General features: G+C 38.9%; 2 protein-coding genes across 5 annotated transcripts in view; both read left to right on the forward strand.

Annotated features, from left to right (window-relative positions):
* Positions 1 to 31,197: 31,197 nt before the first annotated feature.
* ikzf2 (IKAROS family zinc finger 2) lies at positions 31,198 to 51,951 on the forward strand. 2 transcript variants are annotated; one of them, XM_028591705.1, is made up of 9 exons: positions 31,198 to 31,317; positions 32,588 to 32,670; positions 34,004 to 34,050; positions 40,304 to 40,405; positions 44,686 to 44,877; positions 45,906 to 46,073; positions 49,232 to 49,369; positions 49,937 to 50,068; positions 50,989 to 51,951. In XM_028591705.1, exons 3-9 carry the CDS (start codon positions 34,023 to 34,025, stop codon positions 51,798 to 51,800), a joined length of 1,572 nt encoding a protein of 523 aa, XP_028447506.1. In that variant the 5' UTR covers positions 31,198 to 31,317; positions 32,588 to 32,670; positions 34,004 to 34,022; the 3' UTR covers positions 51,801 to 51,951. The 2 variants fall into 2 exon arrangements, with proteins under 2 accessions (XP_028447506.1, XP_028447508.1); XM_028591707.1 differs by lacking the exon at positions 31,198 to 31,317 and adding an exon at positions 32,306 to 32,402.
* Positions 51,952 to 69,749: 17,798 nt separating this feature from the next.
* The window catches only part of erbb4b (erb-b2 receptor tyrosine kinase 4b), a 356,219-nt gene continuing 353,879 nt past the window's right edge, over positions 69,750 to 72,089 (forward strand). For all 3 annotated transcript variants that reach the window (XM_028591051.1, XM_028591052.1, XM_028591053.1), the window contains exon 1: positions 69,750 to 70,189. In XM_028591051.1, the coding sequence (XP_028446852.1) occupies positions 70,111 to 70,189 (79 nt within the window). In that variant the 5' untranslated portion in view covers positions 69,750 to 70,110. The remainder of the gene's footprint in view (positions 70,190 to 72,089) is intronic.

Raw genomic sequence — 72,089 nt, forward strand, 5'->3', positions numbered from 1 at the left:
CACAAAGTATTTCCAACTGACATTTGATTTAAAATAAATCGAAAATCACAACCTTTTGTGCTCAGTGTGAACTGAGAAAATGTTGAAGCCTGCTCAAAACACATTTAGAGACATGTGTGGCAGTAAAGTAAGGAAGACATTGGGCACTATCTTGCATCCGGCGCAGCGCAAAGCCCGACGCAAGTGGCTTTGCTAGTTTAAGACTGACGCAGTTGTGAATTTCCTGTCCAGTGGCCATGTCGTTTGAATAGCAAATGTACCTGCGCCCATCTTTGCGCCCATGGGCGTGCTGGTCTTACAGGGAGGTGTGTCCAGGTGATTTCTTGGTGTATTGCCATCTTGAGGCAGCAGGAAGTGATCGTGCCATTGACCAACAAAAACCTGGTCTAAAGTCAATAGCGCAGCATTTCATTGTCATTTTAACAGCAAATTATTAAAATGCGCTTAGGCTTGTGGACGCACACTATGCTTGTTAAACACACAGGGAAGCGCAGCAGCACACAAACGATGCTAAAGATTACAAATAAAAATATTATGGTGCAAATCCGCCATCATAATAGCAATGTGACAAGGTACAAACACGCCTGGCTTTTAAAGGGAATGGGAGAGGACACTCTGGTTTATTGCATGTTATGCCCAAAACACACTTATGAATTAATGAAGACACGAAGTAAAACCCTTTTGAACCATGCGCCCGGACCCTTTTTTCCACTGTCAAACTAGCAAATGTGTATTTGGACACACCCTAAAACGCACCTGCTTCACGCCGTGCGCTTAGATTGTTCAAATACAGCACTTTAACTCTCTGTGAGCATTCATTTTAAATGTCAATGTACAGTGCCTTGCAAAAATATTCACCCCCCTTGGCATTTTTCATGTTTGAATCAACATGGATTTTTTGAGGATTTGCATCATTTAATTTACAGAACATGCCCACAACTTTTAAGTTTTTTTATTTTTTATTGTGAAGCAAACAGTAGGACAAAATAACAAACAAAATGTCAATGTGCATAACTATTCACCCCCTTAAAGTCAATACTTTGTAGAGCCACCTTTTGCGGCAATCACAGCTCCAAGTTGCTTTGGATAAGTCTCTATGAGCTTGCCACATCTTACCTCTGGGATTTTTGCCCATTCCTCCCTGTATAACTGCTCCAGCTCCTTCAAGTTGGATGGTTGTTGGTTTGTTTTTTATTGAAAGTAATGGCTTTCTTCTGGCCACTCTGCCATAAAGCCCAACTCTATGGAGCGTATGGTTTATGGTCATCCTATGTACAGATACTCCAGTCTCTGCTGTGGAACTCTGCAGCTCCTCCAGGGTTACCTTAGGTCTCTGTGTTGCATCTCTGATTAATGCCCTCATTGCCCGGTCTGTGAGGTTTGGTGGGCGGCCGTCTCTTGGCAGGTTTGCTGTTGTGCCATGTTCTTTCCATTTGGTTATGATAGATTTGATGGTGCTCCTGGGGATCATCAAAGATTTGGATATTTTTGTATAACCTAACCCTGACTTGTACTTCTCAACAACATTGTCCCTTACTTGTTTAGAGTTCCTTGGTCTTCATGGCAGTGTTTGGTTAGTGGTGCCTCTTGCTTAGGTGTTGAAGCCTCTGGGGCCTTTCAAAAAAGGTGTGTTTTTGTAATGACAGATCATGTGACACTTAGTTTACACACAGGTGGACATCATTTCACTAATTTTGTGACTTCTGAAGTTAATTGGTTGCACCAGAGCTTTTTATGGGCTTCATAACAACGGGTGTGAATACACATGCACATGCCAATTTCCAGTTGTTTATTTAAAAAAAAAAATTGTATGTATATATTTTTCTCATTTCACTTCACAATCTTAGACTATTGTGTTCTGATCCATCACATAAAATTCAGATTAAAAAAACACTGAACTAAAGGCCGTAATGTAACAAAATAGGTAAAAAGCCAAGGGGGGTGAATACTTTTGCAAGGCACTGTAGCTGACCACACGCTGCCGCTGTTATCATTAACCTGGTTGTTAATTTTATCACACGACTTTGCCATTATATAATTAATTATATGATACTTGATTTGATTAACATGTCAGCAAAGCAAAAAACAGAAAAAAAACATGTATATGTGACCATACTCTTCTAACAAACCTTTGATTTAGTTTTCCTTGCCCTGTAGCTCTGTATTATCATAGGGTCACTGGAAAGCTTGTGGGGAAACCAGGTGTCCTTGATCAATTGTTGTAGATGTAGTTTACATGTTCACAACAAAAAAGTAGAAGATCTTTGTGATATGAATGAGTGCCTGTGGGTATTGTGCTTCCCTAAGCACGGGACAAAAATATGTTAAATCAACTTAAATTGATGATAAAAATCTACTCTAGAGGGGGTGGATTGAAAGATTTGAAGAGATGGAAATGGATCTGTAGCTTGAGATAATTGAGGGATTGAAAACACTCCAGGACACCTTTTTAAAAGTTCTGATGGTGCAGTTTGTCTTTTGGCCCTTCTTTATATCAACATGTCATCTTGACACAGAAATGTAATATTGGAGCATCGGGGGGTAAATGACAAATTGTTCTTTCTTTTTTGCTGTTGATTCTTATCAGTATGAATTATCTTTGTAAAGACTGTTCTTTACTAATGGGCAGCATTTGCTATTTAAATTAAATCTAATAGACTTAGAAAACATGTCTGGGTGAATTTCTATGGTGCAATGAGAAAAATTGTGTTCACAGCATAATACATCATAGCCTTATGTGTTGTCATGCATAATACTCAACACCAGCTAAACATAACAAATGTACCAAATCCACAGTCTAAATGGTGTTTTCACACTGTCATCCATCCCATAACCTCCTGGCAGTCTTACCAAAAACTGAATATTATAAGCTTAACAACAGCAGTATTTGTTGCAGAGCTTCTGCATTGAATTGTATGACATAATATTGTATCCACCCCTTGACGTTTGAAGCAGGATTTCAGAGATAACCGTCACAAAAGCTGAGTTCATCCAAGATGACAAGCTTACTACAGTGTTATGAGATCTTACCGCAATTATATCATTCAAAGCTTAACAGGGTTAAATCAGCTTTCTCTGCACGGCATACTCACACTCCATCCACACACCCCAGGAGGAAAAGTCAAGTTTCCATGTCTTCTTCACAGGGATTTTCAATTCATCTATGGCCTTCAAGTGGAAATTGAAAAACTGTGGAATTGGTGAGAGCGGTAAAGTCCTCTTTCCTTGCTGGTATATATTGAAAGAAGAAGTGCATTAGGTCATTTGAGAACTCGATTTAGAAAATTTGTGCACATTAATTTGTTTGCAGCTGGTATTATTTTGAGGCAATAACTTCACTTGACAAAAAGATTAAGCATCTTCTTTCTGCAGGCACTGAAAGAACTTGGCATTCAATCCATCCAAAGACATATGCAGTTGATTCTAAAGTAATATGTGTTATATGTGTTACATGTGCAACATTAGCATGGTTAAAAGTTTTAAGAAGCTGGCATGTTGGGAGCTGGGCTTGTATTATATCCTTGCTACCTTCAGAAGTCAAATTTAATCAGTCCAAGCCGTAGCTAGCCAAGACTAGCTTACATAGTCATACTACCAACCAATTATATATTAGTCAAGAAAAAAAGGATGTTATAGTCCATAGCACAACTATAGTGTTTCATTAATTTAAAGATGATGAATTAGAAAAAAAAAACTCTAAACAACTGGAATGAACCGTTCTTGTTATTATTGATTACATGGGGTTCTGTTGATTCTTTTTCAAGTGCGTAGTGCACTCGGGGTCCGGTAAAAGGCTTCCTTGTAGATTAATTTTGTGCATCTTTGCTTCAAGCTCCTCTGTGAAGCTTCCTCGCTACTGAGCATAACAAATGACAATTGGAACTCAAAATTATGACACACTAAATAGATTTTCAAGACACACAAGGACAAAGGCGAAAAACATACAAACATGAACCATAAAAAAGAAAATACCAAAATGTATGTAAGAGCATGACATTTCCTTTAAGCTTTAGGCAAGTTTTGATAAAGGTTAACAATATACAAGTGGTGACTTGCATGTGATCACACTGAACACACACAATACGGTCCACAGAATATTCAAACACATGCTTTGACCTTTCTCGAGTCCCATCCCAGTCTTGTCTCCAGCCTTAATGAGACCACTGGTAAGCCAGCATTTTGGAATTGCCTGGTTTGACTTGGCAGGGAGTTTCACCCAATTGTTTCACCATGAGGATGGAGCTTCTACACCCAAACCATAGGCTTGCTGCTTGTTGCAATTTGTTGATAGGTACCGTACTTATGCATATGGTGAAGTTGCTAGAATGTTTATTAATAAGTCCTTTTCAAATGAACAATAACGAATAACTGGTTGCATTTTTCAAGTGACTGGACACTGCTGGTTAATGCTTAAATTGTGCTGGAAAACAGGTATTCACACACCCGTCATTCACACACCAGCCATTGCACCTGATATTATTCTCTAATTTCTGCATGTAATAGAAAATATCAATTCAAAACCAATCAGGACCCTTCAGTGGTAGCCATGTGTCTGGACCAGGCCATGCTCAGCTATCCTTTTCACTCTTTGGTGGCAAAGGCAGCACCAGTTTCAGTTGAACTACAGTCTCCTGGGAATAACCTCAGCTCATCATAATCTTAAACTTTCAGTTCTTGAGATTGCCTGGAAGTTAGAATCTTTGGTAGCTTTGGTATGTACTGGGTCCCGACATCCAAATGAATCAAGTTTCGGGCATTATGCACCATTTAGGCCACAAGAGGGCAGGGCACACTAACAGGTTGTGTTGATATTGAAGGGAAGTAAAGCAATTACTCCTTCATTATTAATACAAACTATTTTGTTGTAGGCTAAATTTAGCTGATGACTTATGAAATCATGGAGTGTTTTATTTTACTTACTGGATTGTGTGGCATTGAACTGGAGCGCTTTGCATGACAGGATAAAGATATACTGACGGGGGACAAATTGGGGGTAAAACTTGAATGACTGAGATAAAAACAAATACAGGTTCTGCCATTGAGGGCTTTATGGTTTGATTAATACAAAAGGTATAATAATTATAAACTATGACCTTCATCAGTTCCCAACCCGATCGAACACCTACATGTTGGACCGCCCTCTTCACCACGATCATTTGGAGAATCCATGCCAAAGAGAATTAAGACTGTTCTGCAAGCTTATGGTGGCTCAACATATGGTACTCAGACACTCTCCTCTTCCTCCTTGTGCTTCAGCTCTTTTCTCTCGTCTCCTACAGTACGCCCGTAACGTCTATAGTGCTTTAATTCATGGAAGTGGATGGAAGGTGGCATGCAAAAACACAGTTCAAACATATGCTGTTGGTATGGTGTGATGCTGTGTGTAGTACCTTAATCATAATACTGGATTTTTTACCCCCTTCTTATTGTAAATTGTTTGAGAGTAGTCACAGATAAAAACATAAATCATTCTTGCATGGGACTTGAATGGCAATTTTTGTTTTCATATAGGAAAGAAAAATTGGATTCCATGTGGATAGTACAGATGCATTTTTGTGTGATGTTGAAAATTGGCCTAATTTCTGCTATACATATATGCAGCAAAATAAATATTAAGACTACAAGAAGGAAACTGACACTTTCATCTTTGGTGTTCTTATCTTCTATGACAAGGCCATCACATGTTTTGCTCCTGGGCCAAATTCCAGTCTACAATTCTCTTTTAGCTCTCCAGATGGCTAGATAGGACCTACAATGCATACATCATGGACTATAAAAGTTATAAATAATAAAATCAGATCAGTTACCCATTTGCAGTGAATTCTTACGTGTGAGCTGATTATGAAGTTGTAATACCACCATATTTTATGTGCAGTAGATCTTTGCCTTTAAAATGAAGTGAATTGGTCTTAGTTGAGGCCCATATCTCATGCAAAAGCAAGAAACAGCCTGGGGGCAGAAATTCTCAAATGCCCCCCCTCCCCCGCCCTTAACATTAGACAACTCATGCTTTGAGGATACTTAAGTTTTTCCTTTATTTATTCATGTTACCAAAAAAAAATGTCATGCTGGATTACCGCAGACTACTGTCTTTTTTAGTGGCTGCCATTATTTTTGCCTTGCATTAATTGGGTCTCGCAGGCGTGAATACCTCTAGCTGCTCTGAACTCTTCAACCTGTAGGGGCCAAAGTGAGCTACAGTATACAGCAGTGCATGGGAAGATATGCAAAATGTTTTTCAGGTGTCACAGGAACTGGTACTCCAGAATGCTAACTCCTGGGAAATGGCTGCTCACTCTCCAGTGTTTCACAAATTCAGAATGGTAAAGAGTGATGAGGGTGTCAGCACTCTTTCTCATCTGCGTTTCCAATTATCAGTCCAACTTGGTATTACTAGATATTTAAGGCCGGCTTCACACAGCCTGCGTGGCGTGAGCGTGTCAGCTGCGTGGTGTGTCCGTTTATATTTTGGCAATGGCTTCCTTGTTAACAGGTTAGAGCTTGCTCACTGCCTGCGTGACACAAACGTCTCAAAAACGCGTGCATGCTAGAAATAGGACCAAAACCTATTTTTCACGCAACATGCAAGCGTGTTGGAAACGTTTCCAGGCAAGATAGAATACGAAAAGATGTTTATGTCATTTTGACACAAACACATATTAATAAATGACATTTTGATGTTTGAAAGTCTCTAGGTTTTGACATAAATGCAGATATAAATGTAATTAAAAAAAATAAATAATCATTGATTTTCAAATATTGCACTTGTCAATACATAATGAAATATTCTGTAGCCTATTTTGCCGTAAATACTGCAAACGTTGTCTTTGCTGTAATCAAATCAGTATATATTAATGTTTATGTTTATGGGAAACATACATGTGTACAGACAAGGCTAGCAGCAGCAGCGCCGCGTCAGACACGTTTCTGGTGTGCAAAGACATAGAAAACACCACGCAGCCGCCACGCAATTGACACGCAACAGAAACGCCACGCTCACGCCACACAGCCTGTGTGCGGCCAGCCTAACACAGCACCACACATTGTTAACGTATCATGTCATTAAGATGAGTTATGGATTCTTTAAGAAGCATAAAGTAAATCAGAGGGCTGGGCTTCGGGTTTCTGACAGTGTCTCTCAAGCACACATTAGGATGATGTCCAGCTATGTTAGGAAAGAAGAATGGTTCATACTGTACTTGAAATATCTGTTACTATTAAATCGATTGCCATTACATTTTATACAAACTTTCACGGTCCCCAGAAGACGAATCTTAATGACTTTGGTGATCCCCTGAACTTCCCCTAGTGCTACTATGTCGTTGACAGTCTTGGTATTGAGTGAAATATATCGCAAACTATTTGGTACAAATAATTTAGGTCCTAGAGGATGAATTGTAATGACTTGGTTTTAACCATTTGTTGCGTGTCCATTGAAATATAGTCAAAAGTGCTTGACGCATTAGCACAGAATCTGGCACACACATTCATGCTTCCCAGGCATAGCCTTGTCTCCTCTGTGATGCATAAGGGATTGGTCCTTTCATTAAAGTTGAGTCATAACCTACATAAACAATTTCAAAATACGAGTGCACTGATTGTAGAAAAAGTGCAGGTTTGCAAGCAAATACAAATTAAATCTTTACAGTACAATGTCTGTGCTTGCTTGATTTCAGTGTACTTGTTCTAAACACAGTACACATGTATGCATCAACCGTTCTTCATTCTTTAATACTTGTTTCCCAAGGATCAGCTTCAAAGCCATAGGCAAGTAAGTTTTCAGTACCCTGAGTTGAGGTCGAAGGCAGTTGTACAGTCCTATCAATATCACATATTCGTGGGCAAACAGTTTGAGTATTCCAGTAAAGAAACCTCACGCTACTTATTGCCCCTCTGACAAACTTGGCAACACAGACACAAACAGGAAGAGGCCCATATCTATTTTTCCAGCCATGGTCAAAATTGCTCAGTGGGCAGAGACATCATCATTGTAACTCTGTGCAATGTGCTCTGATTGATGCTTTTGCTTGCCCCCTAGGCTGCTACAATTGTGCTTTGTTTCATTTCATAACTTACGGCATTGCTGTGCGATTTTGTGTGTTTTTTTAAGGTTAGTGTTGTTTCGAGCTAAAAAAAACACAAAGACCAAAGTTATTCTGTTCTATTATCTTTCATTGTTTGTCATTTCCTCCCCACCTCATCCTCAACAGTGACTCTTCTATTTGATCAATTGATCTCTGATTGATACAAGCTTGCAGTTGTAAGAGCTAACAACCTTTTTTTATTATTTTTATTTTCATTAACTCAGTGTAATAGATTCTGAGTGACTGGTTACTGACACTAATTAGGAGGTGATATTAAGATATATTTTGGACATGCAAAAGAAAATTACAGAGGAAGTGTCTTACTCAGGATGTGGTGGCATTGTTTATTACAGAAGGAAATCTTACATCTCTGTAAAACTCGAAACCTCTCAGTGCTTGCTTTCAATGAGAAATAATGTTATCCTTTTCACTGTGATGTTCTCTGTAAGCCCTCCCCACACGTCTGGGTATTTCTCACAGCTGGTGTGAAGTCATTGACTCTGAGATGCTGGACCAATTTTGCCCCCTACTGACACATTTAAAAGATGCTTTGGCCCTGCACTTACTTTGCATTTTATGAGCTACAACCCTGCCTTGAAATTCAAAATCAATAACGCTTGTTGATTTCAAATTCAGCCAAGAGTTATGATTTATTTTTTACTTGGTTTATAGCTAAAATGCTTATAATCACAGTCAATAAATTAAGTGTCCTCAAGTGTCATTTGGTGTGCTACCGATCTGAATGACTTTGAGCTGGAGGTACAAAAAAGGACAGAATGCACCCTGGAGATTTATCAGTACAGCCGGCCATGAGGAGAACCGAGGCCAATAACTTACACTGGGCCTCGTCAGTCAAAAACTTAATGTATGAATTTTCAGTTTTAAAGTAAAGCACATCAGGATATTGTACAGCAATTTATCTACAGTGTTTTGGCCTTTAGCATTGATAAGTATTACACATAAACTGCCAATGTTTCTCCTCCAGCATGTCCAGTGTTTAACTGTGACAGCATATTAATGACAGTGTCCTGGTTCTGCTGGTTTGGTGTTCATGAGTTCAGCCATAATGATACGCATGTAGCACCAGATCCATGAAGAGCAAGACAACAGTGATACATCATGTGCTAACAACCAGGACAGAGAAGATGACTCTGCCACAACCTGGTCTTAACAATGATCTATCTTTTCTACCAGCTTTGTCAAGAGTCAAGTTTGAGGAGTTAAGGGTCTATGGGGCCCTTAGGGACAGGCGGCATCTGGGGTGACTGAAGAAACATATCCTTCACTGAGCTGTAAAAAGAATGGTTTGGGTTAGACTTACTGTATGTGGTGTCAACCACCAAATATATATAAATACTATTCTAGTACAAGTGTCTCAGAGGCTTTTATTGGCCTGCAAGAATAAAAACAGGAGAAAACACTTAGCATAATGCAGGAATATTATCAGTATTAGTCCCACCCTTAATAATAATTACCTTGACATGCAATTGGTCTAAATAATACATCCATAATTTACTTTCTTTCAAAAGCTTTCCAAGAAAACCATTGTGATTGTACATAATAAAGATACGTTTGCATATGAGCAAACCAGGCAAAACAATGCTATGTGTAATGCCCAGAAAGTGATCTATGCCTAGCAATAAAAGCCATATCAGCAAATAATACTGAGCTGTTACATTTTTTTTTACCAGCATGTAAAGAGAAGCAAGCTTGGCAGAAGTCACTATTTTCTTTTTAGTGATATTAGCCTCTGTAGTGGATACTTTATATGTGATGCAGAAATATAAGGATAAAAATATCAGTTGATTTGGGTGTCTCAGTGGCACATTGTGGAGGTGGGCTTCCCTGTACAGTTCTGCTCGAGGGCAATGTGGTAATAACAAGGGCTTGATTCTACCATGCTGAAACAAAAAAAAATGTGAGTGACTATACACTTTTGGTTTAAATAAAGGGAAGCATGCCAACACATATCCCTCCAGCTATCATCTGACAGCGGCAGTCATGTTTCTTCACATTAATGCCACAAACCCTGATAAAGAAGACAACCAGGAGGAGATAAGAAAGGAAACTGCAAATACATATCCGCTTTCCAATTTCACATATTTATTTTTTAACAAAGGCAGTTGTGAAGGGTTATTTACTTTAACCCCTGTTGCCTTGTCAATCATGTATAAAAAATCTGCTGAAATGACACACAGGTCTGAAAGATAAAATGTTGTTAAAAGCCAGAATTAGAAAAAAGTATTTATCATTTTAAGCCCTTCATAACCCAGTGTTCAGGCAAAAAATATCTGAATGTGATGTCAAATTTACCAGCAGTGCTGAGGTGGTTCTAATAATAGGAATTTTAAAGAAATTCCCTTCAATGAATGATAATAGTGGTACTGTGGTAGATAATAGTGGTTTTCTTTCCTACATGCTGATACAAAAGTCTTATTGGATCTTCTTTTGCCTTCAGGGGTCAGTGCCACGAGGGGTTTTCCTAATTGACCCTTCCACTCTGCCTGGCTCTGCCATCAATAACATCTCCCCATTGCTCCCTCTATCCTCCTCATCTGCCCCCTTTAGCTGTCAGAGTGAGATAAGAGTCACCTCTCTTCCCCCTCTCCTCGAGATTGACAGGCTGACACACCATGTCTAAGGTCAGCTAGGTTAATTGGTTTGTGCACATTTTAGATGGACCATTAGGCCTCACAACTGCTAAACTAAAAACATTGCTCTCTCGCTCTCTCCCTCATTTGAGGGTGGCTGAAAGAGGCAGCGATAATGGTCCAGCAAGAAGTAATATCAGCCAGTGCAATCTGTGGCTCACATTTGTCGCATGTGGCTGTTTGGTCTTTTGATCCTTTTTTATTTCCTGGTCTAACAGAGGATATAGTGTTGTGGATTGGGAGTTGGGTGTGAGTGGCTGTTAATTAAAGTAACAATGGATTCATACTTAATGCGAGGGGTGAGTTTGGCTTTATGCTTTTGATACCTGGTACTTTCCTCAATTTGGTTTTCCACTGCAGATAGTACCCCTTTCAGTGTAGGCGGGATTCTTAGCTAACTGATGCTGCGTGAAACTGCCGTGGCATCATCTTCAATGCGACACAAACACAGTGTGTTCTCTCACTGGATCCTAACCAAACAAAGTACTGTACTTCCCAATTGACCACTGCATGGTTTTGCGGGCTTTTTTTTTTTTTTTTTTATCTTGGTTGAGTGAATTAAAAAATTGCATTCGCTACTGATAGTTGGTTGGCCAATAAAAAATAGTGGGTTTGTGCAGGAAGTCCTGTGTCGCACAGGTGACGATCTCTCTGACCAGTCAGTGGTCTACAGTGTTTTAACTCCACCTTTTAGTATCAGCTCAACTTGTTACAACCTCGACTGAGGCAATACCAAAAAAAGATACTGTTCATAACCTTTGCCAATGGAAAACCAAAAGAAGAGCGGTTCCAAGCCAGTCGAGCCGTGCCATTTACCGTGCACTGCAGCTTGATTCTCGTGATATCACAAGATTACACAAGAACGGCTTTAAGTAATGTGTTTGTGTCTGAACTACCTGCTTACCGTACCAATCAGCCTCCAATGAAGAGCTACTGGCAGCTATGGCCGTGGTTTAGGTGTGTGTGATGGCCGCGTCTGTTCATTCTAAACAACAATGGCGTACGTGATAGACAGATGGTTCATACAATCACCTGCCAGGTATTTTTTGAAAGTGCATCTTTTCTAAACAGTTTCCAATGACAGCTTCTCAGATGGTTCTGTTAACAAACCATCTGGCGCAAGATGTTACACGTTGTAACACCACGACAACAGGGATGTATCTTTACCATGCTTTAATTATATTGTCCAGAGTGAATGTTTAAATTTTTTTACTTTGTGATATGGAGTGATGGGGGCTTTGCTCATACTTAACTAGAGTTACATCCAGGTAGCCATACCGAATATTAAACTCTTGCCGTGCAGCGTTTGTCTTTTTTGATTCATTGTATTAGACTGCTGTGATTGCAGCTAGCAGAAGGTCTGCTGTGGAAATGGCTTTGCTAGATGCGTTTAATTAAGCAGATTCCTAAGGCTTTCTTGATTTTATTAAATGTTATCTTTAACAATTACCATTTGCATTAGAAACTTGTCAGAGTAAACACAGGCATACTAACAAATCATGTGGTGTCCTGCATACTCACATACATGTAGCTATAGCGGCTACATGCGCAGGCTCTGCAGGCCTATCTTACGCAACCTAAATGGAAATTCCTTTTTTCATACAACCTCAATCTCATTATCAGCAATTACTTTGGTGAGTACAGTGTTATCAAATTGACAGAAAAAATAGACAAAAATACAAAAGAAAGGTGTAATAAGTTAAGAGTTAAGTGAGACACTTGCATACAAAATGTAGAGACTACTGCTCAGGCATTCCCTCTGGCAAACACAGCCAACCCAGTGATGGTTATTATCTTTGACAGGCTGCCACTGACCAATGGTTCCCTATCATTAGCTGTTTGAGTCGTGCCTGGTGGCCATGAAGAAACACCTCTTTCTGTGTGTCATATAGGCTGAACGGGACTTCAACCTAATCTGTTGCCTTACACATAGCAGATAAATGGAGCAGGACAGATACTGCTGCTGCCTTCACGTTCAACTTGTGAGTCAGCTAATTGATTAAACTGATTATTCAACAATGTATCCTGGTTTTAAGATATCGATGTGTCCAATCCTGAGGCCCGTGTCAATGCTGTGGCATCACTAATTCATTACGTTAATAGTTTTACAAGGGTATGTCACTGATACATGCAGGTATGCCTGTGTATATCCACCTAACTCTCAGTTCCACATCAAAGACTAATAATACTGCACTCCACCACCCCAGCCTCGCCTCCCCCCTGGTCATCCACCTCAGCCCGTCAGGGAGCTGCAGCCTGTAATTGGGTGTGTGGAGCCTGAGAGGCCATGTAGTGGACGGCCCAGCGGAGACTGCAAGAGTCAATTACCAGCACTGACAGGGCCGTGGAGAGAAAGGTACAGCAGACACACTGTAGTGATCTGTCTGAGCAGGATAAAGGACAGTGCTAATGTGAGACGAACATGCATTTCTCACCTCACGGTACTATTGACAGCTGTGGCACATTTCTTACTTATGCTCAGGGGTTAGGCACAAGGCACAGAAAAAGTTATAGTCGGTAATTTAGGCAATTTTTGTCAGTGAATACAATTAGTCCATACCATTGACTAACATAAAGTACTGATGTAAATTTGTTCATTCTTGCTTAGTCTTTTTTTCCCTCATCACATGACAGTTTTTCAGTGTTTCACATGAGACAACAGGTAAATATTTCATAGAGTCATGTCTCAGCCATGTCTCAGTGCTGGTGTTCACTTGGCTTTAAAAATTGATTATTGTGTCAATGATTTAACGGCAATATTTCAATCAAAGACCGCTGGTTCATTTTGCTCCCATCACATCTGACAGAATTTGATTCACGAGGTCATCATTCTCCATGTGCTCAGACAGGGAGGTGAATTTAGAGCTTGGCTTTTGCTGGTCACTCTGACGACATCTTGTCTCTCTTGAATTTGCTTCCTTTTTGGGACTGTGTTGCAATCTATCCGCAAGCATTAATCAAGGTATCCTGATCTCATTTTCCCTTTTCACTTTTTGTTATTCTTATCTTGAGGCATGTGGCTGGACTACAGATATATGTACAGTATGTGCATCATACATTCATTTTACTCTGAAGACAATTTAGAAAAAGTTATCAGCCTTTATCAAACAATGCAGAGCTTTCAACTTCAGTAAATGTTCAGTGGACATCCAGCTATTTATCTGGATCAAAACTATAAAAATGGTCCATGGGACCATAGCTCTACAACAAAGAACACTTAAACTGTGCACTATAATCATGCATTTATTTTGTATGGGCTTTGTTTTTGTGCAAGACAGGCCATTGTGACCTATTCTGTTTGATATATGTTATGCGGTTTACGTTACAAAGTACTGAGAGACAAAACACAATAATTCAGTAATTCTTAAATGACTGATAGTCATCTGTTATATGAAGAATAGGTTTCTTTTTAAAATGGCTTTTTACGTAACTGTAATGCAACTATAATGCACTCCAACAGCACTTGGTATGCAGCATTGTGCACATGCATACAGTACAAATTACAACTTCTTTCATGTAGATTTAAAGGTGCTGTAGGATTGCAAAGATCCAGGACTTAGCCAAAAGATTTGAACATCGACAACTTCTCAGTCCCTCCCCCCTTTCTGCTAAAGCCCAAAACGTACTTCTAAGCCCCTCCCCCCACAAAGGAGAATACATGTGTGTGCATGAGCAGTGATTGACACACAGTTAGACATCACCTCTGGCCCTGATTGGTGCATCTGAACAGGGAGCGGTGGATTTTTGCAAATCGCACTACAGGCTGTAGGTGGTACCAGAGGAGCCGGATTTTTTGTTTTAATTACCTGGTTCATGTAGTTCTACTTGAACATAGGGTCAGTTTCAGCAAATATGACAGAAAGTTAGTTTTATAAGTCTTACCTACTGAACCAGGTAGATAACTGTCTATTAGCAACCGCTGACCGTTCTGTCAGGTGAGCCTTCATACTATTCTCAAGATAATCCCTCCAATTGCTGAGGACAACTAGGTGAATGGAACAGCTGTCTGTTTTTTACAGATCACTGACATGATCACAGTTACCAACTGCATAAGGATGTGCAGTGAAACCTATTTAGCCTGCTAGAGTCAACAAATTCTCACTCTCATCGTGTCAAAAAGTGACACTTGGTCAAGTGCCTTTGGCTTTTGTTATTGACGCAAAAACTCTCTTTAGCGTCATATTTTGACACGGTTGGCTGAGACTCTTGGCGTCACTTTTTGACGCTCTGGGTCAGGACGTACGTTTAAACTGACATGCGGCATGAGAAGGGGACACTTAGGATCGTGGGTGTGTGTTACAAATTGTGCGTTTCAGTGAGAGACAAGAACGGGACATGAAGCCTGGTCTCTTGGGTGAAGGTCCTGTGTTGTTTGACCCATCAAGCAGCCCAACCAACCTCATTACGCGGATTTTAAGTCTTTCATACTACTCATTACCATTGTCGCTCTTAATACTGCGTCATCTAACCCGGTGCGGTGTGTCCCGTACAGACGCTAAAGGGTGATTTTTGCATCGGTATCTGACACTTAGAACCACTGACATGTTTTAATGGTGGCTTTAAAAGTCATATCTGGCATGATGACATTAACATACATTTTGAACTGTACATCAAGCTGTGTTGCAAATTATCTAATGTTGCAAAGTGACTTGGCCCTTTATGGCTGCAATTGCTCACAAATAGCAGTGCATTTGTCTGGATGTTGTTTTACTTGACTGTTTGAGAACATGAGATGACATACATATTTTTCTACCATTACCTGAGGTCTGATGAACTGTGAGTCCTGGCATTATGTAGTCAGCGACTATGTTGGTTTTAATGAGAAAAATAAGCATGAGGTTCCTTTATTTGCATACTGTAACAAATAATCAGGGTCCATAGAGGGGTGAATACTAATTTAGTTTTCATAGTGAGATGCAGCAGTTTTAGTTATAGTATGGCTTGGCTTAGTTTATTACAATCTGATAGTATTTGACAATTCTTCTAAAATGCTAATAATTAAACGAAGGCAATCTACTTTCTAGCTAAGCTGCAGTGGTAGAGGAAATGTTTGCCTTCGTATTCACAAGTCTGTGGGTTTTTTAGTGTGAAACAATGTATGGTTAGAAGAGGTGGGTAGGAAACAACACTGAGGTCTTCACACACAATGACTAAGTGCGTAGACCCTCTCAGTACCTACCCTAACCATAGTGGGGGTTTCATGCCTAACCTACATTTAACTTTACACGACACTGATTCTGTACATGTCATGATTGTAAATAGAGCTATTTTTATTCTTTGGATTAAAAAAAAGGCTTTTTGAACGAAGCGATGGGATCAGATTAGCATTATGCAGTCCAGGCATTATCTCCCCAGGATTAAGATTAGAGGAACGTAATAAAAAGATTACCTGCACCTAGATTTCTTGAAACCCTTAATGAGATTATCCGCGTACAAATCTGTATTTCTTTGCTAATCCGTTAGAGCACAGCAGCAAGGTGCAGCACAGCACAGAAAATGATCAATCTTAAAGCTGCACACAGCAAAATGTCTCATCATCATTTTGATATCTTTAGATATAAAGCCCTCTAAACAGGCTAAGGTAAGTGTGGCATCACACGGTATGACAACGCAAACTGTTTTTAAACAGATAGTTCTTAAAAAAAGCAAAAGCGAGGGGGCCTTAAAATGATATTTTGTCAAAAACATTTTAATTGTAAAATGACGGTTTCAAGAATTTTATTGAAACTAGTGGAATTTTCCTTTTAAAAAGACAGTTGTTTAGAACCTTTTAGTGACTAGCTAGTTTTTTAAAATATTGATTAAATTTAAATGACACAGTGCTATTTCCTTTGCACGCAGTTACCACTTCCACTTCTCTCTACAGCTGAGGATATTATACATTTTTAAAAAACTATATTGATTCACTTCTGTTTCTCGCTCTCAAAAATAGCCCCACCTCCCTCCACACACACAAACACAGAAACGCTATAGTGCCTGCAGACCACAAAGGACTTTTGTGTCAAGTGCTGTTTTTTGATTTTAAGATAAAATTGCCATGCTGCAAACCCATTGTGGGTAGTGCAGGGGGAGTCGAGAGAACGTGAGAAGGTTTCACTTGTCAAGTATCTCCCAGTTGTGTACTAGGAAAAAAAGTCATTTACTGTATGGGAAATGGTGGTCCACAGATTGTAAACACCTCCACTTGATAAAATTTCCAGCATGGTTTCTGTGGTTATTGAATGCGTAAGTGTAAGTGTGATTTCTCTAAACACAGACGTGTAGACATGTTATCAGCTTTTCTAAGCCTGAGCCTAACCCCTGACGCCTACACAGAGCAAAGTTGTGACTGTGTTGAAATTAGCATCTGCCATTAGTTTGACAAAACAATGGCTAGGATACAAGTAAAACTTCAACATGTGTTAGATCCAATTGCTTTGAGAATACTGTCAGTTTAAAGGATACAAAAACAGATGAACTCAAAAATGTTTTTTTTCTTCAAAAAATGTTGTAGAGTAGTTTAAAAAGTTTTAAATGAATCCTTAGATGATATTACATTCATGTATTCTCCTTTCAAATTACCACGTCTTTCACATTTTAAACACCGAAAGTTGTAACTGCTTTATCTGCAGCCATATTCAGATGGGAAACCATTTCTATCTATCTATAGAGATGCAAATTAGCATTATCTGTCTATTTCCTCAGTGACTTCAGTTGTCAGACCAGATGTCTTTTAAAGTGAGTCAACAGTTATGATTACATGATAGTTAATTTCCATAAATGCATTCAGATATGTTGCTGTACTTGAATATATGATATACTGATGTAAAAAATGTCAGCTAACAGTGTGACTTTGATGATCCCTGACTTCATATAGAACCATCATTACAGTAGGTCAAAATTTGAAACCAATAGTTTGTGATTTTTATTTATTTAAAGATTACTTTTTGGGCATGTTTAGGCCTTTATTTGACAGGACAGCTGAAGACATGAAAGGGGAGAGAGAGGGGGAATGTCATGCAGCAAAGGGCTGCAGGTCGGAGTTGATCCCTGGCCTGCTGAGTTGAGCGGTAAACTTTTGTATATGGGAGCCTCCTCTACCAACTGAGCTATCCATCTATCTTTCCATCATTCCAGCCCTTTGTGTTTAGCAAATGAGCAAATGTTAGCTTGCTAATGTGCTAAACTAAAATGGTCGGCATGCTAAACATTGTGCTTACTAAACATCAGCATGTTAACATTTTACGGTCAAGTACAAGTACAGCCTCACACAGCCGTTAGCATGGCTGTAGACCCTTATACTTTACCTTTGCGAGGACATTGATAAGTTATGAATCAATTAAATAATTTGTTTAAAAACTATGCAGGTACTTTATTGTTAATCATGGCTTATATATTAGTTCAGCTCATAGTTTAGCGGGGCTTTAAATGTTTTTTAATCAGCAGCCAACATTGCTAGTAGATTTTTAAAGTTACCAGCCAATCAGATTTTCCACTAGCCTAATGTTTACTGATTTTAATAGATTTGAACTAACTTTACTACTTAATTTCAGCTCCTCTGGTTTGTTTTGCACAGTTCTGTTTGTCTTCTCTGTTTCAGCGTAGCTCGTAATCGATACTGCACACACTATGCGCATAGCCAGTGGTTGTACGACACTTCACGACATAAGTGTTCATGGGAAATGTAGGATTAGTTCTACAAGCAGTGTTGTCAGATAAAGATTATGTTTCCAAGCCAAACACACACAAAACCTAAATTTCTTGGCGGTTAACAGACCAATCTGGCGACAGTGACTTGTCTCATCATTTCTGCCGATTCAAAGAGACGCGCACAGTTATTTGCTTCATTAATCACCAGCCAAATTGGCTAGTAACTTTCCAATGTTACCACCAAAGTTCATTTTTACTCGCATTTGGCAAGTTGGCAGGTGTCAATTTAAAGCCCTGGTTATCAGTAATTTGGAGGTGAACCAAATGCTGGTTTGTCATCTGGCACTGTTAGGAAAATTTCTTGTCTCAAGGTGTATATTAAAAGCTGATTAAAACTAAACACAACATATCCTTTACTGTATTCTAAAGGCACAATCTGTGATCGTTTTTACCCCTCAAATTATGGCCATAGTTACAAATATAGAAAAATATGCAATTTTATTTCACTAAATTATAATAATTAGTTATGCGCTTGTTTTTGTTTGATTTTTCAAATTTTACTGATGTAAACAACCCCAGTATCTACAGTATATCGCACATGCACTGTCAATAATAATATTCCATAATACTTTTACATAACAATAGAATGTTATTCCCTTGGTAATTTCCTCATTTAAATAATCCATTGATCTCATTTAGCCCCACAAGCCAATGGAGCACTTTAAGGATCGTTTTGCCACATACAGTATGAGGTATGACAAATCAGATTTACAATGCTAGTGTAATGACATTGCTTGTCTCATGCCCTTGAGCGACTGTTGCTGACTTCTGCGTGCTAAATCTCAAACCTTTTGAAAAACATTTCCCTTCACTGGGACCCAGAACTGTTAAAATTGTTGAAGCAAAATTATGTCAAACACTGAAACAAAGTAAAAGTGTCTTTTTATTGACATGTTAGATTTTGGTCTGTTGTTTACCTATCTATAATGGAATAAAGGTCTGTTGTGCAATTCAAATCAAACCATCTTTGAATGCATTTTTTTAGAACACAAAACCATGGATTCATACATTTACAAGTCAAAGTCTTCTCCCACTATGGTGACAGAGAGTGCAGCACTCTGTCTTTAACTACTACAGAACTCTGACACAGTGGAAGGTACTGTAATAGTGGAGTGCCATGCTGCTGAAGGACCATTACAGCCCATGCTATCTGAGGTGTAAAAGCAGTGATCAACAGAAATGAAATGTCATTGTCATCTGAGAGCACAGATCACTGCAGAACAAAGTACTGTATAGTAATGTACACTGCTAGAGCTGCCAGAGAGGTGATAGGATACTCTGCCATGGCCGGTCCCACCAACAAACAAAAAGACTACTTTGGAAGTTGTCATGACAAAGAGTGTGTGTGTGTGTGTGTGCGCATGCATGCATGTACGTATCTGTGTCTGCTGGCTGCCTTTTCATGGTAATTTGGTTTTTTTGCCATCTAAGCCTCTCACTGGATCTGCTGCTCCCTTCAGTGCTCCCTTGTGGAAATCCCAGGTAAACAGTGAGCATCAAAACGCCATAAGAAATCCAAAGAATTATTGAGGTGGTACTACGAGGCCATGTGTGATTGGAGTGTGATGTAGTACAGAGTCAGGTGAGATGTCATACCCTCAAAACCCCTTTCTCTGTAATGCATTGTTCCACAAGGTCAAGGATAACTAACTGTGTGTGTGTGTGTGTGTGTGTGTGTGTGTGTGTGTGTGTGTGTGTGTGTGTGTGTGTGTGTGTGTGTGTGTGTGTGTTTGTGTTTGTGTGTGGTTGTGTGTGTGTGCGTGCGTGTGTGTGTGTGCAGGGAGGACCTCTTGCACAAAACAGACGCCCACACACAAAACACAAGTTCACACATTTTTGTATGTGTGCACACACACAACAACAAACAGCATAAATGTAGGGCGAAGAGTGGTGCGGAGTACGCTCTGCAGGCAGATGTGCTCTCTGAATGTTTTCAAAGTCTCTGTATTTCCTCGGTTGCTGTTCGGTAATTTCAGAGCTCAGGGTGTACAGACACGGTGAGAATAAATTAAACAATTACTTTGTCTGCATCCAACTTTAAAATGAATGGCACTCGATGAAAAAAGAATCAGAGTGCACCAAATAAATGTCGAAGAAGCACCAGATTTGCATTGCAGAAGTTGCAGGAGATGGACACGTGTAGTACAAATTGAAAAAGAAATGTAATAATAATCGTGTGAAGAACTGTCTGAGCCTTTACGTTACTTTGCTTTTTGACTTTAGACTTTAGGTCCCCATATTGTAAAAAGTGAGATTTCTATGTCTTTTTTTTTTTATTATAAAGCAGGTTAAAGATAAGAAACGATAAAAGTATCAAAATGCTCAAACCAAAGAAAAAATGCACACAGCCCATATTTAGAAACTGTGCCTTTAAGCAAGCTGTCCAACTATACTATATATAGGTATAGTGCCGCTACCGTGCTGTTACAGTTATTCACTGGCTGCAATGAACATGGAAAGAAACTGAGAGCACAGATGCAGAAGACCCGCAAACGCTCACCAATCAGAGCAGACAGTGTTTTTTCGGGAGGGGGACTTAAAGAGACAGGCACTAAAATGGATTGTTTCAGACAGAGGGTAAATACAGGTATATCCGGTAAGAGAAAATAATGTTTTTTTTAAAACATGTATCCATGGTTGAGTAGAAACACAAATACAAGTATGAACCTGTAAATGAGCAAAATATGGAACCTTTAAATGCAGAGCAAAACAGTGTAGCAAGTAATTTCCTATTCATTTTAACTTTGGACATCCCCACCACCTCCCATACAATTTCAATTTCTCAACTGATGTGTGTATGTGTACATATCATCAGGATGGTTTATGTGTTACATACACAAATCGACATTATCATGAATAACTATCCCGCTTGTCTGTGGACAGACATGTAAAGATAACTAAACAAGCTTTTATATAATATATTCATATCCATCAAACTGACTATTGGGGTTGCTTCCGTTGGCATTGTGGATGCAGGCGGAAATGAATGTGTTCATAGAGAGGTTGAAAAACCTGACCCGTATGTATTGAATTCCAGTTGAATCAGATGCAATATAAACATAAATCACAATCAGCCTCTGTATACAGTCTACAGTGTGCCGTGTGTTGCTAAAATAACAGATGTAGCTGAGTTGTTATTGTACTGCAGTGGTCTGTTGAGCACTCTACTTTATATCGACCTCTTGTTTTCAGTTAATAGATTCAGTAAAAACCCTGGTGGGGCTTTGAGAGGTGTTGGTGTTATATGAGGTTGAGTGGCTGCTGGTGACTGGGAACAGTTAGTCATTCATGCAGGTGTTGCTATTGGGAGTAAGCCCCTCATGGAGGACCCAGAGATGTCTGTTAGTAAAAGCAATGTATTCTTGCCCTGCATATGTCCTGATCCTTCTGTCCAAGCTTTTATCATTGTGGAGTGTATATAACATACATATATTGTCATCACCAGTATTTATTGCCATGTTATGAGAATTGCACCAGCTGCTGTTGCATATATGCTACATAGTTTGCCATTTTTTTCTTGTACAATGTAAATGCACACAGTAAACAGTGCATAGTGTCTTTGAATTTGGATTTTGACACTACACATTGATAGGTATGAAAAGGGTTGATGGTTGGGATAAAAACACCCTGTTGTTAGGATCCCGATGTGTAAGAAATGGAGGGAGCACTCAGAGGCAACATAACTTTATAGATAGGTGATTTATAGAAGCTATATATATTAATACAGTATCACTAAGATCTGGCATAAGGAAACTGCAACACTGGCAAACCTGTCACAACCCATGGTAACTCATACAGCGACAAGACCGGAGTCTGCATTTCATAGCAGTTCAGTTTCTTTCAAAGTGACTTGTATAAGTGTAACAATACTGAACATAAACAATGGTTGTTATAAGCTGTTGGAAGAAATGAATAACCAATGCTGATGTATTTCTCATGACTACAGTCTCCAATGTTTAATAAATCTTCCCAGGGTTTTAAGTTTTAAATTGACAAAGTATCTATACCTGCACAACCTACAAACTGCCTCAGGTTAGGTGGTGGCCTAGCATAGGAGTTAGTATTAAAGGCTAGCATGCCTCACAGTCAAAGTTTCATTTATGTATGAACTGACAAAAAGTTGGACAAGGAGCAATTATTGGTAGATGTCTAAAATAATCACCTACTGCAATGCTGTGGCATTCATGTTTGTATTATGTGTGCATAATGTTAGCTACAACGTTGCTTACCTAATACAAAATATTAGTATTCTTTACATTTTAATGCGTCTAAAGCTCTTTCCTTTGAAGTATTGCACCAATATTCATGCATTCACAGAGCACAGTGGGTAGTTCAGGAGGCCTGGGTGATTAGAGCAATCACAACAACAACAAAAACCGAACTGGATTGGCTTTGCCTGTTTATAGATTATCAGAAGTCAGATTAAAGAGAAGAGAGGACTAGCCAGCCTTAATCAACAATAATATCACTGGTTGCAAAGAAATACCAGAATAACATATTGCGTGTAGGCATCTTAAATAACCACCCACCCTCCACCTACATACACACACACACACACACACACACACACCTTTTGATTCCTTTTTAATGATCAGATTTGTAGCACATGCACTCTGTAAACATGCTGGGTGCTTTCTCATCCAAAAAGATAATTGTTTGAGATATGAGGCTTTAAACTAAGGCCACTATAATACTCTCAAACCAGCTTCTGGTTTTGACAGGATGCACAATGTGAAGGTTAACTGTGGTGTTGAAAATCATGCTCCACTGGTACTGCTAAGCACCAAGATAAGATTTTTAACCCTTTAAAAATCGTATCTTATCTTAAACCGCTTTCAGCATTCTATATTCCACAATCAACCGAGGGGAGTTAATGTGCTTGCGCTTTTGTTTGAATGCTTTATATCACATGTTCTTTAGTGTACTTATGAGTTGTTATTACAGCGGTCAGGATAAGATCTTTATAAGTCCTGCACAGTTGAATGGCCTTTTGTGTACAATATTTGATAGACCACTAGTGCCCTCTGTCAGGCTTAACCAGGATTTCACATATTTAATGTTTTTCATTTGGTTCCTTTGTGTTTAAGCAGAGATGTTATTTTACTCTTTATGGGAGTTGCATTTTATTGTAAATTTACTGCAGCGTTGCTGTGATCCATGATATAAGTGAAACTTATTTGTGTGTTTTGTTTTTTTTCTGGCAGGGAAGTTTTATTGTAATAAGTCTTATCTTAAATCATATATATATATATATATATATATATACAGTAAGGTTGGCATTGCTGAAACCACACTTTACTGAATCCCTCCATATATGTATTTTAATGATGCCGTTTTGTAGAATTTGGAAACCCATTCTCTAAATGTGATGCCATCATGCATGCCTGTGAAAATAAAAAAAATTAAAAATTGCAGGAGTATGCCAATTGAAAATAAAATCAATATTTCTTTCAGCAGGTTTTCAATTGTAGCTATGAGGATATGACTATTTACCACAGAGTCGTGCGATAACCAAACCGGTGGGTGTAAAGGCAATGGGCTCACGTTGAGGTAAAATGGTTCTGAGGCAGCTATTAAGTGTTTGTTGTTGTGTGTGAAACTGAAAAATGATTGTGGGAAAGGAACCCAGCGCCCTCCTTCAGACATGGTGATGATATCTTCATCTACTTTAGACCACCACGCAGACATTTTCCATTCTGGGTTCTGTCTATGTGACCCTCATTTTAGAGCGTCATCTCTGAACTTCTCCAATCCAGTCCAAATGTATTTCTAATGCACATTTAAAAACAATAAAAGTTGACCAAATCAGTACAATCAGAAAAAAACAAAAAAAAGAAGAACACAGTGAACACAAAAACAACAAAAAGAAAACAGTTTAACAGCTAAATGACAATAATAAAGAAAGGCAACTATTCTAGTGTTTTAAAGCCTAGTTTACACTGGTTGACACTCACACCTAAATGGATTAGGGCAATCATTAATGCTGTTAGTAATACCTGCGCTTTACCTTCTATTAAAGTCAAATTGTCACTATTCTTAAAGGGATAGGCTACTTTATTGATATTCAACCAACTTTGTATCATTATAATGTCGGTAAATTAACTATGCTAATCTTCCCTCCATCTTACCAGTGCCCAGATATCCCTACTCACAGGCCAGCAGAAACGGCACGTTTTTTCACTACTTGGATGTTTCTGACGGCACTACACAGTGTTGCTGTACAGTAACAGATTGTACTTCTGCATACAGACACAAAGAGCATTGAGAGAGCCAACCGCCCCTCTCTCTCTTTCTCAATCTCAGACCGAACTCAGAATAAACTGTAAAACTAGGCAGTGCTAATCAAATATAAAACATGATTCTGTTACTGCATTGCCTATTTCTTGCCTAAAATGTTTTCAGAAACATATTTCAGCTCACCGTTTAACTGTTATACCAGATTGTTTGCTACCTGACATCTGCCATTCTGTGTCAATAGGGACAAGCTTGACAAGCTCGCTTTACGTTACCCACCAGCAGGAGCGTTTATTGGTTGGCTTTATTGGTTGTTTATTGGCGGCACAGTGCATGCTGGTAATTGTAGGTTTTCTTAAGTGGAAGGGAATATCAGAGCTTCTTCTCTCTGTTTTTTGTTGTGCCATTTTACCGCATAGACAGCCCAGTTTTATGAAACTTTTTTTTTTTAAATACTAGTAAGTCCCTTTAATGGGATTTTAAGGTGAAGGGTTCATTACACTGTGTGAATTAGTTGTCACTTGTAAACGTCATCCAAGTCCTTCTCCCGAAACTTAATGAGTAACATATTGCTTCTCCATTGCAACATGCTGATAACTGGCAGAGCTCTGACAACTGATATTATGGAAGCCAATTAAACTAACTAAAAAAGTGCACATTTTTCACTACACAGTGGCAGTTATGTTGTAGAATTTAGACTTTCAAGTTGGGCTAGTAAAAGTTCCTTAAAAATGAAAAGGGTTGATAACAATATAATGCTTTGCATGGTTTTTAACTTATTATTATGAACTCATGTTGAACTCATGCTACAGTTAGAGAAAATTAGCTAAATGTAAAAGCTGTTTTCAGTGAGTATAAGTAGTGTGTGTTTGGGTGTGAGAAAGTGAGAGAGTGAGCATAAAGAGAGCTTTAAGCACTTACTTTGCCTTAAAGTAAAAAAAAAACGGTTTCAACAGCAAGTCTAAATCATATGAAACAAAATATTAGAAGACATAGGCAGCACTTTTCTTTTACTTTGCAAAATAAAACTTTGCTGCTTTAACAGTCAGCTGATGCTGTCCCTTTTTTACCACAGGAGGGAGCTGCAGTAAAAGAAAGGTGATCTGCAGCAGTTAAAGAGGTGCAGCCCTAGTTGACATCACACATTGGAAAAATGAACAAGAAAACACGAAGATGATTGAAGATGCAGGGATAGAAACAATAATCTGAGGATTTTGACTGTTTAGGTGAAAAAGACCCTGTAGAAATGCAATGCTAACTGAATTAATAGTCTTCCCTCTGTCAACCATACAGTAAGGCCTAATGTTAACAATGATTCCATCTGCTACTTCTAATGACACAGCACTTCTACACTGCTTCTAGTAGTTCTGCTTCTGCTTTTATAGTACTACTACTATCCTCTTTTTACAGTTTTACTGCTACAAATCCCACCGCCTCTGCTACGACAATACTTCCACCAACTATTATAACTATGACTTCTATCACTATTACAATACCGGCTCTGCTAGTGTAGAAGGATGGGTGACAGCCACATAGTCCACTAAATGAATTTATGAATATTTGAGTGTAGAGATTATCCCAAAAGGACTGAGTTTGAATGACTTTGAACATTTTTGACCACCGTGATGCTCTATAGATGGGTAGTTTCTAAGTTCACTGTAGCAACAACAAAACCGCAACATAACTAACCATGGCATTCATGTTTGCACTAACCGCAACATGACTAAGGAACCAGTATAAGCGGAACAACCTCATGGATTAAAAAAGCTGACAATTTGTGTCCAGCTCTCTTCAAACAATATGGATAAAAAAGATTGAGGTTATATATGTGGGGTGAGTGAGGTCTTTTATTTATAATTTTCTAATTCTATTATTTAATTGAAATGTGATAAATGTGACATTCTTTGATGTTAGCACATTTTGCAAACAGGGTTCTGAGAGGCTTCATGTAGACTGGATCATAGGTACACCCATACACTGTTGCCCTTAATGCAGCTCACAACCTTAAGTCAGGAGTAAAGTGCATATGATGAGTATTTGGAATAGAATAATAGAACGTTTTTCCTCCAAACAACAGAGTAGAAAATTATTATTATTATTATTATTATTGGAGCTTTGTCTGTTATTGGGCAATGAAGATGCAGGGAAGTATGATGTAAAAAAATAATTCAAAGTGTATTTTGTAGTTATAGCCCACCAGAGAGTGAAAGATCACATGATGCTCATTTTTCATACAGTATGCTTTCTTAACTTTTGAGACTATGTGCACTGTGATCTTGGTGATGTGAAAAAACTGGTTATCTTCCTTTTCTATGTGGCTTCTTTATGTGCTTCTCACAGAGAAAGATTATGGATATTTGTTTTGGGACCATTCTGCATTACTGCAATGGGCTCCCAACCTATTTGGCTTGAGACCCTTCACAAAAACGCACCGTGTAAATGGGGGTTTCGGAGGGGGCCTGACCCCAAGGTTGAGTACCACTAGACTAAACTACCCATGAAGTATTTAAAAGCTAGCTCCTCTGCATATAGCTACAGTACAACAGTGAAATACTCCTTAAGCATTGATGCATCGATATAAAGTAAACAATCATGTAATATATAGCAAGTAATACTGTAAAGTAGGATTTTGAATGAAGAACTATTACTTGCAATAGTGTATTTTTTTCTTTACTTTTGTTGTATTGGTACTTTTTACTGTTGTTCCTTTACTCTGTTAACAACATAAATCCTTGGACAAACTACTACTTCTACCGTACGAACAGTGTTTATACACATTTTATGCCTAAGGTGGAAAGAAATCAGAATATTCTATTACCGTAATTTGTTTTCAGTCAAACTTTGAAAATAAATATATCGCAAACCCTGATTTGTGTGAATACTGACTGTATAACTAACTGCTGTCATACTGCTGTTACTGCATTAGTAGTCTCACATTGTCAGATCTCCACAGCACTGTGGAGTAAACTCTGAATACCACTAGTCCATATCCACAACGCTCCAATTCCGCCGGATTTCCTTCTTTTCGGCCTGATGTCCATCACGTTCTGCTTTCTTTGTGTTGTAATTTTAAATTTCGATTGATTTATGAGGACTATGGGTAACTGCTCCTCAGATCTCTGCAGGGTAAATCCAGACAGCTAGCTAGACTATCTGTCCAATCTCAGTTTTCTGTTGCACGACTAAAATAACCTTCGAACGTACGCATGTTCCACCAAAACAAGTTGCTTCCCAAGGTTATTTTGCAGCGCCATCTTGGCTCTGATTGACGATCGTGATTGGTTTAAAGACATGCCAATAAACAAGAGCACTTTTTTCCATAGACAGTATATAATGGACCAACAGATCTTGCCTGTTGCACTGGACGGAGACCAATGAAGGATATTAGAGGCACTTTTATGGTGAGCGCTGAGCGTTACTGCGCAGCCTCCAACTGAGAGAGATGTGACGTCAGCAACCTGTCTGAAAGTTGTAAGTCTTCTGGTAGCTGTGCCAAGAGAAATCTCAATCATTCCCAATCTTGCAGAGATGGAGAGCGTATGTAAGGAGATAACATGGACACAGGCTAATTATTGCTAACTGAAATGCTAGTTAACATTAGTAATTAAACTTAGCTCATGTAAGTCGAAACTGCCTGCGAGCTTCTCCTGTAGTATATGGTAATTCCTCTACTAAGCAACAGTAAGTTGTGTGGTTATGACACAATCGTTAGCCAATTTTTACAAAAACATCTGCTACAGAGCCATAACGTGAGATACAAGGTAATGGAGCCTTTTATACATTGTCGTGTTTCTTTAGAAATAAACAATGGACAAAAAAATTCTTTAAACGCTTCAGATGTAAAGTTATTCGCTGTCAAAGTGACGTCAAAATGAATGGCAGTCAGTGGAATGCTAACGGGAGGTGATCGTTTGGTAGCAACAAAATGGCGCCATAGGAGGTTCGAGTTCTGAAGCTAAGTTTACCCCCTTGCTTTTTTCTCCCATTTGAGAATGCTGTGTGGACTAGCCATACCCTCCTACGCAGCGCTGTGGAGGAAGGTCTGGCAATACGAGACTAGACTACCACAGACACATTCTGGGATAGGAGAAAAAACACTCTGGGTTGTTTGCATTTCTTTAAACCAATCACGATCATCTTGCTACGTGCACCCATACACTGTTGCCCTTAATGCAGCTCACAACCTTAAGTCAGGAGTAAAATAATAGAAAGTTTTTCCTCCAAACAGAGTAGAAATAATTATTATTATTATTGGAACTTTGTCTGTTATTGGGCAATGAAGATGCAGGGAAGTATGATGTAAAAAAAGAATTCAAAGTGTATTTTGTATTTAGAGTGAAAGATGTTGCTCATTTTTTTCTTACCTTAAACGGACTGGGCCACGGTGCTCCGGATGCAGTGATGGTGGCTCTGCAGAAGAGTTTTGGTAAGGTAGCCTACTTGTTTTGGTAGAACATTTGCACCCCACAAAATAAAAACCTACATACAATATCAAACAAGATCAACTGTTTACACAGTACAGTAACATCAGCTATTTAAATTAGCTGGATGCATGGTTAAATGTAATTTGCTGTTACCAGTGTATCGCCATGTGTCCTTTGTCCAGAGCAATCCTGCCAATCGGTCCCAAAACATCCCAGTTAGAGAGTGAATGCTGTAAGCATATTCTTTGTACGTCTTTACAATCATTCCCTGAAAGAACTAAGCAGGCCTGCCTTATTGCACAATCCAAATTTTCTTCAAAACTTGCCATTTTCAGCGTGTAGCTTGCTATCTTGAAGGTTGTTGTTTATAGCAAAGGGATTTTTGAGAACAGCAACACAGAGAGCAGACATTCTGCGAGTGAGCCATACTCTGGATGTCGGGCTTTATCCTGGAAATGTACTTCCGTTGTTCCAGACTACTAGTACATTAGTAACCAGCATTGACTTCAACTAGTACTACTCCAACTATCAGCCTATATCTATGAACTGTGACTGTCTCACCCAGACTCAAACTGATCCAATTGAACAAAAACGCAGTGTGATGCTTTTGCATTGGTTGCAAATAAATCCTATTTTGTTCATCTTTCAAAAAGTTCAATTCAGCTGAACTTCTCAGTCAAAGCCCTTCTCTGCACTGGCCCCACTGGTAGAAGGAACTCCCCACAAGTCAGGACAGTAGTACCACTTTATATGTACACATTTATGTGGGTGTGTGTACTGCTTTGGTGTGTATGTGTCACCTGTGCTGTCTTTGAGGTTTGTGATTGCAGTGGGTCAGCCAACCAAATCTGGAGCACCCGGGCCCACTGCTCCATCAGACATACAGTAAGCCCCATTGGTCAGCGTGAAACACTGTCCCTTGCCTACACTACATTATTCACACACATCCATATTTAAACCGCTGATGTCCCTGACTACCAGAACTCACAACGTCATTTGCTTCTTGGATTATACTAGCCTAAGTAATTCATATTTGCTGGCATGTGCTTGTCATGGGCCTTTTACATTTTCTTTGCTTGGCAACATAACACACTGTTCTGAAATTCACTACAGCATTAATTTACTATAGCCAGCATGACAACCCCTAAAACATGTAATGTTGGGAATGAATCCCTTACATGATGAAACTAGATTTAAGTGGGCATGACTTTTCATTAATCTTTTTAGAGTCTTGTCAGATGTTGACGAATCTAAATATTTCAGACCTGCCTCAAAATTGAGGTGCATTCGAAAGTGCAGATTGTGTCTGACTGAAGAGACTGCTGCTACACTTACTTTAGTTAGAATACTACTGTTATCCTTCTGCTAATATTACAATTAGGCCTTTCAGTTCACATGTATTATTTATCACATAGCATACTGCTGATGAGCATCATCATTATTGTCATTATCCAACAGTTACAGACTCAGAGTCCAACTGATACATCTGCATGGCTGATATTATCCTCCAATTTTAACTTTTGCCGCCAGCACATAGATTGTTCACGAGAGGTTTATTTTTCATTGTACTGCTCAGTATAGGCTATATCTTGGTTAAAATGCATTAATAAAACAAGAAATGAAAGGATCCTTCTCAAAAATGCTTATACTTAAAATGCTAATATCGTATTATCTTTTTTTTGTAACTCAACTATTGATATTGATATTGGCTTCAAAAATCCATTATCAGTCGGGCTCTTATTATAACATAATAGTCTGCCACGTTTGAAATTGGCTGCAGGATATGTAAATTAAAAAAAGAAAAGAAAAATAAGGCATATGATCGCATTATATGTCCTTGAGTACACTGTAATAACTAGAAATACTTTAAGAGTAGCCTATGACAGTTATGCTTTCGTCGCTACAGGACTGCTGCCTCAGAAATAAGAGGCCCCTTTGTAACCTAATCGATTGCCGAACAGAGAGGCAGACTGGGTCCACACTCTGTGATCGGTTGTCAGACCAACTTCCCAGAATAGCAACTCGGGCGGGTTGTCTGCCGCTCGCTCTCGAGATGGAGGAGGAAGTCAGTGGTGGATTTAACAACTGTTGCTTTTGCTGCTGCTGCTGCGGAACCAAACTACCTTTCAGTCCGCGCTGCATGGCGGGCTAGAATGAAGTCTATTCCAAACCGACACATTCAGTCGGGATCAATGTGCAAGTTCATGGGATTATATAAACTCCTACGTGTTTAAGGTAAATAAAAAAAAGAGAGCGAGAGCAACATACACGCATGAATCTGTTTCCTGTAGGCTATTAACTAACCATTTGTGTTGCCGCTTTCATCCATTCAATATAATTCGACTAGGCTACATAGACGCTTCAGAGGTGCTGGAGGCGCATGTCTGCGGCAAAGGCAGACAAGGAGCGTCTGCCTGATGAATGGAAAGCCAGACGGGCTGTGCTGTAGACTGCGGTGGTCGGATAACCTGTTGAATTGCAGCTGTCAGTCAGCTCCAAAGCCATGCAGGCGACTCAGCCAGCAAAACAATCACTTAACACGAGAAACACAGCGCGTTGTCACAATAAAACTGGCTTTACGGTTTCTGCAACGGATGGTTAGCTTACTTCCAGAGATGTAGGCTAATGTTTTCCTGCCAGGTAAATGCACTTTGTCCTCACTGCTTTAAAAACGGTCTGTAGGCTACATCTGCAAAATGCAGCTCTCCCACCGTTTTGCTGCCAAAATAAACGTTAATTCGGCTACCTAAAGCCACGTCTAGACAGTAGAGGCATGTAGTGTTAAATAAAAATTGAGAAAGGGGGGAATAATTTTAATTTCTGAAAATGTCTGTCATTTTGTTGGTTGAAATGTTCCTTGAAGGTAGCAGTGGTGTGGACGTGTTATTTGCCTCTACATCTCATTATTCCCACTAACTGCAGTGGCAGTTAAAACGCATGTGAGTGAGGCTGTGCAGCTCCGACCTTGAGTCACATCTTCACAGTATAGCTTTTCAACCCTGCCTACCCACGGATTTCCAGTCTCTTGGCTGCTCCCTGTCGCTATGGCTAATTCCTTAGGAACCGGTGGATCCAGTTTGATCTATTCCTCTCTTTCTTTATTCTTTCCCTTCGCCAACTTGTTGAGTCTTCCCCCCACGGTGTTCCTACTGTAAAAAACAAAAAAAAAGTGCGCTGTGTACGGCTCACTTTGTATTTGTGCGACTTCTGGAGAAATGTCGCAAGTTTGAATCAAGTTGGGTGTAGAGTTGGGACTGTGTCGGCGTCGCTTTTAAAGTGGAAAACTCGACGGGACTCGCGCAGAAGAAGCTTTGTCACCTGTAGGACACTATGCTCTCCTCCTCAACTTATCTCTGCTTTTCTGAACCTGCTCCGATGAATTATCACACGTTCCTTTCACTGGACTATTATTGAAACATGCGAATCTAAAAAGGGTTGTTCATACATTTGTGAGAGATCACTGGACGAAATAGGTAATTTTAACCTTTTTTTTGTTTCATTAAAGGGAGGTGGAGACAACTTACCACCCCCTCCCACCGTCCTTGACTGAAATTACCAAATCTTTTTGCACAGGGGAGACACTTGAAGGTAATTATATGAATCCACCTTTTTTTTACTCTATATAGTCTATCGCATGCTACTTTATTGTTTTGCTTTCACGTTTCACTTTGAATTGATCGGTATCATGAAGAAAACACATATTTCCAACTAGTATAGTCAAAGTTTCCTCCACGTAGCTACAAGGGAGACTAAATTAAGAGCTCCATTAAGGAAATTGTACCAGGCTCTGAGTCAGATTACCATCATTTTTTGTTATACAGTAAAAAAAGAAAATAGTTCCATACAATGAAGCTGACTCTAGATTTGGGGGCAATCTGCATTGGGCCTAGGCAAAAAGAAAAAAGCAATGACACCTTTGAGTTTTTTTATTCTTCTTCTTTTAATGAAAGGGTTAAGCTTTTTGTGGATGGTCTTCAAGGAAGCCAGCAGTTGTGCTGTGACAGTACACATTTGCTGTGTAATCTGACTCAGTATTTGAATAGATATTAATTAACTCTATTTAAATTCTCTCAGATGCAATGCTATTCCAAATCATAATAATCATAACACACTTGCTTTGTATGTGTTGCTTCTACATAACAACAACAACAATGGGCCGATGGATAAAGACGGACCCAAACTTGATTTTGCTATTCATAAAAATTAGAATCAACTTGCTAGTAACTTAAAACATATTTACGATTTCCTCAAAGACGCCTGTTGACCCCATGTGTAATCGACATGCCCATAAATGTTTAGAAAACAAGGTGTGTGTTAAAGTGTATCGCTTAACAGTTGAATGCATCGTGTTTCATTTGAAGTTAATGCTATTCTTTCTATTAATTGCTTCATAGTTCTTAAACCAGTTTTGCACAAAAAGGTCAAATGTAACTTAAATTCATTTATTTAATTGCCGTGATTGGACAGACCATGCCAGCTTTAATTTAACTTGTACAAAAACAGTTTTCTAGAGAACATGAAACTAAAACATGGCTGTTCACACATTTAAAATAGTGCATTGGGTAGCTTGCTAAATATACGTGACTACTTCTCTAATAAGAAAACTGCACAGACCAGTCTCTGCTGTAATGCACCTCTGCGCACTGTAATCCATGCACCTGAAGATGCTTAACAGCCTTGAAATTGGGGTATTAATATGACTTTAAACTTTTTAATAGTTTACAGATTTGTGATCAAAATTAAATCTGAAGATACATCATTGTTGCATTATATTGACACAGAGCTCAGGCTGCACAGCTTTTCAAATGCGCATATTTGGTTTACAAATTAAGAATAAGACAAGAAATATGTGCATAATGCAAAAACCTCTGTGGTACAATAATGCAAAAGTTGCAGTAATATTTATTTGTATTCTCTGCAGCACTCCCAAAGAACTCGAAATGGAGGCTCCCGATGGTTACTGTGCTAGTAAGTCCTAATATCACTTACACAACACACTGACACTCACTTACCCATACTTTACATCCAAGGTCAGAGTTTATGCAGTATATTGGAATGTGTGTCTGTGTTTTGTTGTACCGATAATGGTGGTAATGAATGACAATGACGACTTGCGTCTGTGTGTTATGTTATTGTGGCTTTGACATAATTAGCTTATTTTGACTTTCACATCTCTTCCAACTTTTAGATACAATGCTGATACAAAACAACAACATTTTTGCAATGACAACACCATAAACATTTCAAGGGATTTTCCCTTAGTGCAGGCTTTTTCCTGTTCACCCCTTTAAGGTAGAGAAAACGATTACATGTAACATCCTGTTGAATGCAGCAGATATTGGATACGCACTTTGTGGTGCTCCATTGCCCTTTCTGGTTTCCTTTGGGCAGGTCTCTTAAATACATCTCTATCTCTTCCCTGCCCCCCCTCGTATTTTGCTTTGGTATGCAGGTCTAAAATCAGGTAGCATGCTGTTTATGACATCAGTGGGGATTTTAGGTCTCCATTGGGGGTTTGTGCTTATAGGAACACTTGGCAGGCGGGGTATGGGTGGTGGCGGAAGAAGACATGGAGGCTCTTCCTCTCCCTATCCGCCTGTGGGTCGCTTCTGAAATCATACGTTTGGAACAAATAATAGTCTTTTCCGTTAACATGAAATTGCAGAAAACATGCATCTCTGTGGAATGCAAGTTGCATCCTTATTACCCCCATGTATTTTACTATATGCTCAATACATTAGGAAGACACTGCTGACTATGAGAGAATATTTCAGTCAAACATTGTACCTGTTGTGACACACATCATCGTATTCTTGCACATAGACCAATATACTCTGCCACACACACTAGTATATCCTACTACACTACCATCCCCTCTTACATGCAAACATATTATTCTACTCGCCATCATAGAACACATGAACGTACTATCTTATCAAAGTGTATTGTATTGTATTTAGCCACCACAGTATATGTTAAAAAGAAAAATAGTATATGTGGTATGTGTTAAAAAGAATAGTACGTATATGCCAAAGATGTAAGATGTAAAAGCGTGTTCAAACTGAACATGAAAGAACATTTTAGAGGTGACACGAGTGCATATAAAGGCAATGCAATCCGCCCTTGGAGGCACAAATTGAGCCAGAGATGCATCTGCACGAGCTGAAAAATTTTACGCTTGATTGGGTGATTTATTTTATCGCTGAGACTAACAGGGCACTGAGTTCGATAGGCTAGGTAACTGAAAACTGATGACCAATTTCATTTTAGTTTATTACAGCAAGGTTGAAACTTCTTTCTTATTCATATGATAAATATGTTACAAAGCTCTGTGACTTAAATCTGTTCATTAAATGACAACTTTTTTTATCTTTAATGTAATGTTATATGGAAGTCTCGGTGGAGAATTTTTCATAACTGTAACCAAGCTTTTGTGTTTGCCTAATTATACATGTACTAATAAAACAGAAGGAGGCTTTATCTTTTATCTCTCGCTCGTATTCAGCCATCGAACATATCGAGGGGCAAAATTCTTTCCCAGCACCAAAGGCCAAATAAAGAGAGAGATTACTACTATTCATATTCATATATTGATTGATATGTCTATAATATGTAAGAAAGGATAACAGTATCTGTGACTCAGAATAGTAGTATGAGACATAAAGCCTGACAGTGTATATAATTGTATGTGATTGACAATATTTGTGGTTTCAATTCCTGATTGGCTCAAATTGAACATACTCAAAAGGCAGAGAGACAAAGGTAACATTTCTGAAAAACCAGAGGGACCTTGCTATTGCACTGACAAAACCTGGTGTTCCTAGTGGCAGGATTTCAATGCTGCCCAAACATTGACAGCAGTACCGCTGAGCAGGTACAATCTTTGTTTTTATTAAGGTCGTTCAATAATCAGGAATCAAGAATTTAAGATGCCTTCCTGTTTAATCAACTAACCTTCCTTTCAGTCGTTCATTTTTATATGAAAACACTCTTCTCACACTATTATTCGTAACCACTTGTGCTGTCATTGTCGTTCTCTCTCTTGGATATTCAAGCTTCTCTTCATCAAGTTCTGGTTGTTGGACATTAATGCGCTTTGTTGGTCGTGTTAAACAGAGAAAAGACACAACCTACTCTAGTTAGAAGTCTAGTTTCTTGCTTTAGTTAAATGGCGTAAATGTCATTATGGAAAGGTGCAAACATTAAATGTGTGATGTACAAAGCCAGTGGCAGCCAACAGAAAATGAATAACTATTAAAAATAGCAGTATGAGTTTTCCTCATACCAGACAAACTATCACATTTTAACATTGCATAATTTCAGTCCAGGAGAGTTTCCGTTTATCAGCGAAACAAATCACATCACACGGGGTCCAGAATCATCTTAACAACAACAAAACACTTCTATACCTTCAAATCTAAAATCTCAGCCTCATTTACAGCACTCATTTTCTTATCAGTCTTATTTAACAAATTCCACTTCCGCATACAGTATGTGAAGAAAGGCATTTCTTTCAATCTTTCAAACTGTCTTTGGCCAAAGATAAATAGTGTTCTTCAGTGGAGGAATGTAGCAAAATACATTTACTCAAGTATTGTACTTAACTACTAATTCGAGGTACATTTTATCCAACGTTATACTTCGACTACACCTCAAAGGGAAATATTGTACTTTTTACTCTGCTACATTTGTCTGACAGCTTTAGTTACTAGTTACTTTTTAGATTATAATGTTTCAAACCCTTCCTGTCCAGCTAAAACCATGTATCTCCAAATTTGGGGATTTTGAAATTTAATATTTCTGTTTTTCTGAGCAGTAGTAGTTCTACAGCAGTAAAATGCAACATACACATTAATGCAGCAGTAATATTACTGCACAATGATACTTTAAATATATTGTGCTTATAATACTGGTTTTGAAAGCAGGACTTTTACTTTTAGCGTAGTATTTCTCAGTTTAATATTAAGACAGCAGCCAAGAGAGTACATAAAACAAATTGCAACAAAATGTTTACATTTTAGTTTAACCATCTGTTAACTTTGCTAGTGACTTGTTAATTCAGCCAGGGAAGAAGAACAGCAGTGTTAACAATCTAAGTATAACTTCTAAGGTAATGTGAGTGAGTGAGAGAGTATGCTTGTGAATACAAGAGGGTGTAATAGGTCGTGCAGTGTGTGATTATGATGATGCAATGTGTGTGTGAGAGTAAGTCAAGTCAATGTATTTATAGAGCACATTTAAAACCAACCTAGGCTGAACAAAGTTCTGTACAAAGTTATATTATGTTTTAAAAACAAAGGAAGACAATAAAAATATAGACACAATGAACATTATACAAACAACACACTTCTATACAAATGTCCCTAAACTAAATTGTACGCCAAAGAATAAAAATTTGTTTTAAGACGAGACTTAAAGATCTCGGCAGTAGAGGAGGACCTAATATGAATGGGAAGTTTGTTCCAGAGCATATGATTTTTGACCATTGGATATATATTTATTATTACAATTTTTGTCAGTAAAACCTAATATAAAATTTTTGTTGCACTGCCAACTTTGCTCTGCATTCATTGCAACATCCATTGAGACCCCTCCGTGGATGCTCTAATATTAATGCAGATCACAAAGTTGTGCAGATAATTTAAGATCGGTTATCTACAGATGTATCGGGTTCCTCTCCTGTCTAGGTCACCCCCACCACAAATGGAACGCACCAGTGCACTCTATGGCTTGGCAATTAACAGCAAGTGCTTCTGTAATACTTCTGAATAAGGTGTATCACAAGTTAAATGAATCATTATCTACTTCCAATACAATATCTTACAGTTTCCATGTGAATGAATGCTCTCATTTGTCTATCTGTATATTCTGTGTGTGTGTGTGTGTGTGTGTGTGTGTGTGTGTGTGTGTGTGTGTGTGTGTGTGTGTACGTTGTGAATTATTTCTCTTAAGGAAGGTTGAGGGTTTAACAGGAAAAACCAGGTCCCATACAGTGTGTATCCAGCAAGCCAGAATGGAAGGCCTCGTCACTCCAGAAAAAAAAACACAGCTAGCTTGCTATTGAGCCATTTTCTTTGTATTTTATTAATTTCTGCCATCACAAGTAGGTAGATGGAGCTTAACTCAGTTTGATTTAGCTTGGTTGTCATTGCATTCCATTCTTGAACCTAGATACCATTCATAAATCCTTGTGCTTTCTTTTGAATAACTTGTTAGACCTAAAATTGCATTGACCCTTAGATTTCTAAGAAGGATGACTGTACTTTAGAAGCTATGCATTCATTTGGCATTAATGATGAAGTCAGCAATTGCTACACCTACAAGTTTCATGTGTACACATTTGTTCCTTTCTATTTGCCAGTGTATTAATTTATCCCAATTTGGTGTTACTCAAAATAACTTTCCATCCGGCATGTCTCGACTGTTTGATATTCTGATCTTACTGTTCATACAGGATTGACTCAGCAAATGCGGGGCACCAACGCAAACATCAATGCAAGCTAGCGTGTGGTTTAAAACATTGTTAACCTTATTCATGTTCATAACAAATAAGCCATATTTTCCAAACATTAAAGGTTTGTGGTCCCCTTTTAAATAGGCATGGAAATGCATCTTCTTCACTAGCTGTGTATTTGGTCATCATAAGCACAGACAGACATAATATAAGGTTCACTGCTTCCTTTGATTGCAAGTGATTTCCTAAAGACTTTACCTTTGATGACAAAAGTATTTATTTGACGTCATTCTTTATTAATTAAAAAAGACATCATAATGGAAGCATTATAAATCTTCATACATTGAGCATTTGAATAAATAGCTTGGGCAGCAATTTACCATGATCCTTTTACAATAACGCTGTTAAAATCTCCTTATTCTTATTCTTATTTTAGTTCTTATTTTAGCATGTGAACCCAGGCAGTCCAATGCTATTAGTTTAGGCTTGAGGTAGCCTAGTCACAGTGCTGCTAGGAAGCTGTCAGCATCTGCTACACTAATAGAAAATCCTTCATGACAAATCTGGGCCACTACTGTCTCCAGGACAGCATTGCCAAAGGAGAGCCAGCGTTGGTCACCTGAGATTTCTTCCAACCCCAACCTGTGCAATCCGAGCCCTGGCCCAGGGATTGAGTCATGGACAACGTCTCCCAGTATGCCCCACTCAGTGTGGCTGCCACTACAATGGAACAATACCATAGAGGAGGTTGTCACACTAAGAGGAGCTGTCACAGCAAGAGGAGATCTGACAAATTTCCTTTTCATGTATGATGGATCATTGCAGACATGTTCAGCACTGACAAATTGTAACAAGGCCTTTCTTGTAGCAGTTTCAGATCTAGCACATAGGATGTTCCTTTAATTTTAACTGAAACTTTCCCCGGCTGCGGCTATTGCTACATCAATTTTAAAAGCATGAGGCAATCTGGTGTCATTATAATGGATACTTTGCAGTTTATCGCAGTCAGTTTGCTTGAGGAAAAACTTGAATTGTGCTGGAGGTGAGTGATGGCTCACTTTGGTTCCTAAGGGATCTGACACTTGGGTCAGCAGGGGTGTTTACCTGTTGCCACTGTATTGTTCTAGTGACCCTGACAGGGCCGTTGTGTAAGGGGATAAGGGATTGGTTTGCTCTCCCTCAAACCATACAGGACACAGGACACAGGGCTATCCATAGCCTGGGTTCTGTACAGACTGCTGAGAGGATGCAATCTGATCCACATTTGCTGGACATTAGAATCCCATAGGTACATTAAGACAGTTTAGTCAGTTGTCTTGTGCATTCTGTATGGTAACCTCCATAGTGACCATTCCGGTTAGGCTTTAAAGGACATCTGATAGTAGGATGAAATGAATCATTTTTAATCTGAGAAGGAATTAGGGCTACTGTATAGCATGTGAATTGTTTGTTTAGCAAGACATTTTATCTGCTTTTTATCTGTAGAAAAGTGAATAGACCCATTTATTTTTTTTCAGGTTAGGTGTTTCTGTATCATCACAATCTGTAAGAATCTCAGTCTCATAAAAATCATCTTCAAATGATTTTTTTTTTTCACTTGACCACCTTTTATTTTTCTCTCCAACCTCGTCTTTGCTTTTACAACCCTAATCATTATATAGTTGCATATATAATATAAAAAACCTCAAAGCTTTTTTTTTTCTTCACATAACATTGTATTTGTTGTACAGCACAATATAGATTTCTGCGTTTCTGCTTGTCTCCCAGGTAACGGCCAATGCTCTCCCGGTAAGGAGAACTCGAGAATGTTGGCGGATACATCAACACCTAATGGACAGACAGTTCCTCAGGGTCCTAATTCCCCTAGTGGTGAGTGCTCAATCAATAGATACTCATGTTTTGCGGATGCCAAGAACAACCACAGTATGCACACACACTGTTTCTCCTTTAAACAAACATAATGTTCTTACTTGATCAGTTTATTTTGATCATTGGATTTTAGTTTGTTTTAATGAAACTCAACCCTTTCACAATAAAAGCCTTCCTCGGTAGGAACTGTATTTTCCATGAACTGATGGAAGGCCTTTATTTTTGAAACAGAGGATGTGGTTAGTTTGGATTTGTGGAACCAGAAAATGAATGTGGCAAATGTGAGTTGATCAGAAAACAGGTGCTCCTGATGGATAGGCCAGTAATATAGGCATGGTAGCGTGCCACAATTGGTGTGAGCGGCAAACTGCAAAGCATAAAATCACTATAAAATGTACTCCAAATAACATACTCAAAAATGAAGAGAAACAGAAATAAAGTCCTGTCTCAATCAAGTAAAAAAAAAAAGAAGAATCATGATGATGGAACACTTGTTACCGTGAGTAGAGAAGTACAGTAGTTTCCACAGTGAGAGCTTTTGTACAAAAATATCATATCACACTTGTGCCACAGTATATTGCCCTTATCCATGAGTGTTGCTTGGTTCCTTTAAGTTTACCTGATGCCTCAGATTAGCTCTAGCGATGTCACTATGAAGCAGCAAAGTAAGAAAGGGGAAACCAAATGAGACGAGGCAGTCCAGGGAGAAAAAGGGAAGCTTATTTCCCACAAGTTTAGAGATACTGGGAGGCGAGCTGGGCCATTGTTTTCACGGAGAGATACTCTTCACCGATAAGAGCTGTTGTCATTCTGGAAGTTGCCTAATATGATTTGCTATTTGAGGTGTTCTTACAAAAGAAGGGCTGCATCATATCATCTGTTGAAAATAAGCATGACGTGCTGTCAAATGCCAGTGCTAGACTCTTAAAGTTGCAAGCTTAAACACAGGTTGTGTAGCAATTATCTTGGCATTTTGCACTGTCTGGTAATATAAGGTAGAAGAGTAGAATTACACCCTTTGGGACATATGGTTTCTTCATGAGGCTGTGTTGCTTTCAGTAAACGCCTCAATCAATTGTGATCTTTTCCCCTGATTTTCTATGGATTATAGGAAACTCAGATAATTTGCAGACTACAGTATCCGGTATAGGAGTTGAAATATGCCATAATTGCATCTCGATGATTTTCATCGCAGCAACTGTTTCAAGTGTATAGTCATCTGACCACTCTATGCATTCCACTCTGCCACACTTAGAGACAGATGTTAAGATGCAAGGCGCTGAATAGCAAGGACATTGAGGTCTGCTCCGTGTTGCCAGGATACAGCTGTCGAAGGCAAGGCTCGATCGCGATGTGGGTATTGGCATAAGTGTTTCTTTTGTACAAACAGAAGAAACACTTTTGTAAGGATTTGTATCAGTTTAAAGAATGCAATTGCTTTGCAGATATTTTTGTCTATAGCCTATAAAAAGGAAATGTTGCCTGAATATCTAAATTTCTTTTACTAGCCTCCAAAGCTTGAGAGGACAGTCCATGGATGTAGTCAGATGGGAGGCTTTAGTAAAACAACACATTCTCACACTGATTATTGCCGCAGTAAATACCAAAACAGGATCATCAGGATCAGTAAATTCTGCTTGGATTTTGTCCAAACGGTTTTTCTTTTTCTTTTCAGCACAAAGACCAAAGCCTCTTTCACAAACATTTTAACAATTATTACCAAGTATGATTCTTGGAAATCTTTTGTCACAGCTGTAGTGGGAACAAAGTCAAGTCTACCATAAGGGATCAATGTAAGTCAAGTTTTACTATATGGCTCAGAATCACAGGTTTGTCTCAGAGTGCTTTATAAAAAAGCAACAAAAATTATTTTGATATTGTTGCGTATGACAGATGTTTAAGACTAAATAAGCCAAGAACAATAAACTGTAAATATGACACACTGCATTTTGTTTTATCACAGTATGTCTTTTGTAAAATAGTAAATTTGATTGTGTATATATAGCATTTAGAGTGTAAATGTCTGAAAATGGGGCACATTCCAAGACAAAGGAACTGTTTCCTTTCCCTCAGAAGACAAAATTAAGCTGCTTTGTGGCACGTTTAGAGTGCTGTGTTAGGCAAAAGAGGCAATTCTTGGTCAAGCATTGTCTCTTCTATCTTAAACTGTCATCTCATGTGGTTTGTACATAATAAAAAAGACTTCAATTACCTTACCGAGCAATGTTTCGGCTTTGTTGCCGAAAACAGGCTTGAGAATTAGGTTGATATTTTTGAAACAGATTTGAATGAGGTGTACAGTATGTACAATCCAAGTGGTTATTGGGACATGGCTTTAGGTGAATGAAACTGGGTGTAGCTGTGACTGTTTTGTATTTCTGGCTTCTGGATATGTATATGTTTGTAGTATTACTAGTTGCTGGTGACTTATAAGTAGAAACTGCATGGGACATGGCTTTAGGTGAATGAAACTGGGTGTAGCTGTGACTGCTGTATTTCTGGCTTCTGGATATATATTTTTTTGTAGTATTACCAGACGTGTATAAAGTACTAGAGACCCATACTTGAGTAAAAGTACAAGTGCTCTATTAAAAAAGTGACTTAAGTAGAAGTGTTCTTTAAGCACCACACTTAAGTAGAAGTACTAGTAGAAGTATTCAAAAAATGTTGTACTCAAGTATTGCAAGTAGTTTATTTTAAAATGTACTACTCAAGTACTGATAGTAAAAGTAGAAGTGTTGCGTTATTTAGTTATTAAAGAAAGCAGTCAAAAGTTTGAATATCATATTGTTTATATTATGTCAAATGTTTACCCTAAGGCTGTAGCCAAAGGAATTAACGAATATTAAATATATTATATCATATTAAAAATACAAAATATTAACAAATTAAAAATAATAATAAACTGAAAATAAAATATACAATTATCACACTGTGCAAGTAAAATGAACATCCTCTCCAGCACAGTAAAGATTAAAGCCCCAAAAAACGTATCACACTCTAGCTAGTAACGTGTGATGAACAGGAAAGTTAGCAAGCGAGCAAAATACAGATAAACTAGCAGCTTCACATCACAGGGTAAAACGGTTAACATTCAGTACTCACTGCAGACTGGACTGAAACAACTCAGGAATAGCTTCATCTGCTGCAACAATAACTAAATAGAAAGAGTACAAGTACGAGTACTCTGACTTCTGAACGGGCGACCGTAATGAAAAGAAACTGCGCGATCTCAGGGATTTCGTAAATTACGTAATTAGCGTACGTAACTAACGTACACACACTGTGACCTACACAGTCTCCATAGCGTGAGGAATTCACAACAGTAAGGAGTAACGATGCAGCACATAAAAAATTTATTGGAGTAAAAGTATTTCATTCATCAAAAATATGTACTCAAGTAAAAGTGGAAGTAGGAGAAAAAAATAATACTCCAGTAGAGTACAGATACAGCCTTTTAGTACTTAAGTAGAGTAGTGAAGTAGTTCTACTTCGTTACTATACAGCTCTGAGTATTACTAGTTGTTGGTGACTTATAAGTAGAAACTGCAGGTCATGAATACTTTTCCGCAACAGCCACCCACACACATAATTATTAAGTATTCTGCCCTTGTCATCCAGCCGGTCTCCCATTGCTAGTCAGGTGTTCTAAGCTACAGGGCCTCTGACACTCCCTTTTCTCCCCAGGGACAGCCAGGAACCAGACCAGCCTGTTTCTCTTTTCTCTCTCTTGTCAATGTGTCAGTCCATCCTAATGCTGTCTACGAGATGAGTTGCTAAGTTGCTAGGATGCCACCTCCATATGCCAATTTAATGATATATCATTTTGCACAGCTATCACTCCTAAGTCACCCTATGTCCATTGCAGATCAACCCATTATATTTCCAGCCAATCCAGTCCATCCTGAGAAGCACAGTCATCTCAATCCTTTACGGTTTTACTCAAGTCTATAGAGGCTACTTACTCTAACCTCAACAATAACCACAAGCTGCACCCTTGGGATGTAGACCCCTTCTCTTCTAACCTAACCTAGTTCAGTCCATCCATTGCAAATAAACACAGACCATTTCAGTATAATCTGTTCATTCTTAATCAAGTCATGCAACCCAGGGCCAACCTAGGCCACATAGTTGCCATATGGTTGCCATATGGTTCATGGTTGCTGTAGAGCTTTTTTTGTGGTAGAAGTGATGGTATGGCATATTCATAAAAACTGCTTCATCTACATTTGACATTGTAAACTGTGCATCTCAGGATTACCGTTGTTTTTCTTTTACAGAACTGACAATTAAACAAGAGGAAGAAACAGCGGAGGAGGCTGACAACAGAAGCCCAGGACTTGGTGAAATAGGTGAAACTGGGGAGGAAGGAGTAGCATTGGAGGAATCCATGACTGGCAGCCCAAACAATTTACAGGATGGATTATCTGAGCCAAACATGACAGCTGATGGAGGAAGTCGACAACCAAACGGTACCGATCAGTACATTTCCAAATGCCATTAAAAGCGTGTAATGCTTTAAAAAAAGCTGTCTTGTACATCTTTGGGCTTTGACAGTCAACAAAGGATTTTTCCTTTTCTAATCACTAAAATTAGGGCGGTATGTACGTTGCCCCATCTTTAGAGTGAGTCAGAAACCATTTGCTTTCCTTGACATTGGGTGTGGAATGCTTTCTGTTTATTTTGTTTTTTGTTTAAGGACAATAGCTTAGACTTGGAATTATTATGAGGGAAAAAATATCCTTGGAATCCCCCGCAACCTGTTCTAACTGACGCCATGACTGCTCTGGATGTCACAGCATTAGGATCATATTTCTCTTTTCCAACTGGCTGTAGATCAAAAGATTTTCCATTAAAACAGCAGACAGTAGTTGTAAGTCCATGTAAAATTAGAAGTATGTACTGAACTGTATCATTCCACATGATATACTGTAAAGTTCACCATACACCGCAAGAGAGATTGACACGCGCACACTTCCATTCATTACTCTGGAAAACGTTGCATTTACTGTGGAAAATGTACACAAGTAAATACAGTAGCGGTACCTTTTTTCCTGTAAGAATTGTATATACATAGTTCTTAAGCTCCACATGTCTTTAGATGGATATTCACAGCATACCCGCTTCACCTGATCCGTATGTATTTTGAATAAAGGATGAGGAGAAGATTAGACTTCAGTTAGGTTCAATTTGGTTTAATACTTAGTTACATCAGTTTAATCTAATTTAAAGCAGTCTAACAGAAGTGAATTTTGATGTCTTTATTCAGTTCAGCACAGTTCACTTACTCCAATACTTTACTACTTTAGTGCAATTTATTTCTTATTAGTGCGTAATGATTCCTGCAAACGGGGAGAGAAAGTCAGCGGTCAGTTACAATAACAGAAAAGTTTATTTAGTTTAGTTGGCTACAAAAAATAACTTGCAGGGTTGCTTATACTTTCTAAAAACATCTTCCACAATGAGTGTGGTATTGACTTCCTGTGCCTGCCTCTATCAGGTGACAGGCCGTTCCAGTGTAACCAGTGTGGCGTCTCATTCACCCAGAAGGGAAACCTGCTGCGACACATCAAGCTGCACACAGGCGAAAAACCCTTCAAATGCCCCTTCTGCAGCTACGCCTGCCGGCGGCGCGATGCCCTCAGTGGGCATTTGCGCACTCATGCTGGTAAGAATCCTCCTCACTCGCTTCTCTTCCCTTTTTTACTCATCCACTTCTGTTGTCCAGAAGAAACTTCATTTATTTCATCAGAAGTGCTTCAGAGATCTGGGGGAAAAAATCAACCCATAATGCTTTTAAAGCTGGGATAGACTTTCTTTATTTTAAGACACAATACATTTTATATAGGCCTACACATACAGGAAGAATGTAAGAGATCCCTGTGTATTTTTACATAATGCCAGTATATGGCTTAAGTGCAATTCTTCCATTATTCAAAAAACTAAAGGCTTTTTAAGTACCTCTTAAATATTTTCCAGAGATATTTTTTTCTTCTAAAGCTTGGTGTGACTGAGTGTCAAATATAATAACGAGCAGAACTATGGTAGCCACAGTAGCCATACATGCTGGTTGGTGACTCTCTGTCTCGTATTGTTGCTGGATAGACGCATTGGTGTCTTATTTAAGGCGCATGTTATAGACAGCAGTGTGAGTGCTTTGTGTTTAGGTACCAAGGACATGCTGTTCCTTAGTTGCTTGACTCGCTAAGGAGGAAGCTATCTGTCTGTTGAGAAACATATGGGGAGAGCTGGCTGTCTCTCTTAACTGTAACCCACTTTCCTATCAGAGAGGATGTGCTCTCCCCTCATTTGCACCAAATCAAGGTCAGACAATGCCGTCATTTCTGCCAGTGATGCCCCCACAGAGGGTTACTCATACAAAGTTCTCTTATAAGATAGATGCAGTGTGTTTTGGGCCGTGCGTCCGTGTGTTTGCATACACGTTTTGTGTGTGTGTGTCTGTAATCTCGGTCCTAGTTGTTACTCAGATGTTTCTTTTAGGCATTTCTTTAATCTATCTCTCCACATCTGTCTTTTTCCTACTCTCACTTCCTTTAATTTTCAGCTAAATATGTTTGTCACATCCCCCAATCTCTTTTTTCCTGTAAATGCATGAGTATTAATTTACACCTACCTTCCTCTGGTCGTCCAATGGGGAATGTGAGGAATTTGATGTTTTTAAGTTGTGCTGTCATCATGTTCTCTTCCATACTGTACAGGGACTTACTACTCTGGCAGCTCTGGCTTGGTGCCCTGCAAGGACGAACAGGTGTAGCCAAAATAGGGAAATACAGCATTGAAAGAGAGGAAAAATGTTAGACAATAGTGATAAGAGAGAAAGAGTGATAGAACAAGAGGGTGTTGGATTTAGCTGCTATCCCTAAGGCCAGGTTAAATGTTAAAACATGACGTTATCTATTGAGGCACAGTTGATTGGTGAAAGATAATGCAGTTAATGATTGAGAGGCAAAGGATTTCACCTTTTCTAAGGCAGGAGATTAAAATTCGAGCAAGTTCCCGTTTATTAGCCAAATGAAATCAGTCAAGTAAGTCTGAGTGCACAGTGTAGACCATTTGCATGAATAAGAATAGCGTCTGAAAGGTGGATTCTTCAGGTCCATCCAACATCTGCGCAAGGTCGTGTGTGGGTGGTTATATAAATATGAAGAAGTAATGAAGTCTACAGTGTGTGTGTGTGTGTGTGTGTGTGTGTGTGTGTGTGTGTGTGTGTGTGTGTGTGTGTGTGTGTGTGTGTGTGCGACTGGAAATCAGCATGGGAAATGATTTTCATGATGACGTTTCATTTAGAAGTTACTCTTTCACTACTCAGAATGAATATTACTGCAATCACCCTATAGTACGCCTACCCATACTTTAATAATTTTGAAACCTTTTGTCATTAGCCACCATTTTTTGAATCTGTTCATACTCATTACAATTCATTACACATTCGTCACAATGAACCCTACATGTAGTTTCGAGTTCTGCAGATACAATGTCATTCATAGACCACAAGAGTACTGAATGACAGATAAAGCAGAAAACCTATTATCATTCCAAATGATTCAGTAAAAAGAAAAGTGCCTGCTGATGCAAGATTGGCCCAGACTGGTTCAGTAACAAGTGGATTTTATTTCCCTCACACAAATCACCAAGAAGTAGCCCAGGGAAGCGCATGTAACATTTACAGCTAAAGTAATATTTATTTCTGAGTAACTTGTCTTCTTATTGAACATATTGTACCGTTTTTACAGCGCAGCGGCGCTCTTTACGCACAGGGAAGTATAGGTGCGTGTGTGTGTGTGTGTGTGTGTGTGTGTGTGTGTGTGTTACAGCCTCCATGCCTCAGACTGAAACATGTTTGGTTTCTCTGTTCTCACAGTGACAAGAGCACTGGATCATCATCTTCTTCTAGTAATAGCTGTCACCATTATCTCAGTGAGTCTTACTACATCACATACTGTAGCTAATGATGGTGTCTGGGTCACATCGGTATGCTTATGTGGCCTGCAGTTTACTCAGTCTCTTTATGAGTCATTACATTAGTTTTAAGAAGACTCAACCACAGGACACAGACCTATATCCTCAGCAGTGTTTGCCTTTTGGGCTTTTTCACTTAATACACTATTTTCAATTCAACTTTTACCTCAATATGGAAAAAGTTCATGTAGTTCCATCGCGCAAAGGTGGTAACACTGGTGACTGTAACATTGTAACACATATTGGCCTATATTTAGGATGCCCTGTAAACTCATAACTTAATGCCTTTATTATTATTTTTATGCATTACATATTTCACTAATCCATTGATCCGTTTAAGTGATACAGCAAGTTGGATGGATGAAAGGGTAGATGGGCTCATGGCTTGACCAAGATAGATAGGATATGTCTTCATCTTTCCACTCGTCTAGGTAGGAAGGAATTGAATTAAATAGAAATGGCACAATGAATCACACTCCACCTCCATAGCAGTTTAACATTGGAGTTAGTTTCCTACCACCACCATGGGATGCATGATCAACTCTGCTGTGGGAGTTAGCTGTATATTTCAGAGACCAACGTGTTTTAAAATGGTTCAACTCTTTGTCGCCCACAACCTGTCTTTCTGTCTGGCAACAGTTGTGTGGAATCCTCACACTAGTAGTGGAACATCCATGATCTCAGAGGCTTGCTTTTGGTTTGTTTGTACTCTGACACAGTATTTACTACTACGCACTGCCTGAGCACAGCAGCAGGTTGCATTATCTCATTGGACACTACCCACTCTCTCTCTCTGAAGCAGTGAATGAAATTAATATGCTCTCCCTCGAATGTCTTCACTTTTAGTTGGCAAACCACACAAGTGTAACTACTGTGGGCGAAGCTACAAACAGCGCACTTCCCTGGAGGAACATAAAGAGCGCTGCCATAGTTACCTGCAGACTATCAGCTTGGATCCCAACACCAGCACTGGCCCTTACACAGGTAAATTGTTTTACTAACACGGAAACCATGGAAATGAGGTGGCCTAATGTGTAATGGAAAAAGTACTACAATACAAAAAGAAAAGAAAAGGTGGATCTCAAAATCAGTAATAACACTGTGAAGTTTACTTATGAATTATTAATTTGTTGGCGTTATTCCAATTGGTCCAGTATGGAAAGAATCTCTTTAAAAGAGAAGTGAAATTTAAAAAGGCTCATATGAAGCACACATTACTACTATACTTTACAGATTTTTTTTCTGGCTATTTATTTATTATTTACACAATTTATTTGTCTTCCGATTTGTATTAATTTTTTCACAAATGTGTACAACTTTTTTAATTGATGTATAATTACTTAACTGCTTTTTTAAGTTAATTAATTCTATCATTTATTATTTTAAGAAAACTGAGCAACACAAACAGCATTTCCTATGACATTAGGAAGGTTTATGGGGTGAAGGTAAACTGAGGTTATGGTTCAATTTCAGGCTATGATTAATAAAAATGTGAAAGCAAAATTCTAATTCTTGCCCTTTCTAACCCCCTTCCTTTCTCAACCTATCAAGGTGAGGTCCCTAAAGAGCCGAGGCCCATGGCAGAGCCCAACACCATGGCTACCTTTGATCGGCCGCCTGTTATTGAAAGGCTGCACAGCAATGTGGGCAAGAGGAAGAGCACCACGCCTCAGAAATTTGTGGGTGGGTATTTTAAACATAACCAGGCCGTCAACGGTTTTCTTTACTTAAGTTAGTGTGAAATGTCCATGAGGACCAGCCTGATGTACAGTATTATATCATGTTTTTACATTTCAACTCCTCCATTTGCTTTCTATGAGTCTAACATGGAGGTCGTGGTTGAAAATGATTTGTTGTGTTGTGTTCTGCACTGATGAATTACCATGCAAATCATGTGAAAGAAATGTATTATATATCTAAGCAGACAGTAGGTAATTTCTACTTACCAATTGCTGTGCATGTGTCTGAGAAAGCATTAGTTGAAATAGCATCATGTAAAACCATTTGCTACTGATTTCCTTTTCAGTCTTGCATCATACGATATTATATAATATCACTCACTAGCCCTGTCCTACTTATAAGCACAGATTTTGTTTCTGAATTTGGTTTTATTTGCTGCACTTTAAGAAAAAGTGATTGAGCAAGCTAGAGCAAGCGGTTGACATAGAGGCAAGGAAATGTTTTTCACTCTGTGGTTTGATACACCTGTAACTTTGCCATTGCTCTTATCGAGAGAAAACAGCTCACCGCATCCCTGTTATTGAGGGGTTAAATAGTGCAGTAGTAGATGTAGATGGGGCTTTCCACCTCATTGTACTCGTACACACAGAATATCAGGTACAAAATATGAAAAACAGACCCTGAAATATCAGCAAGATAAGCAAGCAAGTTTGACTGAATAGAAAGGACATTTTGTGAAATAAAACAATGCTCATATTTGTGCACAATATTTTTCTACATAGTTTGTAGCTAAAAGCAAGAACGTTGCCCTCCACTTAAGCAATTGCATTTATAGTTATTATGTTTTGTGTCTTACGTTTTGAAATGAGCATAATCTTGTTAAATTAATTAATTCAATAATAGTGCCGCTCTATTTCATGCAGGTGAAAAGATGGTACGCTACAGGTACCCTGAACTAGGCTATGAGATGGGCCTCAAGTATGAGAAGCAACATGAACTGATGTCGGCCCACATGATGGATCAGGCCATCAGCAATGCCATAACATACCTAGGATCGGACACTCTTCGGCCCATACTGCACCATCCAGGCCCTCCTATCTCTATGGCTGAAGGTGTGCCCATGGTCCCCCCCCTCTTCCACCATGTCCTGCCATTGGGCCAACGAACAGAGCGTCCAGGAAACTGTGACACGCTGCCACCACAGCCACCTCAGCCCCATGAATTCCCCAGCCATCCCACCACAAATGGCCCCACTGCTTTAACCAGGCAGGGCAAACTGCGCCAGCCAGGGCAAGAAGAATCTCCCAGCAACAGTGGAGTTGATTCTGCTGACTCAGCTCGCAGCAGCCCTCACGAGAGGCAGGGCTACCACGGGAACAACCCCACTACCGGCCTCAGGTCTCGAGCCAGTCCAGCGGTGGTTTATTCAGGTGAGCGGGTGACAGAAGCATCACCCAGAAGTGTGGCAGGAATGAGGACTGGAATAATGCGAGTGGCCACAGAGAGGCCTGTGAACCAGGAAGGGGTGCGGGTGTTTGGACGAGAGGGCCAAGAGTTGAGAGCCTTCCAGTGCGAGCATTGTCGGGTGCTCTTCCTGGACCATGTCATGTACACCATCCACATGGGTTGCCACGGATACAGAGAACCATTGGAGTGCAACATCTGTGGTCACCGCAGCAAAGACCGCTATGAGTTCTCCTCTCACATAGTTCGTGGTGAACACACCTTCCAGTAAGAGGATGGGTAGGAATTAAGGGACAAAGAAGGGAAAGGAGCAATAGCCTCATATTCATTCTTAGACTGCACAGTTGAATGGCACTGTGGACAAGTGTAGCACAATCATAGCATAGACTTCTTTTTAAGCTGCTTATTGTGAATCTGAACAGTTGAACAATCAAATGAAGATATGGGACGAAAACACATTTTCTACATATTTAAGATTATCAAGATCATATAAGATTCATATACAAGAAGGATGGTAAGTTTTTTTTTTTCTCTCAAAATGTTCATGATTTGTATAACAGAGCAGCTGTCAGACGACATTAACTAGTTTTCCATTTTAGTCTTATTTGGAAATGTCTCTTGTTGTGCTTGTCCTGTCATGCTTTTGCATATTTTCACTCTCAAGAAGTAATGAACGCATACAAATGCAGTTCAACCAGATAGAATGATGGCAGAGGTAAAGACTTCAGGTAGTCTCTAATTCAATTAAATAATAATACTACCATTCATGAATTCGTTCATGGGCATAATAACAGTATGGCATTGAACTGGCCTACTTACTGTGGCATATCACACAGTATCTGTGAAGTTTTCTTTTTCTTTCTTTTTTTATGATGTTGCCATGTTTTTTTTTTTCTATGAACAATGGTGGGAAACACATAATGTTATGGTCAACTGGTGCTGTGTGTTCTAGCTGCAAGCAACTTGGTGTCTATTTGGACTTTATTGCCGGTGGTGTGGTTGTCTGTGGTTGTATCTATCTGCAGCTGTAGAAATTTGACCAGTCATGCCCTCATCTTCAGTATTTAGTTCTGCTTTAGTATTGCCGTGTATAACTGCATAATTTAAAGATGCCGTAAGTAGGATTGTAGTAGGAATTAGTAAAATAATTTGAACATCGATAACTTCTCAGTCCCTCCCCCTTTCCGCTAAAGCCCAAAACGGTCTCCTAATCCCCTCCCCCCACAAGGGAGAATGAATGCGTGTGGATGAGCAGTGATTGACACGCAGTTAGACACCCCCCACCCCCCGGCCCTGATTGGTGCATCTGAACAGGGAGCTGTGGATTTTTGCAAATCGCACTACAGGCTGGAGGTAGTGCCAGAGGAGCCAGATTTTTATTTTTTAATTACCTGCTTCATGTAGTTCTACTTGAATATCGGGTCAGTTTCAACAGATATGACAGAAGGTTAGTTTTATAAGGCTTACCTACTGAACCTTTAAATGAATTAGAATACATAGGTTACCACCAAGATTGTAGTAATTAAAAACAAACAATTAGAAATTACTTCAGACTCTACCCATAAAAATAGATAAAACAATAGCCTACAATTTTTTGAGACTTTTTATTCTTGTAGTCCCGTAAATATAAGTTAAGATAACTAAGAGGCTTTACGTGAAGAGAAGTGTTAATACAAAAACATCAATGTGTCAATAAACACAAATAAACTAGATTTGCAAATGTATGTCACAATTTGTACATAAATTGTGGTAATCATAAATGCACAAAATATATGCAACATACATACAGTGCATTTTAAATTATTCATGTCCATATTAATACCAAAGTTTGTGAAGTTAAAGCCTAAATTTAAGCCAAAGTTATGCCGTAAAGCTAATGCTAACACTCACTCTCAAAAGTCTACTTAGCTAGCTGATAGCAGAAAATTACCTCTTAACTATCACTTTGTAAAATTCAGCTGATGTGATAGCGTTAATTAATACACTTTGGCTGACATATTGCATAATAGGGCTGTTTTTTCATTGTCTTTGCTACACTTGAGTAATGGGCCAGCTATGCTAGCAGGCAATGCTAGCGGTGCTAGCTAGCTAACTGAGGTTATATTTACTATCACCACCGAATATTTTTTACAATTATCACAAACAAATCACAAACATTTTTACATTCATCTGCACAAGAAGCATTTTCAATTCAACTTTTAAATATAATGCATTTGGAGTTCATTAACTTAATAAAATGATAAAATATATATACTCAACTTTATTTACATAGTAAATATAAAAAATGTTACACTTAAAAGTGTCATGTGACCTACATGTGTAAATCTTTATATCTCTGTCTCATGAAACTGTTTGTTGCTTGTATTGACACGTATTTATCTCCAGGGTTATAAGCCTCTATTTAGTTTGCACTTACAAGGTAGAACTATTAATTGATCATGAAGAAAAACCACAATGAAAGGAAAACACAAGTACAGGAAGTGCACAACATCTATGGTAATGATATTTGTCAGCCCTGTGCCCCAAAAAAGTTCAATAGCCATGTTTTTCTCATCTGCCAAGGTATTGCATCTTCACACAAATAACTATTCAACCAAATAGCCATTTAATTGTTTCGCTGGTTGCTCCTATAGAAAATGATTATTCCCTGGTGACTCATGGGTTAGGTGTTGCTTGCAGTTTGAGCGTACAGTTACATTCTTAAACTAGTATCATGGTTTGTTTGAAACTGGCAGACTATGGCAATGGATACAAAAGGCATAAAGGAGGCTAAAGATACCACATGGGTTGCTCTTCTCTGATGTACCTCACTTTATGCTTTTGCTCAACTTTTTGATCCAACCCACTTTGTGTTTTAGGCTGGATGGCTGTGTACAGTGTGTAAGTGTTTTTTTAGTGCTTGGGTACGGGGTCAGGTAGGGTCTGCATTATTAGAGCTGTTTTCTATCATGTTAAATACATGCTTATATGTCTAGTTCAATGCCATCTTTTAATTATATTTTGTATGTCATGACAAATATTGGGAAAAATCACAAAACTCTGCTTTGTCCCATTTTGCGTAGCACTGTTTTATTTTCAGCTGAAAGCCTACATTTTACTGCATCATGGGAATTGAGGGAGTTCTCGATGTGTATGGTGGGCATTTGTCATGTTTTATTCTTGCCATGATGTTGCTATATTCATGTATGTCCTTATACAGAGTGGACTGAGAACAAGACAGCATGAGCAAGAGGAAAGTAAGTGTGGATACCACTTGGTTTTACTCTTAAGAAGGCACTTCCAAGGCACCCAAAACTGTAGCATTCCTCATTTCTAGCGCATGTATGCAAAATGTAAATGGCGACTAAGAGATTAACCACTTTCCACCTAAAAATCTCTTGTCCATCATCTACAGTGTGTTGAAGGATAACAGATTTCGATTAATAAGGCTAGCTGCAGCTTTTTCATTGTCTTTGAACAGATAAGACTGTGCTTTGTACAATTGGCCCTGCACTTTATGTCCATACCCTGACTATAGACAGCATTGCAGTTGTGTTTTGCTTTGTTTTACATTGAAGTGTAGGTAGAGTGGGAAACAATCATTGGCAGAACACAGGTTAGTCGTTTCTCTGAAAGAACAATCTTGGAGATGCACATTGCAAACTAAGTTGTATGCTGTTTGTTGTTACAACACTCACAAGAAGTTTGGCATTGCTAGTTTTACAGTTTGAGTTTTGCTCAATATTATAAACAGTTGATTGTTCTCTAAGGTTAAACTCAGTGATTTACTCTGCTATGTTCAATGTCTACTTGTGATCAAAAGGCAGCTTTTTCTCTGTTTACATGTTGCTTCTCTTATGCGCAACTAGTGCCCAGCTAGCATAAAAACCTACTGTCTGGAAAGTATTGGCACTGGGAATTGTTTACACCTCGCAGCTGTGATATTGACTCTATATATTCCTCTATTATATCATTCCTGTATATATTTGTTATCTGAAGCCTTATTTGTTAAGACAGGGGTCCTCCTAAAACAACATATCCTTTAAAGAACTCTATGATCAAATGTAAACTAATGCTACCCTGATTTTTCTTCCTCAATCCTCTTTTGAAGGAATACAAATAGACAGACCAGAACTTTATTAACTTGAACTGGACATAATATATGATGTTCAAATTAAATGTTATTTCCTCCAGGTTATATTTGGTAAGACTTTGGGCCGCAGAAGTATTTTTTCTTTTTCTCATAGTAATGCTGTAATGAGGACAGCCTTACATATTCTTTAAATGAAGCAGCCATATGAACAAAAACAATAGAGAGAAAGGTCTTCTGTCAGCCCTCCTTGTGAGTGAGGAGTTTACTTGAATATCAAATTCATTACTATTGTTTCCGATTGCGGGGATGTTTTTGTAAATTTTGAAAACGCATATGCTAAATGTCTATTTTTCTGCTGAAATGTTAATGCAAACAGTTTTGTGAACTTTTGTGTGTTTTTTTAATTTTAAAAATGTTTACAAAGATGTAAAAGATATGGTTCAGGTGAATTGTATTTTATAAGAAATAATATATGAAAGGTGTATATTTTGGCACTGAATACTGAAATTATCCAGAAACGTAGCGGTTGATCATCTCTGATATTGATAACAACTTTCTGATGTGAGGGCTCTCAGGTATTTGCGTAGGTTGTGTATTTTTACGTCCTAAAATATGTGATTTATTTATCAAAAAGATGCACAGTAATTGAACTTGTTTGGTAATTTCTCATGACTTAAATCAGTCCAACACTGAGTGTGGTGAAGGAAGTTAGATGATTGATCAGCCCTGTTTTCAACATCAATGACATAACATGAAGACACACTGCTGTGAAGAATATAATGTATATTTGTAAGGCATGGGGTTCCTTCTATTAAAGACATGATTTTACTGCCTTGCCTGTTTTGTGCGTTTTGAAACAGGAAGTCAGACAGATTGTTATATAGTTTTCTTCAAAACGTGCAAACTGCATTCTTTCATTAAAAGATTTTATTGTGACTAAAAAATACAGTTCTTGAATCTTGTGAAAAACATGCACATTTGTAAAACTGAAAAGGTGTCTGGAGAACTGATTTGACCACTTATGTTTGGTATAACTATTCTGCCACTGTTTGGATTTGAACTCTTCTTGTTGTAACTGACTTTGACCATAATCACCAGGGAGAAAAGTAGCACCAGTGGAATTTAAATGATGTTATCCCAGCAGTTTTGCGCTGCAAAGTCAAAGTCCACAGACCAGGATCAACAACTATGGACTCACAGAATATTTGTTTGAGATTCCGTCCTACTGTTTATTTGTTTGACAGGCTTTTATTAGGAAATGTTTCCTCATTAGCCCAACCCAGGTAACTTGGATAATGTACTGCCCACGCTGCACCACAGTCTGTCTTTCTTCTGTTTAGCTTGATGACAGACTTACTCATAATCATCAACTGCTTTGTACAATGTCCTAAAACTAACATACAGTATGTAAAGTCTATTTGAGGGTGAATTTCCATTTAAACCTTAATAGGCCAATTTCCTGGCCATTAATCATGAAATTAGAGATACAAGAAAAAAGATAATCAGATTGAGACAATTAAACCCTGATTATAAAGCATTGGGGTTACACCGACAATGTAACAGTTGGTAGAGCCAGCTTATGTTTATTGTATTTAAGGCATTGCCTTGAAATGAAAATACATAAATAAAAGCCTAATTTCTAGTACAGAGACAAGCAAATCGGAGAAAGCTGATTGCAAAATACATTGTTCTGTCCATAAAATCTTCTATCTTTACGTAAAGAGTAATTTGTAGACAATAGTGCCTTTTAGTTTGCAATGTAATGACTGTGAATGTGGTGTTTGTTCCTCTCCAGTCTGTCTGTCTATGAGCAGGTGGGCGCTAGAGCCTGTTGAAGCCTCTAAATGTCAGAGCAGTCTTCTTCACCCCCTTACTTCTTTAATCTGTGTATTGCACACACACATTCAAACAGCAAAACACACACAAAATCAAAGCTGCATGAAGGCGGTAGCAAAACTGAGAAGTGTAAAACCTGAACAGACCCCAAACTGTATCTTTTCATCTTCAGATTCCTATTTACCTGCCTGTCAGTTGATTGTTTGTTCCCATCTAGATCATATCTCCATTTGACTCATACTTTCAACACAGGGGTGATACACCTGCCCTCGCTTTCTCTTCTGACAGAAAGACTTATTCTCAGATATTGCACATATTAAGGAAAACAATAATTTGCTAAATAAAGAAAAAAAAGAAACTGCATTCATTTTGAACCATTATTAATGTTCTTTAATCTAACTTTTTAGTCTTGAGTTAAAGCGTAACTCTCGCCAAAATGCAACCTAGGGTCATTTTGTGAATATACCAGAGTCAAACTTTCGTTTAAAAGCATAATTAGGACAGAAGCGCCACTTTTAAGATTGACCGTATTCTCGTTTTCGGTCAAATGGCCTTTTGAATGGGAGTGCTAGGGGCACTACTGTGATAGCATCCAAATCACTATTTTTAACAACATCGACACAACATGAAACTTTGCTCAAAGTATCCCCAGGGGCTCTACACCTTAACAAAAGCATTGACAACATTGTTTGTGTACCCAGAGTTTACTAAAAAAGGTTTTGAACAACTCACTGTAGCTGTTGTTGTTTCCGGCCACTGCCATTTTGTCAGTCAAAAATAGTCGATCTCCGAATGCAACGTAAAAGGGAGGAGAGTAAAGATGGAAAGCTCCTAAAGCTTAGTTCCATATAAATGCACGGATAATTTGTTGTTTTGTCGTGAGTGAAACACAATATTGACCTTGTAGTTGAAAAAGGAGCCTCATATGGAGTCCGTTCATTCGCATTCGGATATCGACTCATTTTGACTGGCTAGATGGACAGCAACCAGAAAAACCTTTCTTTTTAGTAAACTCTGTGTACACAAACAATGTTCTCAATGCTCAAGTTCATGTGTAGAGCCCCTGGTGATACTTCGAGCAAAATTTCATGTTGTGTAGAGCCTTCTTAGTGTTTTAAAAATAGTGATTTTGATGCTATCACAGTAGTGCCCATAGCACTCCCATTCAAAAGGCCATTTGACCGAAAACGAGAATACGGTCAATCTTAAAAGGGGCGCTTCCGTCCTAATTATGCATTTAAACGAAAGTTTGACTCGGGTACATTCACAAAAAGACCCTGGGTTGCATTTTGGCGAGAGTTACGCTTTTAGGAAAATGAAAGTTTTTTTTTTTTTTTTTTTTTTTGGAGAGAATATAAAGGAATTCTGTTAGGAGAAAAATTTTAATAATCAATGATTTTCTTCGTATGGAGGCCAGACATTGCTTTTTGGGGGACAGTCAACCAGTAGAGTAATGCATGTTCTTTCTCTTGTTGAGGGCCAAACCACCACTTCATTAAAAAATCCCAAATGTCAACTGCAGCTTGTGGTTCAGGTGAGGATGTGTTGTGCTGTAATCAAATACCCACCATGTTAAAGAATGGTGGAGGACAGTCTGTGCTAAAGAAATGATTGTTGCATGAAATAATAAAGCACTTTGAAATAAGTAAGCAGATGGCTGTCAACCAAGTTATTAGTAATTCACTGTTTAAGTGTTAAGTGCGAAGTAAAAGGTGATCTATTGTTTCCTACAATAATAATTTCTTGTGTGCTTTGGGTCTGGGGTCTGACATCTGGAAAATGAACTGTTGACCTAATGTCATGGTTTTGACCCCTCAGTGAAACTAATGGCACATGAACCTGCTGGAATCACCTACCAACAGTGGCCATAACGGGATGCAAACGACCTGAAAGGTTTAAATTAGTAAGTCGTTAGAAGAAGTCTTGACATTCTCCTGCATTCCAGCAGTGTAAGATTTATTGAATGCTGGATGCACTAATTGTTATAGCACATAAACTCACTTGTTATATTCTCCTCAGGACAGATCGCTGAGACTGCTTTGTGGCTCTAGTTACGAATCAGGTTCCACTGCCTGTGACACTTCTTCTGCAGATCCTGTTGGCTGTCTGGAGGTGTCAAAAGCATTGGAAACTACTGCATCCACACCTATGTACAGACACACTTTACCCACTCAGATTAACACCAAAACACACCTCATAGAGGCGCTGGAGTCTGACAAGCATTCAGCCAGTACACCTTGTCAATAAAAATATAACGTGAAAAATATGACTATATAGAAGTAAATGTAATTTCTATATTAGCAAGAAAATCATTAATTTCCTTATAGTGAGTAATATACCAACACATAAGAATAGTGTATGGTCATTAAGTTAAAAATCACACTGTGGATTGTCACTGTCACTTTTAAGCATGTAAGAATCATGTGGCTTTTGTCTAAGCTACAAGTGGCGCAGCCTGTCCTCTGGGTTTCAGGTTACAGCGCAGGGAGCAGTTCCATATCTTTTTCAGCCCAGTGAGAATCCACAGCAACGTTGTGCAATCGCCACGGTGACAAGTCCTATTCCTGTTTTTCCTGCCAGGTAGTGGTGGATGTTTGGACTGGCTCTAAAACTTCACACACACCAGCAAAGACATGCACACATGCACACACACACCCACACACCCACACACACACACACACACACACACACAAACACGCAACAACCTACACTGACACACACCCAGTTTGTTTCTGTTACACACCCATATTTTAGAAGTTAGTGTGGCTAGTTGAAGCGGTGCAGCAATGTGGGTGATACCACATTGCTGTAGCTTTGTTAAGTTTCGCTGCTTGTGCTTGATCATGTAATGTGAGAAACTGGGAAATTATTAAAGCAGTTCCGTTACAGATTGGTGTAATGTCAGTGTTGAAACATTGGAGGTGAAACAGGGGAGAGAGTGGTGCTACTGAGCTTGAGAATCTGTGAGGAATACTGAAAACTGGCATGGGTGGTTTTCTTACTATGATCTACCCACTTTAATGATTTACAGTAAGATGTTCAGTGGAAGGGCTGTTATATTGTTAGCAATGGAATATCCTCAAAATCTTTTCAATTCATGCAAATTAACAGATGAGATCCCACAAAGTTGCTAAGCAAATTATGTTTGCAGGTTTGCAGGTTAGCTGGAACTCAAACTATGTTTGAGGCCAAGCTTATGACACCCTGTGCAAAGGCCTCCAAAGTGTAATGTCGGGCTGGTTTGCGGTCAGGGCGCTTAAAAGAGCGAGGTCGCAATGGGGAGGAAGTAGGACTGTGGGGGAACTTCCACTTTCCTTTCCTTTGCTTACCCGCGTTATGCAGCCATGTCTAGTGGGGAGGAACTGTGGGGTGAACAACACGCACAAAGAGATAGACAAAGCAGGGAGAGGCATTTAAAACTAAAACAATGGTTTGCCTCTGCATCTGACCATAGAAATAGGAAGTCAGGAGAAGAGCAAAACAGTTAAAGAGAGAGCAAAGGCAGCAAGGGCAAGTGGGGAAAGTAACCAAGAAGGGACATCAGCACACACATCAGATGCTTCTTGGTAAGTCAGGCTGAGAGAGTGGGAAAGAGACAGAGAGCAACAATAATTGAGAAACTGAGAGAGACAGAGATAGAGGGATGAATGCATCTGACACAGGAAGATAGAGAACGTGACAGAAAGAGAGAAAGTGGGGTTTTGTAGGGCAGAGCACACCTGCTGATCAGCTTGAACTGTGAAAATATACTGGGAAGCAAGATACAGTTTGAGGGTTGTCATGAAGCAAACAGCCACAGGCTTATTGTAGGAACCTGACATTGGGATGTGGGGATACAGGCACTGGTGGTTTGATATAAGTGGATACACAGCTGCAGTGTGCTGAACTGAAAACAGGAAATAAATGTGAAGACAAAACCTTTTTTTTTCACATAGACAAATAAAGAGAAGGAAGTTTCATAAATTCCACACAATAAGCCTAATCTGAGTGTCAGAGGTTGACTGAGAAGCATGTTTGATCAGTGTCATTTCCAAAAATAGATCAACTTGGACTGTACATATTTTTTTCATCATTTTCAGTGTGACTGTGACAAAGCTGCTATACCTCTGCAGAGTATGTTATCAGTTTTTCGGGGGTGGGACCTAAAAGGGTTTGACTGAAGGAGTCATGTTTAAAATGATCACAAGTGATTTAAAGGGCAGCCACACATACTGTAAACCAAAGTGCAAAAGTAAATGTCAGCCTTTTATGTTATCCCATTTGCATCACATTCAGTGCTGAATGTGGGCTGGGGAGACACTGCGTGTTGGGCCCTACCTGTCATTTTCTGCACTTTATCAGTCAACATCACATCAAACTGCATTCACTCTACCACCATAACACCTTCAGTTGTCTACATAGTACATCACCTTTTGTGATGACAGAACCGTAACACTCAAACTGAAATGCATTTTTGATTCATGGCTTTTTTTGTACTTGTACTACTGTAGTTTTACCATCTGTACGTTGTCAACACAGTGGGTCACACTGACAGTTGTTTCTGTACAATGATGCTGACGAGTTGTCGTCCGTGAGAAAGGTTTTGCGTTACTGTCCTTCTCAGAAGAGGCCAGTACTGTTACTCAAACTGAAGTGTTGTCACTGCTGGTAACCCTGCAATCATGATGTAAATACATTTCTCAAATGAAAGGCGGGACTATTAAAAAAAACTTAAATTCTGTGTTAAAAGATATAAATTATATGATGTTTGTAAAGCGGTTAATTTATCAAAAGTATATATAAACACCATGTCATGGTAAAACTGGCTACTTAGAGAATAATTGTAGTAGTTTGCAAAATAACAGTAATCAAATAACTTAACAGTAATTAAAGAAGTTCTTGCTGTTGATTAATTGATATTTATTTAGTGGGGAAACTGCTTTCTAGACTGTGCCAGTCTGTTATTCACACATTCAGCTTACTCAGCTTGCAACTCAGGGAAAAAGGAGAAAGAAAGTCAAGAATATAGCAGTTGGGGCAAGTACTTTTGGCACACATCTCACCTTTTTTTTCAAATGTCAGCACGTTTCTTGTGGTTGCAGGTGCTTAGGTCAAGAGAACAGTGGAGAAGACTTAGATGGAAAGACTGACACACTTCTAACAAGTTGTAAGGCCTTACCTGGCTGGGCCTCTTTCACAAACATTGTCCATGATGTCTGAGTGATTAGAAAACCACCAGAGGATCCAATTTCAAAGGTAATTGTGCAGAGGTACCAAAACTCTGTCATGTCTCTGTAGCATTAACTGCAATATTCTTCATTCTTTATACAAATAAATGTACCTTCTACATTCCTTTCACCATTATTGTATTAATCAATTTATCAATTGTCATCCTTCAGTGAGGTGAACCAATGTCAGTGCACCTTCAATGCATGCATTGCTCTCATTATCACCCATTTTCTGAGACCGGAATAAACATTCTCTCGCAGGTGACATGATGACAGTGCAAGGGCTGAGAGAAACTGAACCGTACCAGAACAAAAGGAACAGCAATTTATATTATATGTATATGTACATCTCTATTCTCAAGTTACATTTTTTCTCTTTAATTATGGTTATCATTGTGACAGAACATTTAACAAGCATTATGTCAAGTCACCAACATGAACTATGTTTTAGCTCTACACCGGCTTCATGAGATTCATGTGTAGTATTTCCCCAGTGTGGCTATGAAAATATGCTGAAACCAATTTATGATTCTCATATATTGCTATCTTGCTGGGCAAACTGGTTTAAAAATCAGGCCAATGCTCATTTGTTTTTATTACAGAATGTTGTGTTCCTGTTTATGTAAATTTAAACTCAGCACAAAATTGTGACTAGCATGCAGCGCTGAGTTGTTCTCAAAGTTATGTTGGGACTTTGAAATAGGCTCCATTGGGAATGTCACAATCCAAAACAAGACAAAATAGCCTAAATGTGAATGGAGTTCCCATCCGGGCACCTTGATCAAGCTTTTCTGCTGTTTATTTCTTTGAAAGGAGAGCTTGGACTGTTACATTTCATGCTGAGTGATTTTACAAGAACATACTGTAAGATACTGCAAGGCCTGTTTATTTATGGAACTATTACACTTGAGCAGCCATGTATCCATCCACTGTACATTGAGTTTAAGCTCCTCCTAAAAGCTTTGGTTTCTGTCTAAACAGGAAAAGGAAGCCCTATTAGTTCAAGCCGTGAGTTTTTATTAAGGCTGCTGTACATTTGTAATGTAAATTACCCTTGCATTTGTCTTTTTAGCTTAATTTAAATCTCACTTTTAAGATTTGTGTTACTACAATGAGAAAGAAAACTTTGACTTTACATATACTGTCTTTATGAATGATTATTTTTCCAGATCTTTCAGGATTTCTTATCTGGCTGTGTCTCAGTTACAACTCTATTTGTATCTTGTTCTCCTTCAATCCATCCACCGATACAAGAAACACACTTTAAGAGACATGCACAAACACATTCAAAACGTTATAGCAATTTTTTCTATTTCTTTTTTTCCCCTTTTTGCACTTATTCAACTTCAGGCCCTTTCTCATACTGCCATCCAGTGGTGACTTGTTGCAATCAAACATGAGAAGCCAAACTAATGCAGCATGCCATCTCTCTGGTTTTTGAATATAAACAAGATTGTATTTAGCATTGTTGTTTGTGATATATTATGTTTACCAGTCTTTGTTTTAGTTCTTATAATTGGGGATCTTTTGTAGATATTCTGACCGAATTGCCCCACTAACCTTTCTGAGTTGGCCAATGCTATTCTATTCTTTTCTATTATATGTTGTCTGTCTATCTGTCTGTCTGTCTTCCACAACAGCTATAGAGACACCGCTCCCACATCCCCAGCAGTGATGATGCCACTTCCCTCTCAATCCTTTAGATGGCAGCAGTGTACAGAAAAACCCCACCTCTCTCCACTGATGACCTCCCATCCCCATCAACTTAATGGTGCAGTAGCAAAGCCTATTCCAGGCAGCCATTAATAACTTGAGAAAAGTCCTCTCTCTGCCTCATCCTCATGTCTCACTTGACACGGTCGGCCTCATTTGAACTTCTGACCGGCCAGTAATTTGCAATGTAAGCTATCCAATTTACAACACCTTCACAACAGCGCATGCTAACGATTATTCATCACTGCAGTGCAGGCTTCAAAAAGAGAGAGTGTGTGTGTGTGAGAGTGTGTAGAGTGTGGGCATGATGCTGATAATATGTTAACACTGTATAAAAGCTACTAGTTTATAAACGAACATAATTGTCAAAACAAGAATACATATGTCGACATAACAGCGTTGCACAGAAGCACACTAAACTTTTATTCTTGCGATAATTCAACTTTAAACTTTCTAAAAGCAAAAGCAGCACATGTAAAAAAAATAAAAATAAAAAAGAGAAAAACATGGTGTATACAGTCACACTGCTGTGTAAAGAGCACTGACTGCATCTGAGCTACAGAGACATTAGTGCTGCAGGCATTGGTATGACTGATAATAATGTTTAATGCCTGGTGTCACTTCAGTGAATCAACAAACATATGAACTCTTGCCCTGCAGTTTCTTTCACAGAAAAAAAAGACACATGATGCATCACCCTCACCCTGAAACTGATCTGGGGTTTTGGTATTTTGAACAATTCCATCACAACCCACAGCAAAATTAGCCCGCTCCACTCAGCGGACAGCGAGCATTCGTCAGCAGACTCTGCAGTGAGATGCAACTCGATGGCAGTCAACGTTTCCCCTAATGGGAAACAATTACACACTCAGTGGCTTCTTCAGTGACTTCTGATGAGACTCATTCACTGAGGAAATGGCCACGTAATCATGTGTGTGTAATGCGCTAACGCTGCGTATTGCTCACTGAGTCAGGCTTGTGCAGAGCCAGTCAGAGTTTCAGTTGACTCTTTAGCCACCATATGAGTTTGATGAGAGGACAAATGTGAAGGAAAATAGCTGTAAGTGTACAACACGCACAGCCAGAGAAATCCTTCTATTGCAGTCACTTTAAATGTGTCCACACAAACAAGTCTCCCACACAGCCAAATCATTCCGGTTTCTTCCTCTTTCTCAGGAGAGTGACTTTGTGAATAGATTACACTGGGAAAAAGCTACTTTTTGTGATTTATACCCAGCGGGACTACTGCACTGATGTAAACTCTCAAACACCGAAATTACTCTTTTAAGTAGGTTTTCGGGTTATTGTTTTTAGCTTTGGTGATAGATTCTGTCACAAAAAAACTGCTTCAGCCGTCTTAAAACTAGAACTTACACTAATAGAAGCTATTGGTCTTAAGTTTGAGTCAGTCCTTCAGTAGTCTTCAGTAGTTTGAATGAATGAAGATTCTGAGGTGTTTGTATTTTAGTAGTATATCATTGCTGTCAGTGCAAAGTGTAATCTTACATTTAGAATTATTTTTCATATATACAGGATACTGAATAGATTTTTTTAACACAAGCTGCAAAAAGCATTATTTTTCTATAATAAAAACTCCCTATAGAGAAATTGTGCATGAGATTATAGTGACAGTGGAGTGATAAGCCAAGCAAAATGCCTGTCAATGGTTATCTCAAACGTCATCCAAAACTGATATTGACATGTATTTCACTGCATGAGCATTTCATGTCTGAACCTACGCAACAAGTCTAATGCCATGTAATCCTGAAGGCAATTAATCACATCATTGTGGCTGCTGATAACAAAGTTATCTATCATTAGCAGCAACAATTTCAGATAATTAAATTGACTGCGTGTAAAAACACTTTCCATCTTCATGCCACCATATCCACTGATCTGCATTTTGAATTTGTCTATGATGAACTAATCTTCTGTGAATCAAAGCTTCTAGCTTCCTTATAACCCCCCACAAGAATTCAGACTGGATCTCGCACATATTATGTTGGTTATGCATTTAAGAAGCTGATGAAAATAGTAAGCAACAGTATCACTTTTCTTTCTGATTCAAGCCAACGGCAAGTTCCAAAGTGGTGGTCTAAAGTATTTGTTGGTAAGTTATTCAGAATCTGGTACATTCTTCTGCTTGTACTGAACCACCCGTTACCCAACCTTTTGTAATTTTGATAATTGGATGTTGGATTGGATGTTGCTCATTAAGTATATAAGACTAGCCACTATAGCCATATATATTATGTAGTATATATATCAAGAAAAAGAACATTATTTATATATATTTTATATTTAGTGCATGCTTGCAGGCATGTTGATATTGATTTAGCATTCCCTCGCTTTGTAAAAAGACTGATATAACTATGTAGTGTTGTGATAGTCTTTTAGCTCTTTAGTTACCTTCCTAAGACTACTTCAGCATTATTTATTCAATAAACAATTTTGTTTTGACAATAACAAATGTCTCAAAGTTTTTGCAGCCCTGGCATCGAAGAAATGGAAGTATATATGAACGAAGTATAAATCTTCTTTCTCCCTTATTGTTTTGGAAAGATAGGAGCACTCTGAGACATGAAAGAAGACCTGTGGTGCTATCTGCAATCAGACACTCTTTTGTATAGATGCGTTTGACTGAAGTGTTGCTTTGCTCAAAAAGAGGCAGTTTAGTACTGAGTGCTGGCTTTTATGTGTTTGCTGTTGAGACTTAATGTGAGCTAAAATCCCACTCCTAACTTCCTATTTGAGAACATTGTACCATGTGCAGAAGCAGACAGAGGTCAGTGCACATATGAGTACATTTGTTTCATTTTCACCAGAGCCATGAAACACAATGTTTTTCTTTACTGCGACTGTATGAAATGTATTTAACACAACAGTCGAATAAAATCTCTGAAAAATGAAGAAACCGTGAACAAAAAGTCTAAAGACTAACTAGCAAATCATCAGCACAGGACATGCATTTCAATCCTAAACTTCCTTCATCTCTGCAACATGTGGCTCGGACAGTTTATCATACTGAATGTTTATCTAAGTGTGGGGGAGAAGTGCTGTGCTGCAGGGAGAGATTGCCTTTACTTGCTCGGCACCAACAGAGCAAAACAATGTGCCGCATGATAAAAAATTGCTTCATAACTCTCACAATGTGTGTCTGGCATCATTATGAGGCACAATAGCCTCTGGAGGGCCCGGGCTTTTATTGGCGTGCCTCTTGCAGCAGCAAAGTCTCATCCATTAAACAAATCAGGGGGTTATGTATTAGATTAGCTGTACAGCAGGCACCGGGGAACGCCGAGAAGAACACATGAAACCTTGTCTCATTCCCTCTCATAATCCCTTGGAATAAATTACCTAATTGACAGCATTAGGGTGATACTGTCAGAAGGTGCCTCTTAAAGCGTAATGTCTAATGAAAATACACAACGTTGCTAAATTGCATTTTTGGTATTAAAAATGATAAACGGTAGCCATTTGGGGCATATTTAGAGTGAGCCTCCCCTAGTCGCATGCTGCCAGATCTCATTTTTCCATATTTCTTAATAAATTTGTGGTGTCAGTGATATTAAAAGCCCATTTCTGCTGAGGAATATTTAATAAAGCTTCAGTGTGATAGGAAGCCAATGTCACACAGAGAGTCAGGAAACTAGTTGGTGGCAGCTTGGATCGCCCACCCCCCACTGTGTCACTCCGCTGGTTTTATGACCTATAAGGTGAGAAATGGACTGCCCCCCACTGGTGAAGGGTCAATACTGCAGCGGAGGTTCAAGAAGTGCCCCTCACAGTTCAGTGCACTATTCATTCTGCAACCAAGCTGAAAACAACACAGCCTTTTGACTTTCTTCAAAGTGAAAACTGTCTGCATCCCATTTTCTTAAAGTGTTGGGTACACTTGACTCAGGGAAGTTCAGCTCACTGTTCCAGGATCAGAAAAAGCACCAGGCCAGGCAGTGGGTGTGTGTGTGGGGGGGTGAGTGAGCGGTATGCCTCCCTATTAGAATCAAACACAAGCCTTGAATGATTTCTGGGGAGAAGTGACCTGCCTATAGCTAAAGGAAGGTTGTTTATGGACTTGAGTAGATTATTGCTCAGGAATATACTTTGATGTAATGGAAAATCAAAAGGAAGGTAAACTGCCTCCTCCAGTCATAACAACTACTTTCAGAAGAGCAAAAATATCATACTTGTGTCCCCTAAAAGATCCCATACTTATTATTATACTTGCTTGTAGTTGATTGTACCTGTTATGGTGCTTACATATCAAATCTAATACCATAAGACTACTACTGTGTTTTAGCTTAAATAGGTGGCTTAATTATGCAAATATAAAGATAAAATGTACTTATTTTACACTTTTACCCAAGTACAACTCTAAATATAAATATGAATCTGATGAATAGAAATAAGAATATTGCACTCTGTGTGTTTGTGTGTGTGTGTGTGTGTGTGTGTGTGTGTGTGAGAGAGAGAGAAAGAACTTGGGGTGGGGGGACAGTAAGAGTGCATGATTTCCATTCCAGATGTTTGGACATATTGTTAACTCCAGGAGGCGTTCACCCTTCTCCTAAAGTGCGAAAGTAGGCAGCAGCTGGTTCAGAAAGTTATAACCTTTTATTGCATTGTTTCCTATGCTCCCATTATCTTAGTTATTTTTCTGTCATCGCAAAGTCACTGCTTTCAAACTATTACAAATAGCTCAATGTGCACAATAATATCACTATCTAAATGTTCTATTTGACTTTGATTTGTGTCATTTACACTGAGTCACTCCTTGTGGAAATGATTACCCTGGGTATGGAGAGATATTGCCTTCAACAGTAATGTACTCTGATGACTAAGGAAAAATGGAAATCTTTGCTTAAGATGCACAATGAAAAAAGTCTCTGTCGAAATCTCTCTTTATTGCCTGATCATGTTGATTTATAAAATGAAGTACACATTTAGAGTCACAGGATTAACAGCAAACCGATTCATGATTAATTCACTATAAATGTGATAATAATATAATGGAATATATTCTAGAACTGGCCACCATTCTCACTAAACTCAAAGTACAGTTCTGAAAGTTCAGTGCAGTGATGTATTAAATTCACAAAATCTCCAATATGAGACTTTATCAAATCTGGATCAAATCTTCAAAAGCGCATGGGAAAGCTACCTACAAGTGATATTCAGCTCTATTTCACCCATTACACCTATAAATCCTCCTCGCAGGGAGCATTCATCTCTGCTGGTGCTCCGTGTGACAGGTGCAACGGAGCCGACGCACTAATTCATGGGGTTTTGGCATATTGTCTCAACCAATGGCAGCGCGTATGGAGTTGTGGCTGGTGGGGTTTAGGGTGATTGTCGTGCACTTGTGCCAATCACAGAATCAGTAGGAGGAGTTCCAGGGACTTGGAGGTGTGTCTGAAGAATACGAGGCTACAGCTGCATACTGTATCCAAGTCGGGGAGAAATGGAATGAGTACTGCTTTGTACTGTTTAGCCAAGCTTTACAGTGCGCGCGTTGGTAACTAACATTCGACTCTTTCTGCTTTCACCTCAGTCACTAATTAGGCCTGCAGGCACAGAGAGGCGAGGCGGAACACTCTCGGACAAACTGTAAACTTAGTCAAAAGCGACCAAAGTCCCCAAACTCACAGGCTGAAGAGGCTTCAAACGCAAACGATTCATCCTTTCTGGCTGTTTCAAGGAAGGATACGCTGCTGGACATGTGAATTTAAAGGAGATAATTGCCAAGCACAATAATGAAACCAACGACTGCCCTGTGTTGCTTCGGCTTTCTCCTGACTTGCCTCTTGTTCGGGTCGAGCTCTTCACAATCAGGTGAGTGGACGCCATCCGTTTGCTCCCCGGTGCGCAGTTTTCTGTGGAGCTGATCGGTGCGCACTGAGCGCAGTGGCATAACTATCCATGGAGCATACTTTTCCATCACTGTTGTTCTTTTCATGCATGTAACAATTGTATTTGGGCTTGACATAAAAACATCCGCACCTCCTGCTGTCATCATTCAGCATCTTAATGTTGAAGAAACGTCTAAGTCACAGCGTTAATATTCACCTGAAAAGGGGCTGACGCACAGAGCACTGTGATGCTGAAACACAGGTGCTGGTTTGAGCAGATGGCAGGTTGTAGCAGTACATATCTGTTACGATAAGATGAATGAATCCATGCGAGTGACTTGCTCTGTCTTCTTCGTGCACAGAGCGGCACTGTTGAATTTAGAGGGAGAGGAGAGCATTTATTGTCCATCGCACGTGTCCTTTAGACACAGTGTGAACAAACACGGAGGAGTGACAGCCTCGCTTTACAACAGGCTACTGTGCTCTTGTCTTCCTTCCTGTGGCTAGACAAACTGTCTAATGCAGAACTGTGTTTCAAAAGTTCCTTCTTGTCTCTGTTCTTTCTTCCTCTTCTGACTAGTTTATCCCTAAATAACAATGATAGTAGGGAGCTGTAACCCCAGCATCATGTTTTTATTTTTATTGAAATCATACAAGCGTTGCCATTCCTAAGGCATTTGATCAACTACTTTTAAGTTCTAAGTCCTGCAGCCAGGGACTGGTTTGGAAATAGTATACCGTTGTGTTTGGTAACGAGCTGTGTAACTCTCACCTGTGCAAAGGGTGATAACAATGGTGAACATTCATCCATATGCATTCTGTAATCAGGATAAAGCAAAGCGGATTACCGTGAAATTACATTATTTCTCATTTTATAGTGAGTCCCCTCAGGGATCCTGTGGACCACATGCAGTTTGACAATCAGCGTTGTAGCGCATAGGAGTTTCACAGTGTGGCAGTACCGTTTACGCGTGTGTGTGTGTGTGTGTGTGTGTGTGTGTGTGTGTGTGTGTGTGTGTGTGTGTGTGTGTGTGTGTGTGTGTGTGTGTGTGTGTGTGTGTGTGTGTGTGTGTGTGTGTGTGTGTGTTTATAGTCTATTCGCAGATTAGACAAAAGCAAAAGCCACCATTATCCTCATCATGCATAGTCACCTTCAAAGTAAATTGAAATGAGACTGGACCAGAGTAAGGGCTACCCATAATTAACACACGTTCGCATCCTTTATCTATTTCTTTTCTCTGCTTTTAGTGATGGTCTTTACCGTGTGTGTGTGTGTGTGTGTGTGTGTGACTAATTTGAACACCTATGTGGAGTGGCTGTTTGTTGTGACTGGGGAATTTGATTAAACCGTAAATGACGGACACACGTGAATGAAAATCGTATCCATTCATAGTGGAGTATTACAAGCTTTACAATCGTTGGATGTTATTGTTGAGGTGTTGAGCCACTGAAGATAGTCTGCAATTGGATTTAGATAATTCTACTTATAACTATTTTGTATCACATCATTTTTTTTTCTTTTTGATTTTTGTCTCTTTTATTTTTATGAGTGGGAAATTCTATCCCATTACGAATTGTATTGCTGTTTAAACATCTTACAATAAGTGAAACTGTTTTCCAACAATGTCAGTCATATTAGCACAGCTTGTATAAATGAAGAAGAAAAAACTCTGAATGAGACTTTTTTTTTTTTTCAATGTAGGCCTGCAAATTAAATTTTATAACCAGTAAAAGCGCAGAGCTTAACGCAGGCCCACCACTGTGCCATAAGATCCGGGTCCAGTAGAGCCTTAAAGGGAAAAAATGAGTGATTTAATTAAAAGGTTGGATGCGGTTTAGAGAGAGCGAGAGAGAGTAGAGAGGGGTGCGTGTGCTCTTGTCAT

The sequence above is a fragment of the Perca flavescens genome, chromosome 11 (assembly GCF_004354835.1).
Source record: "Perca flavescens isolate YP-PL-M2 chromosome 11, PFLA_1.0, whole genome shotgun sequence".
NCBI lineage: Eukaryota > Metazoa > Chordata > Actinopteri > Perciformes > Percidae > Perca > Perca flavescens.

Coding starts and splice junctions, on each gene's coding strand:
- ikzf2 (XM_028591705.1), top strand. CDS start 34,023: ATGGAGGCTCCCGATGGTTACTGTGCTA. Junction 40,406..44,685: donor GGGTCCTAATTCCCCTAGTG/GTGAGTGCTCAA, acceptor TTTCTTTTACAG/AACTGACAATTAAACAAGAG. Junction 49,370..49,936: donor CAGCACTGGCCCTTACACAG/GTAAATTGTTTT, acceptor CAACCTATCAAG/GTGAGGTCCCTAAAGAGCCG.